This window comes from Bos grunniens, chromosome 1, assembly GCF_055505025.1.
Source record: "Bos grunniens cultivar Pamir isolate PY7600 chromosome 1, Bosgru_T2T1.0, whole genome shotgun sequence".
In the NCBI taxonomy this organism is placed as follows: Eukaryota; Metazoa; Chordata; class Mammalia; order Artiodactyla; family Bovidae; genus Bos; species Bos grunniens.
Genome location: NC_141165.1, coordinates 32,933,824 through 33,005,912, shown reverse-complemented (window position 1 = coordinate 33,005,912; position 72,089 = coordinate 32,933,824). Strand labels below are relative to the sequence as shown.

Below are 72,089 nucleotides of genomic sequence, written 5' to 3'. Positions count from 1 at the left end.
GCCATTGCCTTCTCCGCAAGACTTATTTAGGAGGGGCCAAAAACATGTTCTGTCTGGTCAGCCAACACCCACTCTGAAAGTTTAACCAGATGAAGGTTGAAGAGGGCAAAACAGTCTTACTGGAGAAAGTCATTAATGTGCTGTGGGCGTGTACCTCACATACCATCTCCTCTCCCCACCATGGCCGTTCCTGCTGGGCAGGGCAGACGAAAGAAGTCCTTTCCCTTGACCTTCAGCTACTTGCCAGGAGCTTCCTAGGGACAGCACAGAACAGCTCTTTGAAATTTAGGATTTATGGTAAAATGGTGTCTTATTTTTTAAAAGGTCCTAACTGAAATTGTTTGCAGCAATGATGCAAAGGCAGTATTCGGGAAATGCCTGCATTAGCACTGAGAGCAGATCAAAGGCATGTGTATCTATTTCCCCAAATCCAAGTGTGAAGCCTACTTGTATGGTCAGGCCACTCAAGGTGGTTGTTCTTTTGCTCTCTGTACATTTCCTGCCTGATCAGTGCCTGCTTCACCAACTCCCTACTCACATGACTGACCTTCTGACATACTTGCCCCAGGCCCCAGCTGGTGATTGTTCTTATCAAAGAGGTGGAGAGGGGTATGCCAGCTCCGCTGGTTCCCGTGGTAACTGATGAGCCAACCTGATATCAATTCCCCCTATAATCAGTAACCTCCCCCTGACCCCAATGTAGTGACTATTGCTGCCATGTTCTGCCCACCGCCTGCCCCTCACAATGGGGTGTCACTCCAAGACTTTGCTTCAGATGTGCAAGAGTTTCTTATCCACTAAACCACTGATGTCTCTGTTGCTGACTCTGGGTTTTTTTCTTCAGTTTTGCAGCTGGGCAAGTAAAGGGCTTCCAGGCCTGCAGAGTACAGCCCAACACTACAATAGAGAAGTCTGTCAGGGCATGGCCAGGGTAAGGCTTTCTCAGCAGAGACAGGCCAGAGTAGGGGTGGGAGTGGAGGGACAGTATAAGCAGCCATTGGCTGGGGTGGTTCATACTACACCAAAGGATTAGACTGGAACTCGGGAAAGATATTCAGGATGCTACCACAAGATGGGCCAAAAGGAAACAATGCCAGATTTCTTTAGTACTAACCCAGCCCTTGGACTTCCCAGGTGGCTCAGTGGTAAAGAATCCACCTGTGACGCAAGAGACTTGGGTTCAATCCCTGGGTTGGGAAGATCCCCTGGAGAAGGAAATGGCAGCTCATTTTAATATTCTTGCCTGGGAAATTCCATGGACAGAGAAGCCTGACAGGCTACAGTCCATGGGGTCAGGAAAGCAGTGAGACAGGACTTGGCCACTAAACAACAACAGCAAAATCTTGCCCTTACCTCTCCTCCCTACCTGCTTCCAATCTTGGAGAGTCAGGGAAGCCATATGAGTGGGGGAGGGGCAGTCACTCAACAAGGAAATAGAGAAGACGCTGGCCATGTGAGCACTGCCCAGCAGGCTTGTAGCCACAGCCATGCCAAGTTGGAAAAACAGAATGACGTTTGGAGTTTGGATTTTTGTAGAGGACTGAACATGTTAAATACTGAACTAAAGTTATCTTAGAACTTTCTTGGTGGTTCAGTGGTTAAGAATCTGCTCTTGTAATGCAGAGAGCACGGGTTTCATCCTTGGTTGGGGAACTAAGAGCCCACATGCCCATGGATTAACTAAGCCCACTTGTGGCAACTACTGAGCCTGTGGGCCACAAATGGGGAGTCCATGAGCCCTACTGAAGATCCCAAATGATAAAGCTAGACCTAATGCAGCCAAATAAATACATAAATAAAATTATCTTTAAAAATTATCTTAATATACACAAATGACTGGAAGATATTCCATTATCTGAGAGTGATGAGAAAAGTCTCTAAATTTACCCAACTTTTTACCTAAAGAGTGGTGGTGGGTTGGGGGGGTGGGGGAACTAGTGCCCTGAGCAGGTTAAAAGACACAGATGGTAGAAAAATAAAGACACTTTACTGTGTTACCCTATGGAGTCCCACCTATTTCCCCAAATAGGTTTAATTTAGAAGGTGACAAAGGGTGCAAAGCTCTCCTCAGCTTGAGTGTAAATATATCTACTGCTAGTTTCAGACAGGCCTGGACAAACTTGGGGAAGTGAGGATATTTTTAGAAAGACAAAACATCTTGAAATGGAAAAATAGGCTTGACTTAGTGCATTAGAGCTCTATGCCTCATGGTGAAGAAGTAATTCTGATATGATATTTATCAAAGGGATTCTTTTGCTGCCCTCTAGACTCCTGAAGAGAATGAAACTGAAGGCTGTATAAAAAATGATATTTCTGTCCAAAAATTTCTTTCCTTCCTCTCCTCACCATGGTTCACAATGACTGGAGTAGATATTTCTTGGCCACGTGACTTGTTTGGACCAATAGGTGGCTGGAAGTTAAAATATTTTCTGTGGTGGTAAAAGGTATCATGCCTTTCCTGAGTATTTGAGCTTTTGCCATTTCCATGAGAACATATACATGAATGCAACCTGCAGCCTAAGCCCAGGCAACTCTACCCAAACCCAGCGGAGCCATGGCCAACCCATGAACCCATATGTCGAAATTAAATGCTAGTGACTGTAAGCCACACATATTTTGGTGTTACTTGTTGGGCAGCATTGTCACAGTGAAAAACAAAATTGATTAAGACAAGCAGTTTTGATTAAAATGCTGTTTGACATCAGGGCGCATAGAACACTGGCGTTCGAAGGAAATAGTCACCCTTGATTTTGCTACTGAACACTCAGGGCTGTAGCACCTTGAGTGATTCAGGGCACCAGAAGTGACAGGAGGAACTGGGAGAGACCGCAGTGCCTGTTGCCTGGGAACAAGCGGCAGTGGCCATGTTCTTGTAGGCGCTGAGTGACAGTAGTGGTGGGAACGCATGTGTGGAGATGCTTAACAGGCACACAGGAGGGGCCAAAGGGAAGGACAACTTCACAGATCCACACTGTAGCTGATTCTACTGCACATGACCAGGTGTGACACAAGCCCTGTGATCTCCCCAAAAGACGTGGTCCTACAATGCCAGTCAGAGACAGAAACAAAGAAATCTAGGTTACAACTCCATCACTGCAATGGACTTTCACTGAAAGAATCAAATCCTCAATAAAAGGTAAAAAAAATCCCCCCAAAGTGGTAGGAAAATGGATATTTTTGATGATAGGACAGAGATTCAAATTTTCAAAAAAACATGGGATAGAATTGACAAAATGAAATGTTTGAGGTAAAATGTAAAACTTTGCATTGCAATTCAGGAAATACAATGCTCAGATTCAGATAAAGGAATGGAGATTAAGAGGAAAAGGTCAGGACATGTTATATTAGAAGGCCATGTGATTTATAATAAAGCTAATGCAATCTTACATTGTATTAATAAAAGTATAATGTCTGGATGAAAGATGGGGATAATTTCTCTGGACTTGGCCCTGGAGGTAATGTATGGGGTTCAGTTACATTAAATTCTGTCAGCATTTATCCTTCTGCTTTGTGAGTGTCATTTAGCTGGGTATGGCATTTTGAGAATATCCAGTGTCAAAACAGATGACTCCAAAGCACTGCAATGAGGAAGGTAAGGGGTCTGGAAGCTGCAACAAAAAAGACATTGCTCAAGGAAAAGGAGGTGTCTAGCCTAGCAAGAGATGACTACATGAAATTAATGAGAGTTATTTTCAAATATTTGAAATGCTATTCTTTGAAAGAATGAATAAGCTTATGTTGTGAGACTCCAGAGAATAAATCCAAGGCCAATGAGTGGATGCTACAGAATCACATTTTGATGCGATGTAAAGGGAACGTTTACAATTAGGACTATTGAAAAAATAAAATTAGCCCTCTCACAGAGGAACAAGGCTTACATTCCTCTAAGTTTATAAGCAGAGGTGTAAAGGGGTCATGTTGTGAAGAGATCTGTTTTGGGGGAGGGGGGTGCTTTCTCTCTCTCCCCAAACTCTGCCAATCTGTGAAGCCTTCTGATAATTTCCCACTTACCCAGCAGTAAAACAATCTTCATTGAATCCCTCTGCTTTATCATCCAGAGGGGCTTATATGAAAAGCTATCCATATAAGAATTTTCTCACATTTCCAAAATCACTTAACTTGCCCACAGGATATTTTCTTACTTGTCTCTTGGAAGAATGAGCTCAGAGACAGGCGAGGTAATGTTTGAGAGCATGTGTGTGTGAGCTTGCTCTTGCTCAAATATTTGTGAAACCGTGTAGATGGTTGGGTGAGTTGATAAATAGAGACAGATGGAGAGCAAGAGGAGCAAGGAAAGAGAGTGCAGCAGAAAAAGAGGACACAGAGAGAGAATGTAATCAAGAGGGTAAAAATTGCCATTTAAATCTGCCCATAACTAGAGTCCCCATCTTCTAGGGGAATAGAATAATTTTTCTCCCTTTGGCACACTGCGTTCAAAAAAATCCTTCCTACATATAAAAAGTGAAGTGCTCAGGCACAGTTCTTCAGCCAGATACGTTAAACAAAGGATACTGAATCATTTAGCAGAGTATGTGTTAGAAGTTTAAGCGTCAAAGGCTGGGACATACATGATGAAGGGTCTAAGGAGGAAGAAGAGAAGGCCCAGCAAGATGACTGGATGCAATGGCTGCCCACCTCTGGGGTGAAGCTGGTGAGGTAAGCAGAGGCAGGAAGGACTAAGAGACAGTTGGGGGTGGAGATGAAATAATTATCCATGAACTAACTTCCAAAACACCAGCATCAGTTGGCTATCTTCTAAGGATAAGCCTTCAAAAGGTGAAATAAACTGGCTGGTGTCCAGTGTGGGTCAATGTAGGTATGAAAGTAACAGAATGCCTGAGGGTGGAGAGCTTGACCAACACCAAAAAGCAGAGCAAGAGGAGACAATGATAAATTGAAATCTGACAAAGATCCCCAATCTCTTAAGATGGGAACATAATTTGTCACAGTTTCCTAGTCTTGTGATGGAAGTTGAAGAAGTTTTATTTAAATCCTGTTGGTTAAGGTCATCCCTGAAGACTAGAAAGTTTGGAACTGGCAAAGGTGATTAATTGTGGGAAAAAACAAGAGGCACCACTATCTTCAAATGGGCTGAGTCTTTCCTAAACTAAATATGTGAGTGAATAGTAAAGAAACAAAGTAATCAGCATCTGCTTTGAAATAGTTTGAAAGCCTACATTTATTGTTAAAGCATTATTAGTAACAACAAGTAAATAAAGACAACCTAAATAATCCCATTTATATTTTTTAGGACTCTACTTTGCTCTTTTGGTTTAGAGAGTCATTTAAAAAAAAAAAAAAACATGAAAATTGGTGCAGACATTAGGGAAAACAGTATAGAGTTTGCTAAAAAAATTAAAAGTACAATTACCATATGATCCAGCATTTCCAATTTTTGGTTCATCTGAGAGAAAGGAAACGGTAACTCAAAAAGATGTATGCACCCCCAGTTTATAATAGTACTACTTACACCACATTATTATTTATAGTAGCCAAGAAATGGAAGTAATCTAAGTGTCTACTGATGAATAATGGATAAAGAAAATTTGTGTGTGTGTGTGTGTGTGTATATATATATATATATATTTCAGTCTAGTAGCTCAGTCGTGTCAGACTCTTTGGACTCTTTGGATGGCACCACACCAGGCTTCCCTGTCCATCACCAACTCCCGGAGCTTATTCAAACTCATGTCCATCAAGTGAGTGATGCTATTCAACCATCTCATCCTCTGTCCTCCCCTTCTCCTCCTGCCTTCAGTCTTTCCCAGCATCAGGGTCTTTTCCAATAAGTCATTCTTCTCATCAGGAGGCCAAAGTATTGGTTTTTAGCTTCAGCATCAGTCCTTCCAATGAATATTCAGGACTGATTTTCTTTAAGATTGACTGGTTGGATATCCTTGCAGTCCAAGGGACTCTTAAGAGTCTTCTCCAAAACAACAGTTAAAAAGCATAAATTATTCGGTGCTCCTGGCTCAGACAGTAAAGTGTCTACCTACAATGCAGGAGACCTGGGTTCAATCCCTGGGTTGGGAAGGTCTCCTGGAGAAGGAAATGGCAACCCACTCCAGTATTCTTGCCTGGAAAATCCCATGGACAGAGGAGCCTGGTAGGCTACAATCCATGGGGTCGCAAAGAGTCGGACATTACTGAGCAACTTCACTCACTCACTCACAGCTTTCTTTATAGTCCAACTCTCACATCCATACATGACTACTGGGAAAAACCGTAGCTTTGACAAGACAGACCTTTGTTAACAAAGAAATGTCTTTGCTTTTTAATATGCTGTCTAGATTGCTCATAGCTTTTCTTCCAAGGAGCATGCATCTTTTAATTTCATGGCTGAAGTCACCATCTGCAGTGATTTTGGAGCCCCCAAAAATAAAGTCAGCCACTGTTTCCATTGTTTCCCCATCTATTTGCCATGAAGTGATGGGAAAAAACGTCATAATCTTAGTTTTCTGAATGTTGAGTTTTAAGCCAACTTTTTCACTCTCCTCTTTCACTTTCATCAATAGGCTCTTTAGTTCTTCTTTGCTTTCTACCATAACGGTGGTGTCATCTGCATATCTGAGGTTATTGATATTTCTCCTGGCAATCTTGATTCCAACTTGTGCTTCATCCAGCCTGGCATTTCACATGCTACATCATGCATATAATTTAAATAAGCAGGGTGACAATAGTATATATATATATATATTTCCCACACTAGTATATATATAAAATAGATAAACCACAGGGACCTACTGTATAGTACAGGGAACTATATTCAATATCTTGTAATAAACTATAATGGAAATGAATCTGAAAAAGGATAAATAGATAACTATATTGATAGTTAGATGTAGCTGAATTGCTTTGTTGTATACCTGAAACTAACATAACATTACAAATCAACTGCATTTTAATTTTAAAAATTAATATAGATTTTCAATTTATAATGCATCAAGTTAGTTAATATTTTGCTTTATGATTAGTGATAAAAGTCCTATGTTAAATAACACTATGCATGTGAGTTCTTATTATATTATTACATGACATCACACTATTAATAACATGCTGTAACTCTCAAAATCCCCAAGGCACATTGGTAGAATGAGAAAGTCAAGGAGAGTTGGAGGTTACCAACAAGGTCTCCACACTTCAGAACCAGCAGTAACACAAAAACACCAGTCCCTTCACATATTTCTAACATCTCCTCAGCCAAGGGAGGCAATGCACCAAATTAATTCTGAAGGCCGAAAATGAGTGTCACTGGGGGAATAAAATTGGGAAAAAATTATTAGCATGAAGGAGCATCTGCTGCCATCACAATGAAATACAGGCACATAGACCATTTTAAAGTGACAAGATTCACAACAGTGAAACTAACGTATGGACAGAAACCCCAGTAACTGCCTCTGTGCACCCGTGCCCTCTAGCTGCTTGCTAACACCCTTATCCCAGACCTGTGAATCACTAAAACGGCTGCAAAAATTGCCAGAATAACCTCTGAGAAGCAGATGGTTATGAAGGCTTCTGTCCAGATGCCAGAATCCCATATGCTTGCCAATCTGTGTTTCCAGCATGCACCATTATATTTAAAATTATATTTTTCCTTTTCCTGCCATGTTCACTCTACCATAATTAACAAGGTTCTAATACTTTTCCAGAAAACAAGATACAACACAGCCTGTTTGCCTTCCTTCTATAAATAGAAATGTTAAAAGCAAGAGTTGGACACCCTCAAACATTCAACTTAGGTTGCAACTCAACTATTTGGGACTCACATTAGTGGTCTTCATAGAGTCTTTTATATCATTTTTCATTTCAACCGAGTCTTGTCTCCCCTAAGCTCTCCCAACACCACGGAACTAAGAAGGCTGCTCCTTAATTCTTCTCCAAGTCTACTAGAAAAAAAGAAAAAAAAAGAACAGTTTCTCGTTATGAAATTTTTATTATACAAACCAAGAGGGGAACAGTAAGAAGCAAATTCTCTAGTTTAGAACGATGTGCGGAGTTCTGAAGCCAGCAATGCCTGGCTCACATACCCCACACATCATGACAGCCAAACCTTTGGCACCATCTCAGAGGCTGAGCTTTTAGATACCAAAACAAAGCACTTTGATCAGCACCCAAGGTTTCATGTCACAGTGAGAACTGAAATATTTCCCAAATCCAACTTGACCCTTTGAGGAGCTCAGCAATACAATACCATTGTTCAGAGGTCAGTCTTTCCAACAGTCGGTTTTTCTATTGACTTGTTTACTTGCTTCTAGACCAGAATACCCACCCCCTCCAGGGTCTGGCATCACTGGATGTGGAAAATGTCCAGAATTTCACAAATTGTCTATTTTCGCAACAGTCAATTTGGCATATTTACATGGTGTTCCAATGTAGAGCTTTGAAACTACCAATCATTATAAGAAGCATTCTCTCACATTTTTCTTATGTTATTTTCCCAGGAATCTCTTACATTATTTTCCCTGTGTACCATAACTATGATATTGGAAAGGAAATGTCCTTAAACATTCAGCCTTTCCGCAACAACAAAAAGAAGCTTAAATTTATTTCAGTGAATATTTTGGAGTTGTAGAACAGTATGTTAATTTTATTAGCAAATCTAAAACAATATTGTTGTTTTATTTGCCTGTTTGTTTGGTGCAGGGAAGCCGATGTTTTTGAAAAATTTAGATTACATTAAGATATGTGAATCTGAATCAGCAATTTAAAAGTATTATGACATTTTAATTACATGTTAATGCTTAAACCTTGGAAGTGATGCTGATTTAAGTCAAAATAACTTTTGAGAGTGTTTTTCTTGCCTGCAGCTATCTGGATACCTGACAGAAAGGAAATGGGAAAAGAGAATAAAAAGTGAATAAGTTCTAACCAAAAAATCTAATGAGTTGTGGGTCTGGGTTTTTTGTTGTTTATTTGCATTAGGGTTGATAATAGCAATGGAAAGATATAGGTGCAGTAGGAACATTTGGACATGTCAGCATGCAGGCTACTATGGTTGCATTTGTTTTACAAAAGTGTCAACATTAAGGATAAAAGTTAATGACCAACACTGTCATGCACAATTTCTGTCTACATGTATGCCATTACTTCCACCGTCACATAATCTTATATTTAGGTTCTCTTGAACTCCAGAGGAAGGAAGGAAGGAAAGGAGGGAGGGAGGGAGGAAGAAGCTGAGAAATTCAGTAAGATTAGATGCAAACACCAAAATCCCAGAACATCTTTTTCTCAGTATTTCTTCTTCCGAAGGAGAGAGAGGAAAACTACAGAAATAGATAAAAATATTTACTTTGAGAAACTAACAATAATGGGTTAAAGGCAAAGCTTCATTAAAATTTTGTACTTGAATATATTGATCTTTCATAAAAAAATCATAAAGGCCTAAAATAAGGCCACATACGGATAATCTAAAACAAATTGAAATGGATAAATATTAATATGTTTCTGTTGGAGAGTGGTGTTTTATTTACAGCAATTTTTTTCATTGATTTTGCTCTGGACTTCCTAATAACGTTTGTAATTATTTTTTATTAAACTTAAAGCTCCAGCCACACTAAAATCTTTGCATTTAATGAAGCACTTGCCTCTTTGGCCCTATAGTTTTGCACAGGCTATTGTTCTGCAGAGAATATGCATTTTCTACAATCCGTAACACACAGAAAACTAGCCAACAAGAAAGTTTTTTGTTCATATGAACAAAAGAGAATCCAGATACAGATGTAGGCATAATTTTTTAATATTATTAAGGTGACAATTCAAATCAGTGAGTTAATTATTCTGTCCACAACAAGCATTGGAAGAATTTACAAATTATTTAGAAAATAAGTAAACCTAGACCCCTGCCTTATGGTTTATTCAAAACTAGATTCCAGAGCTTTAGTAGTTTGAAAATTAAAAATAAAACTATATAACTATTCAGATCAGATCAGATCAGATCAGTCGCTCAGTCGTGTCCGACTCTTTGCAACCCTATGAATCGCAGCACGCCAGGCCTCCCTGTCCATCACCAACTCCTGGAGTTCACTGAGACTCACGTTCATCGAGTCAGTGATGCCATCCAGCCATCTCATCCTCTGTCGTCCCCTTCTCCTCTTGCCCCCAATCCCTTCCAGCATCAGAGTCTTTTCCAATGAGTCAACTCTTCACATGAGGTAGCCAAAGTACTGGAGTTTCAGCTTTAGCATCATTCCTTTCAAAGAAATCCCAGGGCTGATCTCCTTCAGAATGGACTGGTTGGATCTCCTTGCAGTCCAAGGGACTCTCAAGTCTTCTCCAACACCACAGTTCAAAAGCATAAATTCTTTGGTGCTCAACCATCTTCACAGTCCAACTCTCACATCCATACATGACCACAGGAAAAACCATAGCCTTGACTAGACGAACCTTTGTTGGCAAAGTAATGTCTCTGCTTTTGAATATGCTATCTAGGTTGGTCATAACTTTCCTTCCAAGGAGTAAGCATCTCTTAATTTCATGGCTGCAGTCACCATCTGCAGTGATTTTGGAGCCCAGAAAAATAAAATCTGACACTGTTTCCACTGTTTCCCCATCTATTTCCCATGAAGTGATGGGACCGGATGCCATGAATATCATTTATAAAAATAATTTTTCTAAAAATCAGCAACAGTGTGCAAAGTTATGAAAAAAAAACAAGTAACTAAACATAGGATGCAAATAATTATTAATATATATGATGATAAACTCAATAACAATTAGATAAGTGTAAATCAAAATATCTAGTCTATACATCTTATCACTTATCAGAATATCTTATAAATATGTGAGGGGATGAAAAAAGTCATTCTCAAATGTGAGTGGAATTCTAAATATGGATTTTAAAGGACATTTAGACAATAACTCCAAATTCCATACGTGCATATATGTCAATCCAGAAACTTTAGTTTTGAGGAATCTGTCTCATAGTTATATTCTTATATGCATACAAAGACACGCAAACACATACACACACAGTCATTGTAGCCTCATTTGCTATAGCAATAACATGGAGATAACAAAAGTGCATCAACAGGAGATTGGTTAAATCAATTAGAACTCAACCATAAAACAGCAAATTTAGGCTACCATTAAAAAGCATAAAGTATGTCTATACTAACCAAGTTGGACAAATGTTCATGATATGCTTTTAAGTCAAAACAAACTGTTTAAGAACCAAACGCATTGAAAGCTTATACATACAAATTATAAAATTAATCTTATAAATAGATACACATGATGTAATTATACATGCATGCTTCAACCTACTTATGAGTTATCTCCTTTTGAACCTTTCTCAATTTCCTTGTGAATATGAGATACGCCTCTCAAATTTATACTTTATGAATACACCTACAATTCCACTACCATCACACCCTTGTAGCTTCTGATCAAATAAAGATTAAAATGCTTCTCAGTGAAAAAAAATGCAAACAAACTTATTTACAAAAGAGAAATAGACCTACAGACATATAAAAAAATGTATGAGTATCAAAGAGGAAGATAGGGAGAAGGGATAAATTAGGCTGCTGGGATTCACATATATTAATACACACTTTTATATGTAAAATAGATTACCAACAAGGATCTACTGTAAAACACAGGGAACTAGACTTAATTTGGTAATAATCTACAGGAGAAAATACTCTGAAAAAGAATATCTATCTATCTGTCTGTCAGAATCACTGTGCTGTACAGCTGATACTAATGCAACATTGTAAATTAACTATACTTCAATAAAAAATAAAAGTTAAAAAAAAATGAGATGTTTTTCAGTAGACATAGGGTACTGAACTTTCACAAATATATGCTAATTTGCCATGCCCCAGATACAAAACCATGCTGGGGAAAAAAAATCAGAGGCAATCTTCCAACAAAAACTTGAAGCCTGAACTGTTTGCCTAGTCTGCCTCCAGACAAAACTAGACCCATGGAGATAATGTGCCATGAGACCCCATGATGGTGACACTTCCCGCTGAGATTAGACTCCTAGGAGTAGACCTGGAGGTATCTTCTCTGTTAAGAGGCCTGCACCTTGTAAGGGTCATTTTCATTTTCAAATTCTGCCATTTTCAAAAGGGTCTGTCATTTTCAAATTCTTATCAAGGGTGGGCAGGTGGGAGCCAGAGGAGAGAGTGGGGGCCCTTCTAAGTCTCCAGCCCCCCACAACAGGGAAGAATGGGCGGCTCAGACAGATGTTCCACAGCTATTCACCTAACATCTTTCTTCTCCCAGCAACCCATTTTCCAGACAGGGTTCTAATATTGGGAAATGTCCCTGGTAGTACAATGGCTGAGAATCTGCCTGCCAATGCAGGGGACATATGGTAGATCCCTGTTCTAGGATATTCCCACATGCTCCAGGGCAACTATTGAGCCCTCACTCTAGAGTCCCTGAGCCCAAACTATGGAACCCAAGTGCTGCAATATTGAAACCCATGCATCTAGAGCTCGTGCTCTGCAACAAGAGAAGCCACTGAAATGAGAAGCCCATGTACAACAAAGAAGAGCCCCCACCCAGTGCTACTAGAGAAAGCCCATGCGCAGCGACGATGACCTAGTGCCACCAAAAATAAAATAAATCATGAAAAAAAAAAGATTGAATTGAAAGTCTGATTAGAAAGTATATAGTTTAAAGGAAAGACACCCAACTATGTAGATGAGTCAAACCAAAGTATTCACATTTAACTAGTTTTATAATTTTAACATATTATTAATCTCAAATATTAGAACATCTCAGCTAAAGTATTTTTGGAAAAATACAGAACAAATCAAGATATCCGATATGTTTGAGATCTCTTATGAATTTTTCTTACCCTTTTCTCTGCAAAAGCCAATAGCAAGTCACTAAAATCAACCTGGGGGTGGGGGAGCTGTGGTATTTAATCTTTAGAGATTTATTTCCAATCCTTTTCTAACCAAACCCATCTGTCAAAAGCCATATTTTAATGTCATAGAGATAAATAGGTAGATATAAAACCATATATGTTTTAGATATACATAATACATGTTTGTTGGAATGTAAAACAATGTGAAAATATTTGCATACTGTATCTTAGAGTGATGTCACAGTTTTTTTTTTCTGATAAGTTACACAGAAAAACAAATCTTGTCAAGTGTAAAGACAGAAAAAGGCAGAAAAATCTTTTCTTAAAATCTTTTAAGCATCTTCTAATGCAATAGTTCTCAAAATAGGGCCCCTAGATAGCAGTATCAATGTTTCCTGGGAACTTGTTAGAAAACCTGAGAGTAGGGCCCAGCAGTATGGATTGAATGAGCCCTCGGGTGAGTCTGATGACCGTTCAGGCTTGGGAACTAGTCTAACCGTTATGGTCTTGCACACTCTGATAAGCTCAACATGGCACAGAGACTATGTGTGTTACTCAGCGTCGTTCATAGGACTTTTACATTTGGCATACTGGGCTTACTCAGTATTTGAGAGGGAATTACTTGGTCACTCTGTTGTTGTTCAGTCACCAAGTCGTGTATACAGCCATAGCTAAATTAAAACTGGACAGTGTCTGTTAGTATAAAAGAAAGTGACTGTAACACACCTCTTCTTTGACTTCAACTCTGCTTCTATGACTCTTGTTCTCTGTCGCAGTAGTCAGATGATTATATTCCTTGATGTCCTCTAACTACTTATAGCCTTATATGGAGTGAGCATTTCATTCATGATGCAGATGAAAACCCAGCACCTTCTTATAACAAGTGTATGGGGAACAATAATCTTCTTCCTCTTGTCATAGCATAGAGTAAATTTTCAGCCTCCAAACTTTCTAAATCTTCAATGAATTTTATTCTTCAAATAATGCACACAAGGTTAATTCAAAGGTGGATTCTTTGGTGCTGAATCACTAGGGAAGCCCAATTATTCAACACATAATTCTTGACTCAGTAACATGGGAGGGGGCTCTAAATCCTTTTTGAGATTGTACTTGGCAACAATTTTCAGACTTTTTAAGAATGAGAATCTCTTTTTAAGTAAACAAACAAAAACACCTGTTAAGGAGTGATTTAAAAAAAAAAAATGAAAGGCATAATAATATATATGTAAATTTTGAATGGGGCTTCCCAGGAGGCTCAGTGGTAAATAATCCACCTGCAATGCAGGAGACATGGGTTTGATCCCTAGGTCTGGAAGATCCCCTAGAGAAAGAAATGGCAACACACTCCAATATTCTCACCTGGGAAATCCCATGGTGACAGAGGAGCCAGGCAGGCTATGGTCCATAGAGTTGCAAAGAGTTGAACACAACTTAGCAACTGAACAACAATAAATTATGAGTATGTGCCACTGTATCTAACCAAACTTGAAATCACAAATAGCCATCCCCTCCCACCTTCTCCTGCCACACACACACACACACACACCAGCGAAGTCTTCCCTAGATAACACTGTAGCCTTGATTATGGAAGAAGCTATTTTTTTTTTCTGTATATTTAAATTTATTTTAGCCAAATTATTGGTTGTGCTGGAGCTTACAATTAAGCTTGCAAACATGTAACAATCTATTTTGAATTAATATCATATTAACTTCCATAGGTATATAAAAATTCTGATCCTACATTTCTCCATCCCACCCCACTTTATGTTACTGTGTCACAAATTACATCTTTCTACTTTGTGCGCTCATTTAACATCAGATCAGATCAGTCGCTCAGTCATGTCCAACTCTTAGCGACCCCATGAATCGCAGCACGCCAGGCCTCCCTGTCCATCACAAACTCCCAGAGTTCACTCAGACTCACGTCCATCGAGTCGGTGATGCCATCCAGCCATCTCATCCGCTGGCATCCCCTTCTCCTCCTGCCCCCAATCCCTCCCAGCATCAGAGTCTTTTCCAATGAGTCAACTCTTCACATGAGGTGGCCAAAGTACTGGACTGTCAGCTTTAGCATCATTCCTTCCAAAGAAATCCCAGGGGTGATCTCCTTCAGAAAGGACTGGTTGGATCTCCTTGCAGTCCAAGGGACTCTCAAGAGTCTTCTCCAACACCACAGTTCAAAAGCATCAATTCTTTGGCGCTCAGCCTTCTTCACAGTCCAACTCTCACATCCATACATGACCACAGGAAAAACCATAGCCTTGACTAGACAAACCTTTGTTGGCAATGTCTCTGCTTTTGAATATGCTATCCAGGTTGGTCATAACTTTCCTTCCAAGTAGTAAGCGTCTTTTAATTTCATGACTGCAGTCACCATCTGCAGTGATTTTGGAGCCCAGAAAAATAAAGTCTGACACTGTTTCCACTGTTTCCCCATTACTCATGAAGTGAAGGGACTGGATGCCATGATCTTCGTTTTCTGAATGTTGAGCTTTAAGCCAGCTTTTTCACTCTCCACTTTCACTTTCATCAAGAGGCTTTTTAGTTCCTCTTCACTTTCTGCCATAAGGGTGGTATCATCTGCATATCTGAGGTTATTGATATTTCTCCTGGCAATTTTGATTCCAGCTTGTGTTTCTTCCAGTCCAGCGTTTCTCATGATGTATTCTGCATATAAGTTAAATAAACAGGGTGACAATATACAGCCTTGACATACTCCTTTTCCTATTTGGAACCAGTCTGTTGTTCCATGTCCAGTTCTAACTGTTGCTTCCTGACCTATATACAAATTTCTCAAGAGGCAGATCAGGTAGTCTGGTATTCCCATCTCTTTCAGAATTTTCCACAGTTTATTGTGATCCACACAGTCAAAGGCTTTGGCATAGTCAATAAAGCAGATATAGATGCTTTTCTGGAACTCTCTTGCTTTTTCCATGATCCAGCTGATGTTGGCAATTTGATCTCTGGTTCCTCTGCCTTGTCTAAAACCAGCTTGAACATCTGGAAGTTCAGGATTCACATATTGCTGAAGCCGGAAGAAGCTATTTTTATTCTGCTGCTGCTGCTGCTGCTAAGTCACTTCAGTCGTGTCCCACTCTGTGGGACCCCATAGACGGCAGCCCACCAGGCTTCTCCGTCCCTGGGATGCTCCAGGCAAGAGCACTGTAGTGGGTTGCCATTTCCTTCTCCAATGCATGAAAGTGAAAAGTGAAAGTGAAGTCGCTCAGTCGTGTCCGACTCATAGCGACCCCATGGACTGCAGCCTACCAGGCTCCTCCGTCCATAGGATTTTCCAGGCAAAAGTACTGGAGTGGGGTGCCATTGCCTTCTCCTATTAGCTCCAAATTCTACTGTAACTTACTTGAAATGAGTCAGAAGTTCAGATGATTGCATGCTGCTGCTGCTGTTGCTAAGTCGCTTCAGTCATGTCTGACTCTGTACTGGAGTGGAGTGCCATTGCCTTCTCCAGATGATTGCATAGAGAAGCAAATAAATTAACAAAAATTTCTATAATTAAAAAGTGTCTAGAACATCATTAATTTATTCTTATTTCTGATTTGCCTCAAATCCCTGCATTAATATTATTAATTCTAAAATGAAGGCCATGTAAAAATAATAGGCCATTTTCATAGCTCTCTGTGTTTTAACTTATTGTTTATCATGTTTCTTCAATTTAGTCTTTTAGCATATATAAAACAAGCAGTAAGTATTACAAGCTCTGGTTTAAACCCTTCATTAAATTCCTATACAAACATAATATGCCTTTAACAATTCAATTAATTACAATTTTTATATTTAAAATTAATTAATTTAGTCATTACAATTAAAATTTCTTTCAGCTGATCTCTCAACTTAAAATGGCAAGCTAAAATTAATACTCATTTAGGAAAAGATAAAACATATTAAAATGTTCAGCATGATTAGGGATTACACAGAGACTTGAATTCCTCCAGCCCAAAAGGAATACAAATGATGCCACCGTATGAATATATATCTTATTTCTGAGGGGGAAGGGAGAGGTGGCAAATAATTTTAAAATAGTACTTAATGTTTTTCTTATCAGCCTCGCTATTCTTCTTCCTCTTTCTGATTCAGCAATGCCAGTGCTGGAAATTGGTAGCAGTAAAAAGAAAAAGCTGCCTTTGCAGTTTGTTTCTCCTCTCGGCTCCTCCTTGCCCCTGAGCCTGACATAAGTTGCAGTTGTCACCAGCAGCCTAGGTAGCAGACAGAAGCCCCAGCCTGTTTTGAGACCTTGCCAAGAGCAGCAATTGTTCAGCCCCAGTGGGTGCAGGAGTGTGCCTGGCACTTCCATCTGAGCATTCTGAGTCCAAAGACAAACCTCTATTAATGATGCATACTAATGATCTTTATATTTTAATTAGAAATGCTTGAGTTAAGATCACTCGCTGAAACCTTAATGAGCAAAGGAAGGCTTACCTCCTGTTCCTTTGCTTTTAGACTACAAGAAAAAAGCAATAAGCTGACCTGAATCAGGTCAGAGCAAATATCAAGAAAACTCATTAGAAATCTGTGATTTAGTCCAAGCTGGAAATGCCAGATATTTCCACTTCAAAGCCAAGGAAACATGAGGTTAGCAAAGGGAATCTTCCACAAAGGTCTCCTCTCTCTTTCCTTTTTCCACTCACTCACACACGCATACATTTTTATTTTACTTTGCCATAGCCAATCCCTTCAATATTGCAGAAACCAAAAGCCACATGCCTATATCAATGGCTAGAGGCTCCATCAAGTTTGAATGTTTTCCTAAGCAATTTGAAGGTTTTGTTTACTTTCTTTGTCTAAAAGTCACCAAATATTATACTAAATGGACTCAGATTTCTTGATTATTACAATAAAAAAGTAGATTTTATACTTTTGAAAAATGTTTTTAGAAAGCTTCCTTTAAACTTAGAAGACAAATGTGTGCCTTTTGAAAACAGACAAGATATAAATAGTTTTAAAAGTAATTTTATTGAGAAAAAAAGTCCTATAAGGTTCTGTGTTCCTGCTCCCAATGACTTCTAAAGCATCATCATCACCATGGAAGCTTCCAGACTTTGACACTTAGTAGGTAAGTCCTCAAATATGGAAAACGAAGGATCAAATCCAAGCTCAGTTCCAGGGAATGGCTCTGAGTCTCACCTCCAATAAAAACGGGGTGGAGGTAAGCCGTTTTCTCAGCCATTCCATCTATATGATTTCAATTCAGATGTTGTCTCAACTTTCTTTCCTCAAATTCGGGAGCAGGTTTCCTGAAGTGAGGTTTCCAGGCAGCTGGTGGTCCACAGTTGTCAATCAAGTGGTCTTAGATAACACGGAAACTTTAAAAGAAAAAGCAATGAAATGATTATGCTAACAGAAATGAGGGGAAATGTAAAATGATCTGATTTTCACAGAAATCTTGTCACACATCTAATAATCATCATCTTTTGAAAAGTTTTGTAGGTTCTGTGAGTGCATTGATCAATTCTTCTTGCCTACTCTTCAGTTAACAGAGCATATTTTTGTCTTGGCTGATGATTTTTCCCATCGCCTATGATATATTTTTCGTAATTGTGAATTTAATATTTTCTACTGAAGATATCATGCTGAGTTAATGCCCCGGTTTGAAAACTTAGCTCATTGGCTTGAAAAGGGTTCAATGATGCATGAAAATAATAATGGCAATAATAATAATTTCTGCAACTCAGAAGGTCATACAAATAAAAAGAGAACTCCAGTGCCAATATAGAATGTGAATTTGTATATATTCAAATAGGGGAATCTGCTAGCTTTCCATAATCATCTGAAAAAGGAAAGTAAATATCTGGAAATGGTAATTTTGAAAGAACACAAAATTATTGGAATCCAGCCCAATTCTATTTTCTATTTTGAAACTTTTTCCAAATAATGACATAACACATAGAAGCTTCATTGCTAAAGATAACAAAGTGACTTCTTATAGAAACAACTTGAGCTAACATAGTACACATATTTAATAATGCTTTTAAATATAAAATTAATTTTGTTTTCTTCGCAAAAAGGGACCAGAAACAGAGCAGTATCATTGACAGTGGTCCCGCTCATAAGCCTAGAGTTTCCATTCTAATTATACATTTGTCTTGCTGATCGTAAATGTTTCTGCTTTAACTTTTTGGTTTTCTATGTAAAGTCATTGTGTCATCTATAGATAATGACCATTGTTTCTTACTCTCCAACAGTTCCTCTCTCTTTTTTTCTTATTGAACTTATTGTTTGGGCTTATTCCTCTAGCAGTGTTGAAGAGCTTCAGTGATTGTTCGTATCTTTGTTTCATTCCTGACTTTAAGAATTCTTCGGTAGCTACACCATTTTCTCAGACACTTGCTATAGATAGGATACCTATTAGCACATTAAGGAACTTCCCTTCTGTTCCAAGTAAAGAGTTTTAAATATTAATTGGTATTATATTTTTAAACTGTTTTTGAAGGACATCAATTAAGATAATTATATGGTATTTCCCCCTTCTTTCTACAGAGCATTACATTAGATCTCTTGATGAAAACACTGAATTTCTGAGATAATCCCTACTTAGCCATACCTTCAATACTCTGCTGCAATTTCCTTGCTAATAACTTACTTTGAATTTTTGCATCTATGTTTATAATCAGAATACTACTAGAAATTTTCCTTTTTGTATTAATATCATACTCTAAAACTAGCTATGGAAAATTAGTTTTCCAACTTTTTTAATCATGTGGAAGAATTTCTAAAACATCAGAATTAGCTCTTCCTTTATATTTTTATGAAACAGAGTAAACCATCTGGCACCAGTTTTTCCTTTGAGGGTGATTTTCTGGCTACATTTGCCGCTTCTTCTGTGGTTATTGATGCCTTTAACGTTCTCTACTTCTTTTTGAGTCATTGCTATTTATTTACAACTTCTTAGAAAAACGATTTTTTTTCTTGTAGAATTACAAATGCGTTTGGTCCAAAATGCTAAAAAGCATTTTCTTCAAATTCATTAATTTCCACAGCTCTAGTTAGTAGTCTTATTTCCTCTCTTCTATTACTATATTATTATCCATTTCTTTTCCCCCTCAATCAGAATTAGCAAATGCTTATCAATTTTGCTATTGATTTTATTGATTAATAAGACTTTTATTCTGTCTCAATATATTTCAACTTTTATCTACATTAATTCCTTCTTCATATTTATTAGTCATTCACTTATTCATCTAAGATATAAGAATTGGGGCATAATTTCAGTTTGTCTAATAGTGATATTCACTTTGATCCCTTAATTAAATGGGATCTAAATATCCTGTTTCTCATCAAGCTTTTAGTTTATTTATTTAATTATATTATTGTAGACATAATTTGCTACTTTTCCAATGTGTTATAATTCATTAAAATCATTCATTGTTTCGATACTCAAACTCTACTGGGTTTGGTTACTAGGAACCTCTCCAAGAAGACTTCTGAGTGCTTTCTTCTGCCACAGATAACACAGGCTTCTCAAACTTCTCCCACTCCAGCCCTGAAAGCAGCATGTATCAAAGGAGCCTTGGATCTTTTTGTGGAGAATAGTTGTTTCAGAGGCTCTCAGTAGACACAGGTAGGGAATATATGTGAGTATATGGCAACCCACTCCAGTGTTATTGCTTGGAGAATCCCAGGGATGGGGGAGCCTGGTAGGCTGCCATCTGTGGGGTCACACAGAGTCGGACACGACTTATGCGACTTAGCAGCAGCAGCAGCATACACATAACACATTCACAGACATACATGTGCATCAATATTCAGTGTGTTTACAAACACATCAGTTCAATTCAGTTCAGTCACTCAGTCGTGTCCAACTCACTGTGACCCCATGGACTGTAGTACACCAGGCTTACTTCCCTGTCCATCACCAACTCCCAGAGCTTACTTAAACTTCTGTCTATAGAGTCGGTGATGCCATCCAACTATCCCATCCTCTGTTGTCCCCTTCTCCTCCTGCCTTCAATCTTTCCAGCATCAGGGCCTTTTCCAATGAGTCAGTTCTTTGCATCAGGTGGCCAAAGTATTGGAATTTAAGCTTCAGCATCAGCCCTTCCAATGAATATTCAGGACTGATTTCCTTTAGGATTGACTGGTTTGATCTCTAACTATATTTAATTCTGTCTTTCTCAATCTATACTAAACACCATGAATTCACACACCTACTGTTGAATCAAAACCACAGAGTTCATTCCAGTTTTCTCCCTTGCTATACTTGTAATGCCTTTTCCAACCATAAGAAACTGATACCCGTTGTCTTTAGAATACTTATTTATTTGAACAGTTTCTCCATGTGCATAAGTGCATCCGTGCTCAGGTGTGTCCAACTTTTTGTAACCCTAAGGACTGTGACTCCATGTCTGACTCTTTACACAGTCAATATTCCACTTCTGGATATTCCCATCCAAAGCCTCAAAAAGCAAGCTTGGATGTCCACTCCAGCCTGCTCAGCCTCTGTCTCCACATGGCATCTGTCCACCCTGTCTGTGAATACCTCTTCAACTTGCTTATACTCTGACATGCTACACAAGACCACCCATCCACACGAATTTCTCTCTCCTCCAGATCAGTTTTTTTTTTTATGTATTTATTTATTTTAGATGAACTGGGTCTTCTTTGTGGCACAAGGGCTCTTTGTTGTGGCACCCGGGCTTTCTCTAGTTGCAGGACGTGGGCATCTCTTGGTGTAGAGCACGGGCTTTAGAGTGTGTGGACTTGAGCAGTTGCGATGCAGGGGTTCCGTAGTTGCGGTGCATGGGCTTAGTTACCTTGCAGCATGAGAGATCTTAGTTCCCTGACCAGGATCTAACCCGTGTCCTCTGCATTGGAAGGCAGAATCTTAACCACTGGACAACCTCAGTGAAGTCACCCTGCTCAGGTTCTGACTAAACATACTGAGCCACCCTGAGATGATGTAGGTGACCTTCTGACCCTGTGAAACCTCTGACTTCCAGCTCACTCTGGGCCCTGCTGGCTTCCCATTTCCAATGACATGGACACCTTTGTCAATCCCATTTGAATTAAGGAAGAAAGAGAAGCAGGAATAAGAAAAAAAAAACAAAAACTGTACTCTGTGCTACACTGAGCTTTTCTAAGATTTATTTAAGGCCCAGGAAAACTTTTTACAAGGGTAAGTATTTATTAACATTTGTTCATATCGATCAATCAACATTTATTGAACACCTGCTGTGTACTCAGCTGAGGCATTAGGAATCTGAAAAGGTTTCTGTCACGCATCTACTTGAAATTATATGGGATACTAAACAAAGAATAGAATAAAGGCTCACTATATTTCCATAACAACAGAAACACAAAAAGGAAAATACATACAATTAGATTCTCAAATTGTCATAATACCTAGTTCGCTTAGAAGTAACCTTTCCACTCCTTGATATCTAATGTCTTTCCTTCCAACACCATTGGAGCTCCCTTAGCTCCAAGCTTTTTATTAATGCTTCAGAATGGTTGATGGTAAGTTTTTCTTTGTTAAATTAGTAGAACAGACACTATTATTATTTTGGTAATGCCATCATCAGAACTAAACCACAATAATGAAAGTCACAGTATAATGTAAAAAGAAAAATCATCACTTGAAAAGGTAAAAGGAAAAGAAGAAAGAGATATATTACAGAGTCATTCTTAAAATGGACTTGCTGTAGGTTGGTCTGACTCAGATATGCAATTTATATTTTAAACTTCATGTTCGTAAAGGTCTACATTTCATGGGAAAAGTGTCAAGCATAAAGCGTGGCTCCGTGTTCTGACTGGAAGTGTGGAGGTTGTGAGTGTAGAGCTGAGCAGTATCTATAGCAGACATAAAAGCAGCACAAGGATCCATGGGGAGAGGAGAAGGCAAGGAGCCAATGATGACAACGGAAGACAGCAATCCTGCTGGGAGCCCTGGAGGAGTGCAGGGGAAAGGAAGTAGCTGCTGCCAATAGCTACCATCACCACAGCTATCATCATTTTTGATGGTTCAAAGGGAGCTGATATTTGTGTCTTGTTCTACATGGATCTAAAAAAAGAAAGTGATTAGATGGCTGAGAGGATAGTGTCACAGCTGAATGCCAGATACTGACTAATGTCCACAGCAAAAAAGGACAACTATTATTAAAATCATTAATTTTTGTCCCCAATACTGTTTTTCTCAAGATAAATGGGCATAAATGATTATGTAAGTGATTATTCCTGCCTTTACATTTCACCAGTGTGTTTGCACTTCACTCTCTTGCTTTCTATAGGAGTGGCCGGACAGTGCTTCTAAGTAATGCCACTTATGATCCAAGCAGAGCTTTCATTAAGATACAAAATATTTCTCTCCGTTAACTTAGAAGGAGATAAAAACTGACTCCTGAGTATTCTAGAATATTCCTTTCCTGCAACAGACCAAAGCCCCTTCATGGTCCTCACTTTCTGCAAATGTGGTTGGTCCTATGTTCTTTAAATGAGATCTTTGTGAACACTGCCCAGGCTCTGCCCTTCTCTCTAACCCCTTTCTAGCAGTAAACCTGGAGGTTAAAGAAGAAGAAGGTGGTAGAGGATAAGATGATTGGTTCACATCACCAATTTAAGGGACATGAACTTGAGCAAACTCTGGGAGATAGTGAGGGTCAGAGAGGCCTGGCATGCTGCAGTCAATGGGGTTGCAAAGAATTGGACACGACTTAGTAACTGAACAGTAGCAGTTACCCTCTCGGACCCTACTCCCTTTGCCTAAGTTGTTCAATTAAGGTAAACATTGATCTAAGTTGGATTAATGAGATCCTCCCACCTGTGAGCTTATTGTTAAGACTTAAGAGGTTCTAGTCACTTACCTGATGACACTGAACTTTTAAGGACATATAAATGATGTGCCTCATATTTGTACTTATAGTTCTTACATGAAGAAGTAGAGAAAAATGATCTTTAAAAAGGCAGAAGGTGAAGCAGACGGACTGAAACAAATAGAGGCAGTCAAGGGAGAAGCGGAGGAACCTCTATGTTTGACCTTTTAGCTCTGGATCCACGGTCTGCTCTTCCATTTGGTAAAGTTCCACTGTTTTCTTGTAAACATCTCTTACCTTCTCCCTGTCTTTTACTTTAACTGGTTAAGACTAGACAGGCTTGAGGAAACCTTTTGTTTTGTGATCAATTTACCTGTCAGTGCTTTACAAGTCTTACCTCTGACTCTGTGACCCTTTGTTTTAACCAGTGGCAATATGTACATGGAAATACCACTGACATTTTTTATATACCTAGAGATGGCTACTAATGGATTACTGAACACCCAGCATCACAGACTCATTGATTAAGGCCTCTTTTCCACCCACATTCAGTCCTATCAGTCATGGAGCAGGTAATCCAAGGAACAGGGGCCCTAGATTGGGAAGTTCTTTCAACAGCTCAGAATATCTCCAGTTAAGATACTTATCAGAGATTTAAGTGTGTGTTTCTTGTACAGGTCCTGAAAAAGCCCAACTGACCTTATTAATGCTATATGTGCATGCTAAGTTGCTTCAGTCCTGTCCAACTCTTTGCGACTCTATAGACTGTAGCCTGTCAGGCTCTTCTGTCCATGGGATTCTCGAGGCAAGAATACAGGAGTTGATTGCCATTTCCTCCTCCAGGGGATCTTCCTGACCCATGTCTCTTACTTCCCCTGCATTGGCAAATGGGTTCTTTACTAATAGAGCCACCTGGGAACTCCATTAATGCTGTGGAATATGCTAATTAATTCATCTGGGCTTTCAAAGAATTGCCATAATGGCCACTGGTTTAATTATGTCAGAGACACTGCAAATGCTTTTAATGTTCCCTTACAGTAAATGTACAAGAAAGTACTTTAATTAAGCTAAACTTCCTAGCTTTCTTTTTATCTTCCACCTTTTATTATTTGGCTTTAATAATTTCATTTTGGTTTTTGTGTTTGTTTTTTGTTGTTGTTGTTATTGTTGCTGTTGTTTTGTCTAATTTTTGTTATATGTTTTATTGTTATTGGTTTTGTTCTATTTAGTTTTATTGTTTCTGTATCTTTTATGATGAATGTAGTCTTGAATAAAAGAATAAAAGCAACAATGAAGTCAACTCTGAGAGGAGAAAATTATTTTCAGGTTCATCCACTTGGCCAATAAATCATCCAGATATATGAAGCCACCATGAAATGAAACATCACTCAGACTAGAAGCTCCTGGACTCTATTACAAGGGTAATGACACCATGTGCTCCATGCTCTCAGGCCTCCTTCAGGGCCTTCTACTTATGTCTGTAATTACTGAGCATTTCCTCTCCCTGCAGGAAACAAAGTTAAAGAAGAAATATTTCTATCACTTGAGGAATTTAAAGTTGATGCGACATCAACTGCAGATAGACTGTAAGATAGACATGAAGTTAGCTGACAGGAATATAAGAAAGAGATGTCCATCAACAGATGAATGGGTAAATGTTAGTTGCTCAGTCCTGTCCAACTCTTTTGTGACCCAAGTGACTATAGCCCTCTACTCCTCTGCCCTTGGAATTCTCCAGGCAAGAATACTAGAGTGGATAGCCATTCCCTTCTCCAGGGGATCTTCCCAACCCAGGGATCGAACCCAGGTCTCCTGCATTGCAGGCAGATTCTTTACCATCTAAGCCACCAGGGAAACCCATTATGAACGGGTGAAGATGCACTGTATACATATATAACAGAATATTACTCAGCCATAAGAAAAAATGAAATCATGCCATTTGCAGCAACATGGATGGATCTAGAGATTGTCATAGTAAGTAAAATAAGTCAGAAAAAGAAAGACAGATATCATATGATATCACTCATATGTGGAATCTAAATATTTATTAAAAAAAGACTTATTTACAAAACAGAAATAGACTCACAGACATAGAACACAAGCTTATGATTCCTAAAGAGGAAAGTGGGGGCTGGGGATGGAGATAAATTTGGAGTTTGGAATTAACATATAGTCTCTACTGTACGTAAACACCAAGGATCTACTGTATCACACAGGGAACTGTACTTACTACCTTATAATAATCTATAATGGAAAGAATCTGAAAAAGAATATATATATGTATATCTGAATCACTTTGCTATATACTTGAAACTAACACATTATAAATTAACTGTGCTTCAATTAAAAAAAAAAAAGAATATAAGAACAAAATAGTCTCTAAGAAGGTAGGCACATTTGCATGATAAGATAGAGGAAAGAATTAGCCATGAGGGGAAAAAATAGATTGAGAGAAACCAAGAAGACATCAGGATGTCCCCAACCAAAGGGCCACACTGACCAAAGGGCAGACTGTTTCATCTCGTGTTTGTGAGACAGTGAAAAGCCAATCAGAAAAATCTTGATTGTTAGCATCTGGAAAGCCACATTTGGGCATTCAGACTTCAGATATATCAGATAAAAAACATTTCATTCATAAGGCTAAGCTTTTATCATATCAAATGCTGAACAAATAAAAAATAATCTAAAAGAGAAGACATACAATAAGAAACCTTGAACTGGGATTGATGGAAATAGAGGCAGAGCGAATATTCTATGGACACAAGCACTGAAACCTGTTGTTATTGTTGCTGTTGTTAGGAACATGGACTCAACAATGAGTTGAACAGTTTCATGTTCATATTCTACCACCTGAGCCAGCCTGTTGCAACCTGTTTTTAAATCTTATTCATTTATTTTTGGCTGCACTGGGTCTTCGTTGGTGCGTGCAGGCTTTTCTCTAGTTGTAGCTGGCACCCCACTCCAGTACTCTTGCCTGGAAAATCCCATGGACGGAGGAGCCCGGTAGGCTGCAGTCCACAGGGTCACGAAGAGTCAGACACGACTGAGTGACTTCACTTTCACTTTCATGCATTGAAGAAGGAAATGGCAACCCACTCCAGTGTTCTTGCCTGGAGAATCTCAGGGACGGGGAATCCTGGTGGGCTGCCATCCATGGGGTCGGAAAAAGCCGGACACGACTGAAGCGACTTAGCAGCAGCAGCAGCAAACAGGGGCTGCTCTCGAGCTGCAGGGTGCTGGCTTCTTGCAGTGGCTTCGCTTGTTGTACAGCACAGGTGCTAGGCATGCGGGCTGCAGTAGCTGCAGTACCTAGGCTCCGTAGTTGTGGCACATGGGCTTAGTTGTTCGCAGCATGTGGAATCTCCCAAGACCAGGGATCAAAACAGCAACCCTTGCAATGGCAGGTGGATTCGTAACCATTCAACCACCAGGGAAGTCTGTAACCCATTAAAAAAAATCTATTGTATTCCTCACAAAACTGCTTGAGATCAGATGTCTCCAAGGTAACTGACCTCCTCCGTGCCAGATGGTCAGTGTATGTCTATGCCAGCATCACCCTATGATCCTTCATGTTTGGAGCCACATACCATCATGAACTTCCTTCAGTAGAGCAGAGCATGTATCAATTTGGTGCCATAAGTAAGGTTGGTCTTACCACATCCTTATTTTTACTAGTATATTATGGTAACTGCATACAATTGAAGGATAAATTTTCGATGTTATTAAATCATTCATTAGTTTTCTGCTTAAAACCCTTTGTTTTTTATAAACTAGGTATTAAAACATTTTTTCATCACCTAGAAGTGGTTCTTAATCCAACATGAAACAAATGAACTCAAAAATAATTTATAGCTTTTACCCCAAGAGCTATTTCTTTCTTTTTCCCATAGGATTTATATTTAGCAAACTACACTGTTTCTTGTCAGTGTGTGACAATATGGTACAAGAAGACACATAACTAAAACTGTCAAAATTAAGCTACTGATGGCACATTTGTGTGAAAGGGCAAATCTAGGTTGAGTTACTGTGTTAACAAAGGCAACACAGTCAGTCAAAGGGCCACGGGGCAGCTCTCCTAACATGCAGAAGTTTGGCATCTTACAGGAGCCCAAGGCAATCTGTGCATGTCAAGAAGAACAAATGATTTAAAGGGAGGTTATGCGAGGGCCTTCAGTTCAGTTCAGTCACTCAGTCAGGTCTGAGTCTGTGACCCCATGGACTGCAGCACACCAGGCCTCCCTGTCCATCACCAACTCCCGGAGTTTACACAAACTTATATCCATTGAGTCAGTGAGGCCATCCAACCATCTCATCATCTGTTGTCCTCTTCTCCTCCCACCTTCAATCTTTCCCAGCATCAGGGTCTTTTCAAATGAGTCAGTTCTTCCCATTAGGTGGCCAAAGTATCAGAGTTTCAGTGTTAGCATCAGTCCTTCCAATGAATATTCAGGACTGATTTCTTTTAGGATGGACTGGTTGGATCTCTTTGCAGTCCAAGGGACTCTCAAGAGTCTTCTCCAACACCACAGTTCAAAAGCATCAATTTTTCACATGTATTCATTTAAAGTATTGCTGTTGTTTAGTCACTAAGTCGTGACTGACTCTTGTGACTCCATGGACTGTATGTAGCCTGCCAGGCTCCTCTGTCCATTGGATTTCCCAGGCAAGAATACTGGAGTGGGTTGCCATTTCCTTCTCCAGGGGATCTTCCTGACCCAGGGATGGAATCCAGGTCTCCTGCATTAGCAGGCAGGCTCTTTGCCTCTGAGCCACCTGGATAACTTATAATAATAGATAAGGTAAGACATGGTAGAGCAGTAAGAGGGGCAGAGAGCAGAATCCCACTGTCACACAACTGCAAAGACTCGATAATAAATTCAGTGCAAAGGCATTCACTTTTTAATCATCTCATACCACCTTCCGAGGCCTTTTCTCCCACTGCAGCCACAGAGAGCACAAGAAAAATCAGTTCATGTATAACCAAGCTCCAGGAATGTCCTATTAATTTTCATCATGTATTTTGTTTTGGAGACCACAGTAAAACAACAAATATCATCTTATCTACTGGAAATCAGTGTCACCTTCCCCCTCTTTTAGCACCCTCACTTGTGCAGCTGTCTTTGATCTCCTGGCTTAATATTCTCCATCAGGAGACTTCAGGGAAATTGATTACTAAAACATTTGAAGGAAGACATGAAGAATTACCAGTTCTTACCAAGAAAGCATGTGGTGACACATTTATGATGCACCCTTACAGAGAAGAAACTTCTCTCCAGCCAGGCAGAGAGGTTGGAACAAGATGAAAACATAACTTCATAACAACATCCTGGGAGGCCCACTGATCTCCTGCCAACCGGGCTGCTCACTTCTCCTGTGGAGGAGGCAAACATTGGCTGAGTGGGTACTCTTCAGGAGTCCTGTTGAGGGCCCGGCTACAGTGGACCAGGGAAGAAAGGGCCCTGCCCACCATCACGTGTGCTCTCAGGGTCACTACGCTGTGTGGGAATCTCCCACCCACGATTCTTCACCTCAGAGACTGTCCAAGGGTAAATTAAAAAAGAAAATAATCCACCCACAGTCTATTATTTACAGGCTTGGGGCTTTTTCGAGTTTATCACTGGAGGCACCAGATTCTCCCTTAACCCCCTTATCTCTGAGCTTGTCCATAGACAGTAAAGGGGCTAATCAGCAAATAGCACTAAGTGTATAACCATCAGGGCATGATGACATCCGACAATCAGATTTCCAGCTACTCAACTACTGGAAACAGCCTCATACCTGTGTTAAACAAGAAGAGGTTTCTAAACAAGGAAAGACCTACTCCCTTTCTATATAGGAGGGCCGGGAGAGCTTTAATAAACATTCCTTTGGCCATAAGCTGTTGGTTTAGAATTGTACATAAAATTAATGTTATTGATTTACTAAGTTAGATTATATTTACTCTGAACATCCTCACTCTGCCTTAACAAATAGAGGAACACACCGGAGAAATGGCAAATGTCAATTGAAGCAGAACCGATTGAAGTAGGAACAAATAGCTGAGAAGTAGAGAGGAAAGAGGATAAACAGCCCAGCTTAGTAGAAAGAATGTATGATCCCAAACCAGATTTTCTGGGTTCAAATCTGGTTTGCCTACTGATTGCTTTATGAGTTGAACACGGCACTTAACTTCTCTATGCCTCAGTTTACCCAGTTATAAAGTGGGAATAATAGTGGTGCATTCCTCTGTGGGTTGTTTTGAATGAGTTTAAATGAACTAGTTCTTGTGAAGTGCACAGAACAGTATTTGGTGCAGAATAAGCCCCCAGAGTCTGTAACTGTTAGTGAAAGTGGTATAGGAAGGCACAACGGTTATGAGGATTTGAGTGAGAATGAAGGCTCTTCCACATCAGGATGGACCCAGAGGGGATCACTTGTTTTAGTCTATGACAACTAATAGACTTACCAAGTATCGAACTGCACATAGTGTTTTGTGATCCTTCATAATCTGCTTTTTGCACGAATGTTTAGTAGATACTTTCCTAAGAAATTAAGCATACAGTTCATCCTATAACCAGATCTTTCAGTTGTCACTATCTTATCACACACTTAAGTAATTTTCAATAGTAATAGATGTAATGAGAAGGAAATATTAATATTTAAAACAAACAAACAAAAAACATTAACCACCACTATTTCCATACACTAATGGAGATGGACCTTTGTTTAGGGAAATATCTAGAAAAGCCTCTTAGGGAATGAGGAACACCAATCCATTCATGGTCTGAAGGAAGAGGAAATTAAAAGAGGAAGGTGAACTGGAATCCCTATTAAATTACCAATGGCATTTTCCACAGAACTAGAAAAAATTTTACAACTTGTATGGAAGCACAAAAGACCCCAAATAGCCAAAGCAGTCTTGAGAAGCAAACGAACCTGGAGGAATCAAGGTCCCTGGCTTTGGACTAGCTCCCTATAAAACTGCCTCCTGCAATGCAAGAGACCCGGGTTCATTCCTGGGTGGGGAAGATCCCCTGGAGAAGGAAATGGCAACCCACTCTAGTATTCTTGCCTGGAGAATCTCATGGACACAGGAGCTTGGCAGGCTACAGTCTATGGGGTCTCAAGAGTCGGACACGACTGAATGACTAAGTGCGCACACACATGCACAAAGCTATAGTAATCAAGACAATATGGTACTGGCATAAAAACAGAAATATAGATCAAAGGGGCAGGATAGAAAACCCATATATAAGCCCACCCACCTATGGGTACCTTATCTTTGACAAAGGAGGCAAGAATATACAATGGAAAAAAGACAGCCTCTTCAATAAGTGATACTGGGTAAACTGGACAGCTACATGTAAAAGAACGAAATTAGAACACAAAAATAAAGTCAAAGTGGATTTAAGACCTAATGTAAGGCCAAACACCATTAGGTCCTCAATCCACTTTGACTTTATCTTTGTGTTCTAATTTCATTCTTTTCCATGTAGCTGTCCGTGGAGAAGCTGCTGTTTAGAGTAGCCAACTTCATGGATTATTTTAGGTAGATAGTCTGGATACCTTGTTGCAGCTTCTACATCAGCACCTGCTGATTCATCTTGTACTTTTATGTTACAGAAATAGATTCTTTACTTAAATGTCATGAACCAATCACTGCTAGCTTTAAGCTTTTCTTCTGCATCTTCTCTATCTCTCTCAGCCTTCACAGAGTTCAAGAGCATTAAGATCTTGTTCTCAATTAGGTTTTGGCTTAAAGAAATGTGACTGGTTTGATCTTCTATCCAGGCCACTAAAACTTTCTCCATATCAGCAATGTCTATCTTACTTTCTTATAACTCATATGTTCACTGGAGTAGTGCTTCTAATTTCCTTCAAGAATTTTTCCTTTGCATTCACAACTTGGCTAACTGGTATAAGAATCCTGATTTTCAGCCTGTCTTGGCTTTTGATATGCTTCCCTCACTAAGTTTAATCATTTCTAGCTTCTGATTTAAAGTGAAAGATATGCAGTTGTTCTTGTCACATGAACACTTAGAGACACTCTCTATGTTTAATTGGCCTCATTTCAAGGTTGGAGTAGAGTTGACTTACAACGTTGTGTTAGTTTCAGTTGCATAGCAAAGTGAATCAGTTATGCATTAGATATAAATCCATTTATTCAGATTCTTTTCCCACGTAGGTTATTACAGAAAATTGAGTAGGGTTCCCTGCGCTATACAGTAGGTCCTTATTAGTTATCTATTTTATATATAGTAGTGTGTATATGTTTATCCCACTATCTTAATTTATCACTTTCCCCCACATTTCTCCTTTGGTAACCAAGAGTTTGATTTCAAGATCTGTGAGTCTATATCCATTAATAAATAAGTTTATGTGTATCACTTTTTACTAGATTCTATATTTAAGTGGTATCATATGATATTTGTCTTTGTCTTACTTCACTTCGTATGATAATCTTTTGATCCATTCATGTTGCTGCAAATGACATTTTTTCATTCTTTTTAAAATTTATTTATTTTTGAGGGATGGTTGCTTTACAATATTGTATTGCTTTCTGCTATTCATCAACATAAGTATACATATGTCCCATCCCTTTTGAACTTCCTTCCCACCTCCCACCCCATTCTACCGCTCTAGGTTGTCACAGAGCAAAAGTTTGAGCTCCCTGAGTCATACAGCAATTCCACTGGCTATCTGTTTTACATATGATAATGTATATGAGATACACAGTAGATAATACAACTGTATATTAGCAGTATAAGACTGTATATTATCCTTTCATCCATCCTCTCTTTCCCCCCAAGTCCACAAGCCTGGTCTCTATGTCTGTCTACATCTCCATTGCTGCCCTGAAGATAGGTTCATCAATACTATCTTTCTAGATTCCATATACATACATTAACATATGATATCTATTTATCTCTTTCTGACTTACTTCACTCTGTATAATAGCATCTAGGTTTGTCTACCTCATTAGAACTGACTCAAATGCATTCCTTTTTTATAGCTAAGTTATATTCCATGGGTATTTGTACCACAACTTCTTTATCCATTCATCTGTCAAGGGATATCCAAGTATATTCCATGTCCTAGCTATTGTAAATAGTGCTGCAATGAACACTGGGGTACATGTGTCTTTTTCAATTATGGTTTCCTCAAGGAATATGCCCAGTAGTGGGATTGTGGGGTCATATGGTAGTTTTATTCCTAGCTTTTTAAGGAATCTCCATACTGTTCTCCACAGTGGCGGTATCAATTTGTATTCCCATCAACAGTGCAAAAGGGTTCCCTCTTCTCCACACCCTCTCAGCATTTATTGTTTTTTATAGCTGAGTAAAATCCCTTTGCTGTTTTCACTTCTCTTCATTTCACAGCTATTTGTAAGGCCTCCCCAGACAGCCGTTTTGCTTTTTTGCATTTCTTTTCCATGGGAATGGTCTTGATACCTGTCTCCTGTACAATGTCACGAACCTCAGTCCATAGTTCATCAGGCACTCTATCTATCAGATCTAGTCCCTTAAATCTATTTCTCACTTCCACTGTATAATCATAACAGATTTGATTTAGGTCATACCTGAATGGTCTAGTGGTTTTCCCTACTTTCTTCTATTTCAGTCTGAATTTGGCAATAAGGAGTTCATGATCTGAGCCATAGTCAGCTCCCAGTCTTGTTTTTGTTGACTGTATAGAGCTTCTCCATCTTTGGCTGCAAAGAATAGAATCAATCTGATTTCGGTGTTGACCATCTGGTGATGTCCACGTGTAGAGCCTTCTCTTGTGTTGGTGGAAGAGGGTGTTTGCTATGACCAGTGCATTTTCTTGGCAAAACTCTATTAGTCTTTGCCCTGCTTCATTCCATATTCCAAGGCCAAATTTGCCTGTTACTTCAGGTATTTCTTGACTTCCTACTTTTGCATTCCAGTCCCCTATAATGAAAAGGACATCTTTTTTGGGTGTTAGTTCTAAAAGGTCTTGTAGGTCTTCATGGAACCGTTCAACTTCAGCTTCTTCAGCGTTACTGGTTGTGGCATAGACTTGGATTACTGTGATATTGAATGGTTTGCCTTGGAAACGAACAGAGATCATTCTGTCGTTTTTGAGATTGCATCCAAGTACTGCATTTCGGACTCTCTTGTTGACCATGATGGCTACTCCATTTCTTCTAAGGGATTCCTGCCCACAGTAGTAGATATAATGGTCATCTGAGTTAAATTCACCCATTCCAGTCCATTTCAGTTCACTGATTCCTAGAATGTCAACATTCACTCTTGCCGTCTCCTGTTTGACCACTTCCAATTTGCCTTGAGTCATGGACCTAACATTCCAGGTTCCTATGCAATATTGCTCTTTACAGCATCGGACCTTGCTTCTACTTCCAGTAACATTCACAATTGGGTATTCTTTTTGCTTTGGCTCCATCCCTTCATTCTTTCTGGAGTTATTTCTCCACTGATCTCCAGTAGCATATTGGGCGCCTACCGACCTGGGGAGTTCCTCTTTCAGTATCCTATCATTTTGCCTTTTCATACTGTTCATGGGGTTCTCAAGGCAAGAATACTGACGTGGCTTGCCATTCCCTTCTCCAGTGGACCACATTCTGTCAGCAAAATGGCTGTCTGGGGAGGTCTTACAAATAGCTGTGAAAAGAAGAGAAGTGAAAACCAAAGGAGAAAAGGAAAGATACAAGCATCTGAATGCAGAGTTCCAAAGAATAGCAAGGAGAGATAAGAAAGCCTTCTTCAGCAATCAATGGAAAGAAATAGAGGGAAACAACTGAATGGAAAAGACTAGAGATCTCTTCAAGAAAATTAGAGATACCAAGGGAACATTTCATGCAAAGATGGGCTTGATAAAGGACAGAAATCATATGGACCTAACAGAAGCAGAAGATATTAAGAAGAGGTGGCAAGAATACACAGAAGAACTGTACAAAAAAGATCTTCATGACCAAGATAATCACAATGGTGTGATCACTGACCTAGAGCCAGACATCCTGGAATGTGAAGTCAAGTGGGCCTTAGAAAGCATCACTACGAACAAAGCTAGTGGAGGTGATGGAATTCCAGTGGAGCTATTTCAAATCCTGAAAGACAATGCCATAAAAGTGCTGCACTTAATATGCCAGCAAATTTGGAAAACTCAGCAGTGCCCACAGGACTGGAAAAGGTCAGTTTTCATTCCAATCCCAAAGAAAGACAATGCCAAAGAATGCTCAAACTACCACACAATTGCACTCATCTCATACACTAGTAAAGTAATGCTCAAAATTCTCCAAGCCAGGCTTCAGCAAAACATGAACCATGAACTTCTAGATGTTCAAGCTGGTTTTAGAAAAGGCAGAGGAACTAGAGATCAAATTGTCAACATCTGCTGGATCATCGAAAAAGCAAGAGAGTTCCAGAAAAACATCTATTTCTGCTTTATTGACTATGCCAAAGCCTTTGACTGTGTGGATCACAATAAACTGTGGAAAATTCTGAAAGAGATGGGAATACCGGACCACCTGACCTGCCTCTTGAGAAACCTATATGCAGGTCAGGAAGCAACAGTTAGAACTGGACATGGAACAACAGACTGGTTCGAAATAGGAAAAGGAGTATGTCAAGGCTGTATATTGTCACCCTGATTATTTAACTTATATGCAGAGTGCATCATGAGAAATGCTGGGCTGGAGGAAGTACAAGCTGGAATCAAGATTGCTGGGAGAAATATCAATAACCTCAGATATGCAGATGATACCACCCTTATGGCAGAAAGTGAAGAGGAACTAAAAAGCCTCTTGATGAACGTGAAAGAGGAGAGTGGAAAAAGTTGGCTTAAAGCTCAACATTCAGAAAACGAATATCATGGCATCTAGCCCCATCATTTCATGGGAAATAGATGGGGAAACAGTAGAAACAGTGTCAGACTTTATTTTGGGGGGTTCCAAAATCATTGCAGATGGTGACTGGAGCCAGGAAATTAAAAGACGCTTACTCCTGGGAAGGAAAGTTATGACCAACCAAGACAGCATATTTAAAAGCAGAGACATTACTTTGCCAACAAAGGTTCATCTAGTCAAGGCTATCGTTTTTCCAGTAGTCATATATGGATGTAAGAGTTGGACTGTGAAGAAGGCTGAGTGCCAAAGAATTGATGCTTTTGAACTGTGGTGTTGGGAAGACTCTTCAGAGTCCCTTGGACTGCAAGGAGATCCAACCAGTCCATTCTAAAGGAGATCAGTCCTGGGTGTTCTTTGGAAGGAATGATGCTAAAGCTGAAACTCCAGTACTTTGGCCACCTTATGCAAAGAGTTGACTCATCGGAAAAGACTCTGATGCTGGGAGGGATTGGGGGCAGGAGGAGAAGGGGATGACAGAGGATGTGATGGCTGGATGGCATCACGGACTCGATGGACGTGAGTTTGAGTGAACCCCAGGAATTGGTGATGGACACGGAGGCCTGGCGTGCTGGAATTCATGGGGTCGCAAAGAGTCGGACACGACTGAGTGACTAAACTGAACTGAAATGAAAATCCCTTTGTGTGTATGTACATTTTCCTTATCCATTCCTCTGTCAATGGACATTTAGTTTGCTTACACATTATGGCTATTATAAATAGTGCCACAATGAAGACTAGAGGGCGTATCATTTTGCATTATGGTTTTCTCCAGATATATGCCCAGGAGTGGGGTTACAGGATCATATTGGTAGCTCTCAGTTTAGGTTTTTAAGGAACTGCCATACTACTCTCCGTAGCAGCTGTTTCAATTTACGTTCCAAACAGTGTATCAGGGCTCCTTTTTCTCCACACCCTCTCTAGCACTCATTGTTTGTAGATGATCGCCATTCTGATCAGTGTGAGGTGATACCTTCTTGTAGTTTTGTTTGCATTTCTCTAATAATTAGTAATGTTGAGCATATATTAATGTCTTTGCTGGACATCTGTATGTCTTTTTTGGAAAAATGTCTATTTAGAGCTTCTGCCCATTTTATGATTGGGTTGTTTGTTTTATATATATGTGTATTTATAAATAATATTTTTATAGTAATTATATTTATATATTATATAAATAAAATTATTTTATATTATATATTATATAATTCATAAATGATTTTATTTATATATACATATATAAATTTATATATATATATATTTTTTCTTTTTTTAAGAGAGTGTGCTACGTGAAGCTGTCTGTATATTTTGAGCTTAATCCCTAAGGTGGTTGCTTTGTTTGCAAATATTTTCTCCTGTTCTGTGGCTGTCTTTTGTTTATGGTTTCCTTTGCTGGGGAAAGGCTTTTAAGTTTAATTAAATCCCATTTATTTATTTTTGTTTTTATTGGCACTACTCTAGGAGGTGGATCAAAAAAGATCTTGCTGCAGTTTATGTCAGAGAGTGCGCTGCCTGTTTTCCTCTAAGAGCTCTATAGTATCTGGTCTTAAATTTAGGTCTTTAATCCATTTTGAGTTTATTTTTGCATATGTTGTTAGGGAATTTTCTAATTTCTTTGTTTTATATGTAGCTGTCCAGTTTTTCCAGCACCACTTATTGAAGAGACCATCTCTTCTTCATTTCATATTCTTGCCTCCTTTGCCACAGATTAGGTGTGTGAGTTTATCTCAGAATTTTCTATCCTGTGCCATTGATCTATTTTGCTACTTTTATGCCAATACCATACTGTTCTGAAAAGTGTAGCTTTGTAAAATAGCCTGAAGTCAAGAAATCTGATCCCTGCAAGTCAGTTTTTTCTTTCTTGAGATTGCTTTGATTAATCAGGGTCTTTTGTGTTTTCAAAGAAATTTAAAATTTTTTTAATTGATTTCTGTTAATAATGCCATTGGTAATTTGATAGGGATTTCATTCAATCATCAGACTGCTTTGAGTAGTAGTCAGAATTGCCTCCAATTTTGAAAGAAGTTCTACTGTGGTTAAAATGCTGCCAACAGCATTGCATGCTACAGAGAAATTATTCACAAAAGGAAGATTCATTTAATGCAGCAAGCTTCACTGCTGTATCATTTTACGAAATTACCATAGCTACTCCAGTCTTCAGCAACTAACACCCTAACCAGTCAGCATCCATTAGTATTCAGGCAAGACCCTCCACCAGTAAAAAGATTACAACTTTACAAAGGCTCAGATGATAGTTAGCATTCTTTAGCAATAAATTATTTTTAAACTATGGTATACATTTTTCATACATATGCTACCACACAATTAATAGACTACAATATACTGTAAACATAAATTTTCTATGCACTGGGAAATCAAAAAAAATAATTCACATGATTATGGCAATATTCACTTTATCGCAGTAGTCTGGAACCAAACCTGAAATATCTCTGAGGTCTGCCCATGTATCTTTTCAAATTCCTTTCTCTAGAGAAGTATCCATGTTAGATAAACATTATAAAAATAAAGAATATACTCCAAGCAAAGACTACTCACATTCTACACACTTTGTGTCTGTATCCCTTGGTTACACAGGTTATTTTTGCAGCAAAGCAAAAATTACACTGAAGAAGACTCCTAGACTTTCTAGGTCTATATCTAATTTTAATTGTCTTTAAAATGGGGTTTTTACTAATAAGCATTAAGGGTAATGTTGAATTATATAAAGCGTATTCAATTTAAAAAGGCAGATAAGTAGGTTATCCTTTAAAAGAGAGCTTATTCAAAAGTAAATGCATATATATTTTGAAGAATAAATTTCACTTGTTTGGGGAAGTTGGCTACCTAGAATAAGTTATCCTCTAAAAGTGACAGCTAACTTAAGTTCTAGTGTACTACTACTCTGAGATTTCTGCATTTCACTCTATTAGACATGAAACAACAACTTGTGAAAAGTTTTGTTTTTTTTTTAACCATATAATCTTTCACTGCTGCTGCTGCTGCTAAGTCGCTTCAGTCATGTCTGACTCTGTATGACCCAATGGACGGCAGCCCACCAGGCTCCCCCGTCCCTGGGATTCTCCAGGCAAGAACACTGGAGTGGGTTGACATTTTCTTCTCCAATGCATGAAAGTGAAAAGTGAAAGTGAAGTCGCTCAGTCGTGTCCGACCCTCAGCGACCTCATGGACTGCAGCCTTCCAGGCTCCTCTGTCCATGGGATCTTCCAGGCAAGAGTACTGGAGTGGGGTACCATTGCCTTCTCAGTATTCATTTATTCACTCATTATAGGGCCAACAGATATTTATTGTGTAGCTGCTATGTGCCAGAGACTGGGCACTGGGTCAGGACATGATCTAATTTCAGAGTATTTTATTTAACTAAACATGATTTACGAATATACACTGCCATCCTTTAGTTGTACAGCGTGTTCCTTTTTACTCTCCAGTTGTCATGAAGGAGGACTTGGGAAGAGTTCTACAACATCATTTTGTATAGGCTAAGGAAAAGGCTACAGTGGGGGCATGTGTAGCAAACCTGTGTTTACAAGAGAAGAGAAGGCAAAGGCTCCATCCTTTTGTCATCCAGCAGATCCATGTGCCTCGACATGCCATGGGTGAAGGTTCCAGGAGAGGGCTCGTGCCACTGTATTTATCTCCCTTCTTATAAGGTGATCATAAAAACAGCTCAGTGTGTTGTGTGTATTTAAAAGAGAGAAAGAAGATGTGGGTAGGGGTGAAAAGAGAAAGTTTAGAAGTGAGAATGTGGAAATGAGAATCAGAATACTGGGAAGCCAGGCAGGTTGGGTAACATTCTAGAAGTCTCTGTAGTTATCTGGGAAAGTAAAATCATATAGCTCTTAGAGCTCATGGGAAGTTTCATTCAAGTCCAGAGCCTCCTGCCAGCGCCCCTTGTGCCCCAGTCCTGTGGGTTACTGAGCATGGGTGCAATACCTTCCATGCAGAAAAGGAATAGTCTCCCCTCTAATCTGGCTCCTTTACCAAGGAAACAAGAACCTTCAGGGTAATTTTCAGACAATCTGAGGCTCTCCTATATGCCATAGTTTATGCTAGGTATCAAGAATATAAGAATAAATAAACTGGATAAAAGTGCTGGCTGTCAAGTAACTTGTAGTCTAGTGGGAGATACAAGCTAGTACAGTTAAGGCTGCCATATTAAATATTATCTGACCATAATATCAGTGTTGTCCAAGATGCGCAAGAGAAAATTTTACATTTTTTACTGTGTAATAGAAAAATCCAGTGCATCAAATTTTTGCAAATATTGCTTTGAGATAAGGCCCAAGAAGCATAAGTTTAAAAATGGGAGTGGGAAGTACTACTTGTTAGAACATGATTAAGTAAATAGTAATATACATAGAACCCAGATATAACATTCAAAATTGCTCATATGGTATATGAATAACTAAAGTTTGAGAAACACCACTTCCAGACACTGAATTCTCACAAAATCCTGTGAACTAGTCACTCATATATATTGCTGCCAGAAATTAGACTCAGAAAAACTAGAACATTATCCAGTCCCTCAGGAACTGATGGATGGACTGCCTGATTCTGCAGCTCATATTCCCTCACGGTGCTGCCTTGATATCAGGAAGGCCAGTGATCATCAAAAATTCTAATTCATGCTGGATTTTCCCAAACACTAACCCTATGTAATCAACTCTCTCTCCTACAGAGCAATCTAGAACTACCATGCTGTGGGTCATGAAAGGAGTTGCAACTTGCTTTTTCCCTCTAGGAATCAATAACTTACTGTTAGTAGCATTTACTCTGCCTGTGCTTTTGCAGCCCAAAAGCCTGTAGGCAGTTGCTTCAAAATTCAAGAAAATGTCTACTGGTAATAGGTGACCCCATGGGGAGGTTTCCCTTCATAGGAAAAATCAAAGAGAAGAGGAACTAAAGATGAACAGAGAGAAAACTGCTGAGCTGGCTTCTGCTGTGGAAGTCATTAACCAAGTTGGATTAGTAAACTCTTCCAAAGCTACATCTGCCCTATTAAAGATTGAAGGGCCATATGCCAAAGTGAAAATTAAATAAAGTAACAAAAAGACTGTGCCCAAATGAATTTGGTTTTAGTTTTACTACACAGAGTGAGGCTCTGCACAATAAAGCAACCACAGAGAAACTTTGCCAAGTTGTGGTGGTTTCTTAGAATGCATTAAAAAGTCAGGAAGTCTCTACCATCTCTACTAATGATATTTGCTACTGGATCATAAAAGGACCTCTATTCTGACTTCTAAGGGAAAACTCATTTACTGAAAATTTCATCAAGCAATGAGAAATTTGCACATCAATTTTAGTATAGTCTGTTAGGCATGACTAAAATTCTGCAACAATCAAGTTTCAAAATGACTAGTCCTAATCAAAAAAACCTCATTCCTGTGTTAATTGCCTCTTTCCCTTCCAATATTACTAAGTATTTTATCCCATGACAACAGCAAAAAAAAAAAAAAAATCCTGGCTCTAAATTTATTAAAGGACAAAGAATTCAGCTCCTTGGAATTAGATGATACATTTAAATGCTGTTATGATTGCAAAGACTTTTCCTATTCCTATTCTGCTCTTTGTTGGTAGAAGTGTGTGCATACTTGTAAGAGGAGGTATCAGAGAAAACTCTAATTCTAGATAAATTTTATGATTGCCAAGTTGCTTCAAGCATTGAAGTTTAAAGTATTTAAAAATTATATCTTGATAAGAAGGAATTTTGAATATCTTCATCAATTCTGGCAGATGATAAATCTGAATTATGGAATATTTGTTTTGTCTTGTTTTTCTTCTTGCACCTTTTTTTTCTCTTTCAAAGATATGCAGTAACTCAAACCAGACCAAAAATATTCCTAACAACTTGTTTCAAAGAATATGAATAAAAAATATTTCTAAATAGTACATCAAATATATTCTCAAATGCAAATATGGTTTGTTCAGTGAATTACAAAGATTTTTTTTTTCTGGTAGCAAATTATCCTTCCCAATCCTTGTTTTATAATCAGTAGAAAAAGCAAAATGGTAGACTATTATATAAAAAGTCTTCTGATACAAACTTTTAGAAAAGCTGGGTAAAATAGAATGTTTGTTTTTTCAATACAAAGCATAACTTAATAAACCAGTAAGGGGAAATCTCAGATGGTAAACCTCAAGAGGGTTCTGAAGACTCCATTCTCTGTGTATGAAATAATACTGAAAGAATCCAGTACTATTAATCTAGGGACATGAGTTTTGAGATTAATCTAGGGACTTAAAGAAGCACTAGAACCACACTACTTGAGATCCCAGCAAAAAGTCATAACCTTAAATGGGCTGCCCACTCTGTGAACTGGTGGCTTTGGAGTATGGAGAAAAACTCTCAAATGGCTATGATGGGCTCTGCTCACAGAGACTAATTAGCCACCCAAGGCTAATGGATAAAGCAGACCTTGCTAAAACTTAGCTTGCAACCATGACATAATACACGGGAAATGTACCCAAGCAGGAGTCAAGAGACATAAAAACAAGATTTGACCCCATAGAATTTTATGTAATAGAACAACACATCAATTTCTAGGTAAATTGAAGTTTTATTTCTTATCAGAACAGTAGGAAAAGCTGGGTGATAACAAAAACTCTCTACTTGGAAATATTATTGGAGGACTACAGATCAATGAAATGCAGGAGGATCTGAATTATGGAGACAGTAGAACCATGAAAAAAATGAGCTGACTTTTTTGCAGCTATTTTTTTCTCTGGTCCACTTGTTGATTTTAGAAACTGGGTGAAAGGCTAAGAATTTAGACTTTGCCTGGGCAGAAAATTCTCTTAGGAATAGAAAAATCATCAGAGATTTTAGTAGTCTAAAAAGATGGAAAGATAGAATTAGAGACTTGGTGATTCTCTAATTGGAGACTTGATGGTGTTCTCCTTTAGACAATTACCAAATGTTGATGCTGCAGGAGGAAGGAGGCTGAGGCTTGGAGACCCTGATAGGCAGAGCAGAATTTTCTAGAAACCCAGTGGGCCAAAGAGGCAAGGACTAAAGTTCAGAAATAACCAGGGAGAAGAGTCCAAGGGCATACAATACCCTCCCAGTTGAATGTTCTGGAAGGCTATGATGTAGAGCAGAGAAGAAGGAAAGGTAAACTGAGCTCCACCAAAGTTACAAATCAATTTCGAGCCAGCCTGGTTTCTGACTGGATTAATGAGCTCAGCCCCATTCTTACTTGACTTGCAAAGAGTGAAGCTTAATAAAGAAAGTATTAAGCAGATCTCTGCAATTTAATATGTACCATCTGGAATTCAACCAGTAATAACTTGACTTTTCCAGCTTTCAGAGGCTGTCCACATTCTTTGATTTGTGGCCCTACTCTACCTATCTTCAAGACCAGATAGTACCTCACTATAACGTTTGCTTCACATCTCCTTCTCTGACTCTTCTGCCTCCCTCTTACATCTTTTAAGGACCTTTGTGATTTTATTTGGGCCACCAAGGGAATCTAGGATAATATTCCTATTTTTAAAACCTTAAATTAATCACATCTACAAAGTCCCTTTTGCAATGGAAGGGAATATATTTACAGATCCTGGGATTAGAACATGGACATTTGGACATTTCATTAGCCTGCCTACCACAAAAGTAACATAAAAATTAGGGAACAATGAGATTTATCATACAGCAGGTTAGAAAGTAGTGAAAGTGAAAAGGTAAAGGAAACTTTTATACTCTACTGGTGAAACTGTAGAATGTTACAGTTTCTTTGGAGACTGTTTGACAATATCATTTCTTGGTGTCTACCTTAGAGAAGACATTACATGTGTACATGGCATTACATGTGTACATGGGGACAAATTCAAAATTAGGCATTGCAGCTCTGATAATAATAGGGAAAAAGAGGAGCAATCTGATTCTCAGTGGGAGAAAGAGGCGTGACCATGATTTATGTGTGCAATGGAAGCCCATGCATTAGATAAAGTCAATGAAATGTTGTTGTTGTTCAGTTGCTAAGTCATGTCCAACTCTTCACAACTCCATGGATGGCAGCATGCCAGATTCCCCTGTCCTCCACTATCTCCATGAGTTTGCTCAGACTCAAGTCCTTTGAGTTGGTGATGCTATCTAACCATCTCAACCTCTGCCATCCCTTCTTTTTGCTGTTAGTCATTCTCAGCATCAGGGTATTTTCCAATGAGACCAATGAAATATATACATATACATATATTAATATGACATATGACAAATGATTAAACTAGAAACATATATATAAATCTCAGAAACAAAAAATAGGGAAAAATTATTAAGTAAATTTATGGAAAATCATAGTAGTGAGGAAGATAGAGCATGTCCCTTTTCAAGTACACATAATAATATACTAATACAATATAACATATTGTAGATGGATATATAGCTTTAGAAAGCAATACCCCAAAGTTTTAGATTAGGATTGTCTCAAAAGTGGAAACAGGCTGAAAAAAATAAAGGAAAGAGAATTAGATTTTATTTGTAATATTTAATTTTTTTAAAACCTGGAATAATTAGTGAAAAATAACCCCTGCTTAATCTTCAAGGAGGTTTATGGGTATTTGTTTTATTATTTTTTCAATGTTCTTTTTTTTTCATTTTTAAAAAATAATTATAGGTATGCATTAATGATAATTTTCATTCTATTCCATTTCCAAATTATCATAACCCTGAAATTAAGGGAATCAAATTTAAGTAGGGATTGATACAAGAAGCTCAATCATATGCATATTCATGACTAGTAAATAAGGTTGAACATAACAATACAAGTGATTAGAAAATAGTGCAAAGGAAAGGGATGAGCAAATCTGACTGTCTCATATTGCTACTTGTGTTTATTTAAAGTACTACTCAAAGTTTATGGAAGCTCTGCAGAAAATTTGTCCAAGAATGGGGGTTCAAAAGTCTTATTATCTTTCAATGTAATTTTATATCCACCATAAATTAGCAATTTCTACATAATATACTAAAATAGTTTAGAAATTTATCCTACCTTTTCTGCCCCTTTCATTGTTCATAATGAGTATTTTAGGGGTAGGGGGGGCTGTCTTCTGGTAGCTCTTTCTCTCTTTCTCTAATGCCCTCTCATGGCCCTGCTTCTGAGACTTTATTTACAATATTTTGTTCTTATTATGTATGATGAAAGCTGTGAAGACAAAATTATTGACAAACCTAAGTCTAGAATATCAATGCCAAGTAAATTCCTTCTCACAATCAAATGGTGTCTCACAAGACTGCCTGGATCACACATAAGATTGTTATACTTTCTGAATCTGCCTCAACTGTCAAACTGTCCCCCTTTTAAGATATGCCTTTAAAGGTGGTTAATTTTCCTCCAATCACAAATCTAAAAGCATAAATCTAGAGTTGGGCGCTAGCTCCTTCTCCCCATTACAGAATTTTCTAGTAATTTGCCCATAAATAAACAATAGTCAGACCTTGATGCTGGGAAAGATTGAGGGCAAGAGGAGAAGAGGGTGACAGAGAATGAGATGGTTGAATGGCATCACTGACTCAATGGATTTCAGTTTGAGCAAACTCTTGAAGATAGTAAAGGACTGGTAAGCCTTGGCGAGCTGCAGGTCACAAAGAGTTGGATATGACTTAGTGACTGGACAACAGCAAAACAATAGTAAATGGAGTAAAATTCTCAATTGTAATATATGTTGCTTACAAAATTCAAGTTACAGCAAGTTGTCCTTTGCTTTTGCAGAAATTGACTACAAGCCTCAGGCCTCAGTCTGCTGGACCTCAAAAATTTCAATAAGGAAGCAAACTCGTCTTCTGGCTTGCATTTTGCATTTGTTTCACCAAGATGATTTGCTCTTGGTTTTCAGTTTTGATGAAAGGGGAATCTTGAGGAGCTTCTACATGCTTCATTGTATCCTAAATATCTGTCACTCAAAGAATTGGAAAGTCACTATGGAAATCCTATCATTTGTTAAGCATATTTATATAAAATTATATACACAGAATTTGGAGAAAAGCCAGATAATGGTTTGGGGTTACCAATAAGTTGTCCATGAAGATGAGTTGGGTCCAAACCTCCTCTATTGATCCACACAAGCTTCCATTCTGATTGGTGGACAAAAATGATGTTCTGAGACCTATGATTTTTCTGTCTGTTCAAGTCCATCTCCAATGATGCCTGAAAGCTCTGATCATTTGTCTTTTCCCAGTATAGTAACTCAGGTAAAAAAAGAAAAGTGAAAGTGTTAGTTGCTCAGTCATGTCCAGCTCTTTGCAATCCCATGGACTGTAACCCACCAGGGTCCTCTATCCATGGAATTCTCCAGGCAAGAATACTGGAGTAGGGTGCTATTCCCATCTCCACGGGATCTTTCTGACCCAGGGATTGAATCAGGGTCTCCTCCACTGCAGGCAGATTATTTACCATCTAGGCTCCCAGGTGAAGGCCACATAGAAACTTAGGAGGCTCTTAGTATATGTTTGTGAGATTCATACCTGCTTTTTCCCCAAGAATGTCTTCCCTCTTTTCGGGGGCCATGTGTGTGTTAGTTACTTAGTCATGTCCGACTCTTTACAACCCCATGGACGGTAGCCCACCATGCTCCTCTCATCGATGGAATTCTCTAGGCAAGAATAGGTTTAAGATTTGAGTGAAAAGCTATGACTCTTTGGTTTCTGTTCACCATACTTTTTTTTTAAGTTATAAAAATCAAGTACCATCCTTCTTGATAAGGTAGACTTCACATTTTTTTTCAGGTCTAGGGATCAATAAACAATTACCTACCATGGATCACTGTGAGTCAAACCAGTCTAATGAACAAACCTATCTTTCTACCAATTACTATAGTCATGTCCATGCTCTGGCATTTAATGGCCTGAATCTACCACTCCAGGAGCTGTCTTTGCATCTTAAATGAAGCATTCCATTTCAATGGCAGTGTCTCTTACCAGCATCCCAAGTTAACAGAGAACAGTTTCAAGTGCTTTTCAAAGATAATGATGGGACTGATGTTACCAACCATTTTTTTCCCAATAATTATGCCTTTAGAGCTCCTTTTTCAGAGCCCTTTTGGGCAACATGGGTTAGGGGGCAGGCATAAATGAATGTGTTGTATGTGATCAATCCATTCCTGCCTGTCTTCAGAGTCCTTCCCAAAGCCCTGACTGTCACATATGAGATCAGACAAGACTGTGATGTGTGTGCTTAGTTGCTCAGTCACGTCCGACTCTTTGTGACCCCATGGACTGTAGCCCACCAGGCTTCTCTGTCCATGGAATTTTTCAGGCAAGAATACTGGCGTGGGTTGTCATTTCCTACTCCAGACAAGACTGAATTTAACTGCAAAATACTGGCAACTGCAGGATCAAAATGTGAATTTCTTTTTTATGTATCTCAGACCTATGCCACAATGGATAAAATATTTTTCAGCCTTTTAGCCAAGAAATTCTTTTTTCCTCTCTTTTAAAGTATGAACCTCAGGTTTTGAACTTGTAATTCTTTTTTAAGTCATTAAATGCTGTTAGAATCAAACACTCTATTTTCCTTGAGTTCCTTATATCTCTGCAAATGGTTATTTGGCTGTAGCCCTGGTTCTGTCAAAGACTTACCTTCTGCGGCTACTTCATTGCAGGTGACCACAGATGAAAATTAGAGGGCTGTTTCACACTGCTTGCCAAAAACCTTTCATATTGGCTAGATTTCAGAGCCTTCAGCCTGAATCAGACCAGATAATCAATTCCAGATACTTTCTATTTGCCCGAGGTTCTGTTTTCTAATATGATTTCCGGAGTCAGTGTCTATATCAGTCAGGGTTATAAGTTGCAAGCAAAAGAAGCTAATTTTAATAGTCGAAGCAGAAAATGAATTTGTTACAAAGATATGGCAGCTGATGAAATTTTGAAAGGGATGGAGGAACAGGCAAAAGATTCTAGAATTAATGCCCATAACCATATCACAGAACCAGCCCAAGGAGGGAAATTCACTGCTACCACTACTGAGCATTTGAGACTAGAGTTTACATGACTGTTATTGATAAAACTTTATTTGCATCTGATACTGCTGGAACTTCTGTGCCAGGAATTCAGTCCTGGAAGCAATTTATACGTGACAGACAAATGCTTAAGTACTATACTGACTAGTATGGCTAGTAAAATGAATTCTTCACGGAGCCCCTTTCTGACACTGGCTCACTTCTGGACTACAGTCTAGCACCACATTTAATTGGATTTACCCAGGTCACACTCTTGTGCCTTAAGTGCAGTAGGGTGACAAAATGAATTTTTTTAGTTTCTACTTTGAGTATGCTGAATACATAAGTAGGAAATTCTCCAAACATAGGAGAGTTTTAAAAAATCCTAGATAATCAAAAAATATTACAGATATTCACTATTCCTGATAGCTCAGTTGGTAAAGAATCCGCCTGCAATGCAGGAGACCCTGGTTCAATTCCTGGGTTGGGAAGATCCCCTGGAGAAGGGATAGGCTACCCACCCCAGTATTCTGGCCTGGAGAATTCCATGGACTGTATAGTCCATGGGGTTGCAAAGAGTCAGACACAACTGCATGACTTTCACTTACACTATTCCTGATGTGTAGTCTTGTTTTCAATCTTCTGTATATAATTTTTGTCTTGAGTATATTGGATATAAATTGCATAAAGTCTTCTTTCCTGGGTATTATTTTGGGGCTTTTTTTTTTGGCGTTTATGTTTTATTTTGCTTCTTGGCTTTCTCCTTTCTAATATTGTATATTCCTCGAGTTTTCTTTATATTTTTCATCAAGTAATTTAAATTTTTGGTTTCAGTACTTACCATTAAATTAACTTTTAAAAACTGAGCTATCATTTCTCTATTACCATTAAATAAAAGAATTCTCCCACCATCAGGATAAAAAACTTAGCATATATTTCTTTCTAACCACACTCAACTCATAGTTTTCATTAGAATAGTCTGGAAATTTTATATCCAGAATATTTTATTTGTTCTTATTGTGTCCCCTCTTTAAAAACAATACTTTGACACATATCAGTGCATTCAAGCAGGCCTGTTACAATTGGGCACCTAGCCACTCCAACCAGTTCTGGATCCTCACCTGGGGGGAGGAGGTGCCCCCTAGGGTATGTGGGCACAGACTCACCCCTTGGCACAGGCCTCATTCAAGAGAGCAAAGCTGGGAGGTGAGGAAAGGGCAGCAACCCTGTGTGCCATGATCACAAATGTAGCCTCCCCAGGCTGTCTTCTGAGTTCTGCCCCCATGACATACTCCCTTTTAATGGAGAGCTTTAACCTGCCCTTCACAGCTTTCTATCCTCTGGCCTCAGTTTCCTTCCTGGCCTTCTTGAAAATTGGTCCCCATACTCTGTTCAGTTCCTCCCCTAGAACATACACCTGAACCTCTCCCTGACCCCATCCCTCAGGGGCTGCTTGTCACTGGAAGCCTCCCTGATCCCAACAACAGGCTTCTCTGATGGCTCAATGGCAAAGAATTCACCTGCAGATGCAGGAGACACAGGAGACCCAGGTTTGATCCCTGGGTCAGGAAGATCCCCTGGGGGAAGAAATGTCTACCCACTCCAGTATTCTAGCCTGAAAAATCCCATGGACAGAGGAGTCTGGCAGGCTACAGTCCACAGGGTTGCAAAGAGTCAGACACAACTGACTGACTAAGCACACACATGCAGTGTGTAAATATGTTAATTTTTTCACAACTCACATTTTCCATATACTTTAGATATTCATTTGGTTTCATTTGTTAAGTAGCTAAAGAAAGTTTTCTTACATTTTTTTTTCACTAGGAAGTCTATTTGGGTTGTCTACATTCTAAATCATTGCCTGTCTAAAATTTCTTTCTGAAGTATTTATTTAAGAAATATAGATTCATAGGTTATGGAATGCTTTGGTGTCAATTATCCCCTTAAAACTTTGAAGAAACTATTCCAAAGTCTCTTATATTCAATATTATGGAGAATTCAGTGGCACCCCGTGTGTGTGTGTGTGTGTGTGTGTGCACACACACGCGTGTGTTTCTTAACTCCTTGTTTAGATAACTGGTTTTAGTTTAGTAAGGCTAAGAAGAAAGGAATTTTACCACCTGCAAAAAATGTATGATTTCCTTTGGTTATAAAAATTCAACTTTTTCCAAGATATACTTCGGATGTGTGATTTTTGTTAATTTTGCCTGCAATTAAAATCTGGAAGTTTGACAACATTCTCTGTCAATGAGACTATAGGGAAATGAACTCTCCCATATTGCTCATATAAGTATGTAATGCATAACTTCTATGGCAGGTAATTTGTTAACATCTAATAAAATTACTTACATATTACCTCCTAACCAACAATTCTACTTCTAAAAAATTTCACGAAGATACCCTGGCAAAAGTATGAAGCGATTTGTACAGTTATTCATTACAAGATTATTACCTTGTAAAACCCAAATATCCTTCAACAGAGCTAATTTTAAAAAGTATAAATATACTCACAAAATAGTACTGTGTAACTCTAAAATAGATAAGGAATCATTTTCTGATCTTAAGAAGTAAACAATATAAAAAAATAAAAACAATGGTTTCCTATAAAAAAAGAAAAAGAATTTTAAAATCTATATTTCTTTGAATATATCTTGCTTTATATATTTTATATATTTATAAATAAATTTATTTTAAAGCAATTTCTGAAAAATTAAAATGCTAGTTTGTGAGTAAACAATGTGTATTTAATTGATGGCAAAGAGACTATTCCAAATGACTTTTAAAAACAGTAATTTGATTTTAAATCCCTAGAAGGATATAACCCAAGAAGCAAAAAGAATTTTAAAATGAATTTTTAAGTAATCATATTGTAAGCAAGGTGTTGATTTTGTTAGCCTGAATCTGAAATGGGTATTATTTAGTATAAAAAAGTATAAATGTGATATTTTGATTCTATAATTCTCCCATGTTATTGAGAACCAGGAGTCTCAGCATTGAATAAAGGAGATATAAATGTAACATTGAAATAGTTAAGTAAAATCTTTTGTAATCTTGAATTTGAATTGAAAGTACCAAGGCAAAGTTGTGATGAATTTTCCTTTAAAAGAAAATATTTCCTAACTCTGCATGTTAAAAAAGTCAAGAGAGAATGACCAACCCATTTACAGCAAATGCTCTTAGCATTTAAATTATGGCCACCACATACTGTTTCTCATTAAAAACGACAGAGCTTCTTTGGAGAAATGTTTGATTTCGAGTCTAGAGTAGAGATTTTACAAAGTGAGCTCAATATACTGTCAGACCTCACAGCAAGGAAACATTCCAAGACAGGTCTCAGGAGTCAATCTGAAGAGTCTCACATAAGTCAAAGACAGACATTTTCAGCATTATAAAAAAGTAAGTAGTTTGAAAATCATCAGAAATACTTAAATCTATGTTTCCATGGTATGAAAAATTAAACATGTAAGATGTCAGTGAACCAAGTCATAATTTTGAAAGCTAGTAAAATGGGAAACGATTATATACCTATTCCACCTTTCCTATTCTGTACAACAGAGTAACCAGATAGTGATGAAATGAAACATTTTACAGAAATATTCCAGTTACTAACTAAGGAATGAATGACAGAATATTACTATTATTCAAACCATAATGAGTCTGGGTATTGGTCATCAACTGTTTATAATATTACAAAAAGATAAAGCACAGACATTCTGTCCTTCCTAATAGAAAGCACTCATGAAGCAGCCTTACAAATAAAACAAAGAGAGAGAGAGAGAGAGAAAAAAAAAAAAAAAAAGCCTTTTCTGATCAAACCTCTAGGTCCATATACTAACTCTTAGAAAATACTAGAGTTAAAAAATATTTGTTATTTAATATACCAGGGAGGCAATTCGCAAAACTCAGGCTGGAAAACTCCAGGATTAAAAACAAAACAAAAACCTACCTTTTCTTTAATAAGAAATAATTGTAAAAATTGAAAACAAACAAAAAAGATGGAAAGGAATATAAAAAGGCACATAAGACATAAGTTCCTCACATAAGTTCCTATGTGAGGACATTATTTAGACCATGATTCAATCAAATGGCCAAAAATCTTTAAAAATTGTTTTCTGACATTTATGACACAGCTGGGCTTCCCTAGTGGCTCAGATGACAAAAAAAATCTGCCTGCAATGCAGGAGACCTAGGTTTGATTTCTGGGTCAAGGAGATACCATGGCAAAGGTAACGGTTACCCTTTCCAGTATTCTTGCTTGGAGAATTACACGGACAGAGAAGCCTGGTGGGCTACTGTCCATGGGGCCGAAAGATTCAGACATGACTGAGCAACTAATACTTCACTTCATGAGACAATTAGAAATTCAACAAGATTCAGTATTTTATGATGTTTTTAAATTTACTTATTTTAATTGGAGGCTAATAACTTTACAATATTGTGGTGGCTTTTGCCCTACATTGACATGAATAAGCCATGTGTGTACATGTATTCCGCATCCCATCCCTCAGGGTCATCCCAGTAAACCAGCCCTGAGCACCTTGTCTCCTGCATCGAACCTGGACTGGCGATCTGTTTCACATATGATGACATATGATAATATACATGTTTCAATGCTATTCTATCAAATCATCCCATCCTCACCTTCTCCCGCAGAGTCCAAAAGACTGTTCTATACATCTGTGTCTCTTTTGCTATATCACATATAGGGTCATCGTTACCATCTTTCTAAACTCCATATATATGCGTTGGTATACTGTACTGGCAGAGAAGGCAATGGCACCCCACTCCAGTACTCTTGCCTGGAAAATCCCATGGATAGAAGAGCCTGGTGGGCTACAGTCCATGGGGTCTCTAAGAGTCGGACACTACTGAGCGACTTCACTTTCACTTTTCACTCTCATGCATTGGAGAAGGAAATGGCAACCCACTCCAATGTTCTTGCCTTGAGAATCCCAGGGACGGGGAAGCCTGGTAGGCTGCCGTCTATGGGGTCACACGGAGTCGGACACGACTGAAGCGACTTAACAGCAGCAGCAGCAGCAGCATACTGTACTGGTATTTTTTGTTCTGACTTACTTCACTCTGTATAATAGGCTCCAGTTTCATCCAACTCATTAGAACTGATTCAAATATATTCTTTTTAATGGCTGAATAATATTCCATTGTGTATACATACCACAGCTTTCTTATCCATTCATCTGTTGATGGACATCTAGGTTGCTTCCATGTCCTGGCTATTATAAACAGTGCTTCGATGAATATTGGGGTACACGTGTCTCTTTCAATTCTGGTTTTGTCTGTGTGTATGCCCAGCAGTGGGATTGCTGGATCATAAGGCAGTTCTATTTCCAGTTTTTTAAGGAATCTCCACACTGTTCTCTATAGTGGCTGTACTAGTTTGCATTCCCACCAACAGTGTAAGAGGGTTCCCTTTTCTCCACACCCTCTCCAGTATTTATTGCTTGTAGACTTTTGGATAGCAGCCATTCTGACTGGCATGAAACGGTACCTCATTGTAGTTTTGATTTGCATTTCTCTGATACGGAGTAATGTTGAGCATCTTTCCATGTATTTGTTCGCCATCTGTATATCTTCTTTGGAGAAATGTCTATTTAGTTCTTTGGCCCATTTTTTGATTGGGTCATTTATTTTTCTGGAATTGAGCTGTAGGAGTTGCTTGTATATTTTTGAGATTAGTTGTTCGTCAGTTGCTTCATTTGCTATTATTTTCTCCCATTCTGAAGGCTGTCTTTTCACCTTGCTGATAGTTTCCTTTGTTGCACAGAAGCTTTTAAGTTTAATTAGGTCCCATTTGTTTATTTTTGCTTTTATTTCCAATATTCTGGGAGGTGGCTCATAGAGGATCCTGCTGTGATATATGTCGGAGAGTGTTTTGCCTATGTTCTCCTCTATGAGTTTTATAGTTTCTGGTCTTACATTTAGATCTTTAATCCATTTTGAGTTTATTTTTGTGTATCTGTTAGAAAGTGTTCTAGTTTCATTCTTTTACAAGTGGTTGACCAGTTTTTCCAGCACCACTTGTTAAAGAGATTGTCTTTTCTCCATTGTATATTCTTGTCTCCTTTGTCAAAGGTAAGGTGTCCATATGTGTGTGGATTTATCTCTGGGCTTTCTATTTTGTTCCATTGATCTATATTTCTGTCTTTGTGCCAGTACCATACTGTCTTGATAACTGTGGCTTTGTAGTAGAGCCTGAAGTCAGGCATGTTGATTCCTCCAGTTTCATTCTTCTTTCTCAAGATTGCTTTGGCTATTCAGGATTTTTTGTATTTCCATACAAATTGTGAAATTATTTGTTCCAGCTCTGAAAAATACCATTGGTAGCTTGATAGGGATTGCATTGAATCTGTAGATTGCTTTGGGTAGTATACTCATTTTCACTATATTGATTCTTCTGATCCATGAACATGGTATATTTCACCATCTATTAGTGTCCTCTTTGATTACTTTCACCAGTGTTTTATAGTTTTCTATATATAGGTCTTTAGTCTCTTTAGGTAGATATATTCCTAAATATTTTATTCTTTTCGTTGGAATGGTGAATTGGATTGTTTCCTTAATTTCTCTTTCTATTTTCTCATTATTAGTTTACCAGAATGCAAGGGATTTCTGTGTGTTGATTTTATATCCTGCAACTTTACTATATTCATTGATTAGTTCTAGTAATTTTCTGGTGGAGTCTTTAGGGTTTTCTATGTAGAGGATCATGTCATCTGCAAACAGGGAGAGTTTTACTTCTTTTCCAATTTGGATTCCTTTTATTTTCTTTTTCTGCTCTGATTGCTGTGGCCAAAACTTCCAAAACTATGTTGAATAGTAATGGTGAAAATGGGCACCCTTGTCTTGTTCCTGGCTTTAGGGGAAATGCTTTCAATTTTTCACCACTGAGGATAATGTTTGCTGTGGGTTTGTCATATATAGCTTTTATTATGTTGAGGTATGTTCCTTCTATTCCTGCTTTCTGGAGAGTTTTTATCATAAATGGATGTTGAATTTTGTCAAAGGCTTTCTCTGCATCTATTGAGATAATCATATGGCTTTTGTGTTTCAATTTGTTAATGTGGTGTATTACATTGATTGATTTGCAGATATTGAAGAATCCTTGCATCCCTGGGATAAAGCCCACTTGGTCATGATGTATGATCTTTTTAATATGTTGTTGGATTCTGTTTGCTAGGATTTTGTTTAGGATTTTTGCATCTATGTTCATCAGTGATATTGGCCTGTAGTTTTCTTTTTTTGTGGCATCTTTGTCAGGTTTTGGTATTAGGGTGATGGTGGTCTCATAAAATGAGTTTGGAAGTTGACCTTCCTCTACAATTTTCTGGATGTGTTTGAGAAGGATAGGTGTTAGCTCTTCTCTAAATTTTTAGTAGAATTCAGCTATGAAGCCATCTGGACCTGGGCTTTTGTTTGCTGGAAGATTTCTGATTACAGTTTCGATTTCCATGCTTGTAATGGGTCTGTTAAGATTTTCTATTTCTTCCTGGTTTAGTTTTGGAAAGTTATACTTTTCTAAGAATTTGTCCATTTCTTCCACGTTGTCCATTTTATTGGCATATAATTGCTGATAGTACTCTCTTATGATCCTTTGTATTTCTGTGTTGTAGTTGTGATCTCTCCATTTTCATTTCTACTTTTATTGATTTGATTTTTCTCCCTTTGTTTCTTGATGAGTCTGGCTAATGGTTTGTTAATTTTATTTATTTATTTATTTTTTTATTTATAACGATAATAAAGGATATTCATTTTATCCTTTCAAAGAACTAGATTTTGGCTTTGTTGATTTTTGCTATGGTCTCTTTTGTTTCTTTTGCATTTATTTCTGCCCTAATTTTTAAGATTTCTTTCCTTCTACTAACCCTGGGGTTCTATATTTCTTCCTTTTCTAGTTGCTTTAGGTGTGGCTGCTGCTGCTGCTGCTAAGTTGCTTCAGTCGTGTCTGACTCTGTGCAACCCCATAGACGACAGCCCACTAGGCTCCACTGTCCCTGGGATTCTCCAGGCAAGAATACTGGAGTGGGTTGCCATTTCCTTCTCCAGTGCATGAAAGTGAAAAGTGAAAGTGAAGTCGCTCAGTCATTCCCGACTCTTAGCCACCCCATGGACTGGAGCCTACCAGGCTCCTCCGTCCATGGGATTTTCCAGGCAAGACTACTGGAGTGGGGTGGCATTGCCTTCTCCTTAGGTGTAGAGTTAGGTTATTTATTTGACTTTTTTCTTGTTTCTTGAGGTATGCCTGTATTGCTATGAACTTTCCCCTTAGCACTGCGTTTACAGTATCCCACACGTTTTGGGTTGTTGTGTTTTCATTTTCATTCATTTCTATGAATATTTTGATATCTTTTTTTATTTCTTCTGTGATTTGTTGGTTATTCAGCAGCGTGTTGTTCAGCCTCCATATGTTGCAATTTTTAATAGTTTTTCTCCTGTAATTGAGATCTAATCTTACTGCATTGTGGTCAGAAAAGATTTAGGTAGATTTATTCCTAAGTATTTTATTCTTTTCATTGTAATGGTGAATGGGATTCTTTTCTTAATTTCTCCTTCTGTTTTCTCATTGTTAGTGTATAGGAATGCAAGGGATTTCTGTGTGTTGATTTTATATCCTGCAACTTAACTATATTCATTGATTACTTCTAGTAATTTTCTGGTGGAGTCTTTAGTGTTTTCAATGTAGAGGATCATGCCATTTGCAAACAGTGAGTGTTTTACTTCTTCTTTTCCAATATGGATTCTTTTTATTTCTTTTTCTTCTCTGACTGCTGTGGCTAAAACTTCTGTAACTATGCTGAATAGTATTGGTGAGAGTGGGCACCCTTGTCTTGTTCCTGACTTTAGGGGAAATGCTTTCAATTTTTCACCACTGAGGATAATGTTTGCTGTGGGTTTGTCGTATATAGCTTTTATTATGTTGAGGTATGTTCCTTCTATTCTTGCTTTCTGGAGGGTATTATCATAAATGGATGTTGAATTTTGTCAAAGGCTTTCTCTGCTTCTATTGAGAGAATCACATGGTTTTTATCTTTCAATTTGTTAATGTGGTATATTACATTGATTTGCAGATATTGAAGAATCCTTGCATCCCTGGGATAAAGCCCACTTGGTCATTATGTATGATCTTTTTAATGTGTTGTTGGACTCTGTTTGCTAGGATTTTGTTAAGGATTTTTGCATCTATGTTCATCAGTGATATTGGCCTGTAGTTTTCTTTTTTTGTGATACCTTTGTCTGGTTTTGGTATTAGGGTGACGGTGGCCTCATAGAATGACTTTGGAAGTTTACCTTCCTCTGCAATTTTCTGGAAGAGTTTGAGTAGGATAGGTGTTAGCTCTTCTCTAAATTTTTGGTAGAAATCAGCTGTGAAGCTGTCTGGTCCTGGGCTTTTGTTTGCTGGAAGATTTCTGATTACAGTATTGATTTCCGTGCTTGTGATGGGTCTGTTAAGATTTTCTATTTCTTCCTGGTTCAGTTTTGGAAAGTTATACTTTTCTAAGAATTTGTCCATTTCTTCTACGTTGTCCATTTTATTGGCATATAGTTACTGATAGTAGTCTCTTATCATCCTTTGTATTTCTGTGTTGTCTGTTGTGAGTTCTCCATTTTCATTTCTAATTTTGATGATTTGATTTTTCTCCCTTTGTTTCTTGATGAGTCTGGCTAATGGTTTGTCAATTTTATTTATCTTCTCAAAGAACTAGCTATGGTCTCTTTTGTTTCTTTTGCATTTATTTCTGCCCTAATTTTTATAATTCTTTCCTTCTACTAGCCCTGGGGTTCTTCATTTCTTCCTTTTCTAGATGCTTTAGGTATATAGTTAGGTTATTTATTTGACTTTTTTCTTGTTTCTTGAGGTAAGCCTGTATTGCTATGAACCTTCCCCTTAGCACTGCTTTTACAGTGTCCCATAGCTTTTCAGTTGTTATGTTTTCATTTTTTTATTTCTTCTGTGTGTGTTATTTCTTCAGAAGTGTGTTGTTTAGCCTCCATATGTTGGAATTTTTAATAGTTATTTTTTCCTGTAATTGACATCTAATCTTACTACTTTGTGACCAGAAAAGATGCTTGGAATGATTTCAATTTTTTGAATTTAACAAGGCTAGATTTATGGCCCAGGATGTGATCTATCCTGAAGAAGTTTCCATGTGCACTTGAGAAAAAGGTGAAACTCATTGTTTTGGGGTGAAATGTCCTGTAGATATCAATTAGGTCTAACTGGTCCATTGTATCATTTAAAGTTTGTGTTTCCTTGCTAATTTTCTGTTTAGTTGATCTATCCATAGGTGTGAGTAGGGTAATAAAGTCTCCCACTATTATTGTGTTATTGTTAATTTCCCCTTTCATACTTGTTAGCATTTGCCTTACATAAGTATTTGATGATATTAAGGAAATAGTATCAATTCATTTTTTTAAGAATGGTAATGGTTAAGCTCTTTGAAAGTATTGTTTTAGAAATAAGAACTGAAATATTTACAGAGGAAATGACATGGGGTCTAGAATTTACTTCCAAATAATTGAGAAGGAAGAAGTTAATTTATGTGTAGATGAAACAAGATTGACTGAGGACTAATAACTAGATGGGTGATGGGTATACAGTGTCCATCAACCTAGTCTGTCTTTCTATAGGCTTGTAATTTTCCATAATAAAAAGTTGAAAATAGTGTCTACTACTTAATAAATGCTATAATTCAGAAGATACAAGTCTGTATGTGGGCTCAACTAATTTACTATATTTTTAATTTTTTTCTCTTCTGCGTTCTTAGTTATTGACATTTCAGAATTTCTCTTTTATACATTTTAGATCTACTGGATCTATATTTATAGCCTTTTGTGTTTTCTCTTATTATGTTTTTCTCCTTATGTTTTGTTTCTGAGTCCTTGAGCTTTCATTGAAAACTATTGCAAAATCAAATTAGGTTAGTTTTCAATATCCAAACTTTTATTCACTAATTTTATTGCATATTTGATTTGCTATTGCATTTCTCAACTCCAGAGAAACCAATTTTCTCTCAATCTCATTGAGAATATTATCTTATTAAATAATTAAACAAAATAATAATAGTGATAATAATTTCATTAAATGATATGTTTCAGTCTATATTAAATATTTTCATTAAATGCTTACCATGTTTCACAGTTACACTCATCTCACATGCTAGCAAAGTAATGCTCAAAATTCTCCAAGCCAGGCTTCCATAGTACATGAACCATGAACTTCCAGATGGTCAATCTGGATTTAGAAAAGGCAGAGGAACCAGAGATCAAATTGCCAACATTGTTGGATCATCAAAAAAGCAAGAGAGTTCCAGAAAAAAATCTACTTCTGCTTTATTGACTACCCCAAAGCCTTTGACTGTGTGGATCACAACAAACTGTGAAAAATTCTTAAAAAGATGGGAATACCAGACCACAAGACCTGCCTCCTGGGAAATCTGTATGCAGGTCAAGAAACAATATTTAGATCTGGACATGGAACAAGAGACTGGTTCCACATCAGGAGAGGAGTATGTCATGGCTGTATATTGTCACCTTGCTTATTTAACATATATGCAGAGTACATCATGCAAAATGCCAGGCTAGAGGAAGCACAGATTGGAATCAAGATTGCCGGGAGAAATATCAATAACCTCAGATATGCAGATGGCATCACCCTTATGGAAGAAAGTGAAGAAGAACTAAAAGCCTCTTAATGAAAGTGAAAGAGGAGAGTAAAAAAGTTGGCTTAAAACTCAACATTCAGGAAACTAAGCTCATGGCATCTGGTCCCATCACTTCATGGGAAATAGATGGAGAAACAGTGGAAACAGTGGCTGACTTTATTTTTTTGTGCTCCAAAATCCGTGCAGATGGTGACTGCAGCCATGAAATTAAAAGCAGCTTGCTTCTTGGAAAAAATCTATGAGCAACATAGACAGCATATTTAAAAGCAGAGACATTACTTTGCCAACAAAGCTCTGTCTAGTCAAGGCTATAGTTTTTCCAGTAGTCATGTATAGATATTAGAGTTGGACTATAAAGAAACCTGAGCACCAAAGAATTGATGCTCTTGAACTGTGGTGTTGGAGAAGACTCCTAAGAGTCCTTTGGACTACAAGGAGATCAAACCAGTCCTTCCTAAAGGAAATAAGTCCTGAATATTCATTGGAAGGACTGATAGTAAAGCTGAAACTCCAATACTTTGGCCACCTGATGCGAAGAACTGACTCACTGGAAAAGACCCTGATGCTGGGAAAGATTGAAAGCAGGAGAAGGGAGACAACGGAGGATGAGATGGTTGGATGGCATCACCAACTCTATGGACACAAGTTTGAGTAAGCTCTGGGAGTTGGTGATGGACAGGACAGCCTGGCATGCTGCAGTCCATGGGGTTGCAAAGAGTAGGACACAACTGAATGATGGAACTGAACTGAACTGAACTGATGTTTCATAGATTTATGAATGCATCATAAATGCATCATTTATGAATGATTTATAATGTTTGCATACATTATATCTGTAGATTATTCATATTCAACAGACAAGAAATGGCTGATCTACGTGGGCTTGTCGAAGTGGTTACACTTTGTTCCATGTGATTCTCCTCTTCCTTCTGGGAACAGTGAGCTAGGCTATATATGGACATTTAGTGATGGTAGTAAAAAATGCAAGAAGACAAGCAAGGATTCAGAAGGCTTATGCTGGGAACTGGCACATCATCAATTCTTAAAGTCACATGGCTGAACTTAAAGTAAAGAAGCAAGGAAATATATTCTGACCCTTTTGTGGGAGAAAGCTGTCTGTTACAGGGGGAAAAAAGGAATGAATCTGGATTGCCTAAGTGAATACACAATCATTCATGCAAGCGGTCTATGTATTAAATGACAGCATTTTATATCTGGACAAAAATTTTAAAAAGCTTATACCCTTAACCACTATCCAAGAATTATTTTATATCAAAACACATTCATTGATGCCAGGGATTGATATGTTCCTTGGAATCTATTGAATCTTTTCATGTGCCTGTGATTATTCTTTTCTCAAAGGGGAAGAATGAGGGGTATGTATTACTGTACAGTATTGGGAACTGGGATGGTCTGTTAAGTTTTGTGCATGTATTCCTTCCATTTTTCACATCAACTAATTAGTGACACTCCAACATATCTCACTGGATTATAAGAATTAAACGCAACATCTGCACATACCTGGCACATAGTAGTAACTTGATTTTCAGTTCCCTATATCTTCAACTCGATGGACGTGAGTCTCAGAACGCTGGGAGTTGGTGATGGACAGGGAGGCCTGGCGTGCTGCGATTCATGGGGTCGCAAAGAGTCAGACACGACTGAGCAACTGATCTGATCTGATATCTTCCAAGAGTCCTTTTTCCTCCTGCATGGAAACATGCACAATACTTTTTAATGCTCCTCAAGTTTTCAACAACACTACCTTCCATTCATGTTCCTTACTTCCTCAGGTCTCAATTATTTCTCAAGATGACTTGCTCCAGGCTCCATCTCCTAAGCATCTTGAGAAATTTAGCTCTTAAATGACACCAGTAATCCAATTTTCTTCAATTTCCATTCATCCTTCAGACAGCTAATACTCCATACAATTGCATTTCTCAAGGTCAAAAATATCCCCCACATTGTCAAGTCAGTGAACACATTTCTTTCCTCAGACATCTCACGCTCTTAACAGTATTTTCCATTGCTGATCACTTATACCTTCCAGAAACAATTTCTTTTCTTGTTCCATGATTTCATTCTCTTTGAGGTTTTTTCCCATTACCTCTCTGGTCATTCTGTTTTACTCTTTTTTGTGATTTCTTCTCCTGTACTCAATCTTTAAAAACAAGAGTTTACCAAGGCTCACACCACCTGGAATCATTTCTAATTTTTGTAATGTATTTTCCTCATTAGACAATTTCAAGGTTTGCAATGGCTTTAGACAACTTCCAGGTGCTGAAAACTCTCAAACTTATATCTGAGTCTAAACCTGTCCTTCAAATATTATGTTCTTACCTATCATTCCCACTGGAATATATCCATGGACAAATTCTTGATTTCTGCTATTGACTCCCTTGTTTAATTCTGATAGCCATTCCAAGTAGATGAAACCTAAGCTCACTCTCCCAATAACCCTATTTCACATTACTTTTTTTTACTATATGACCAACAAACAAACACACACACACACACATATCTGAATCTTTTCTTCCATTTATTTGATTGTTGTTTCTTTTCTATTTGATCATTAGGATAAGTTGCATGAGAGAAGAAATCTTGCCTGTTTCATTTACTGTTTCATCCTTAATACCTAGAATACTGCCAAACACAGAGTAATAACTTAGTAAATATTTTGGGGGTGAAAGAATGAATCTTGTCTTACTTTCATTGCTTTTCTGAAAAGCAAGCTGAAAAGCCTATTAATTATTAATAATAATTGCTCACATGCTGCTTTATGTTTTACAAATATTTTCATTTAAAATGTCTCATTTAAAAATCACTGCAACCCTGGGAGTTGAGATTATTACTCTCTTTATAAAAATAAAGAATACTGTGACTGAGAGGACTCATACAGATGTTAGCCTGAGTTTGGATTTCAGGTTTTTTGATTCCAAGTTCACTGATATTTCCATCATACCATAGCAATTATGATTTTTCCTATGAAGTCAATAAGCAAAAGCTATTAAAATGCATCTTTTAAAAGGAAAGCATTCTAAAAGGCATATTCACATTCCATTTTCACTCATGTATTTAGGAACTATAAAGTCAATAGATTTTTTCCTGGTGCTGTATTTTTTAACTCCTCAATAATGAAGGATGTATTTAAATTACTGTGCCCAGTGACTTACAGCATCATTTTTGACTTACAGCATCTGTAAAACTTTTTGTAATGGTTCAAAGAGAATATTTAATGAACCAACATGAATCAATTTAAGTAACAACAACAATCATAGTCACAATAATCATAATAATATTCATGCGTTTGTATGGTTCTTCATGTACTTTCAGTGTATTTTTATATTTGCCCTTTTGATTTTCATACAGACTATAATATGAGATTATTAAGAAAGTTTTAAAAAAATTATTTCAGGTATTTTTTTAAAACTCCTTTAATATCACTATGTAAATAGACTACTAAAACTCTCAAAATTGACTGCTTTTTAATTTTTCCATGCAACTCACACTCAGTAGGAATTATCTCTGAAATCCCCACAGGATTTTCCATGCCTCAATTAATCCACTGATACCTTAACCACACATAACCCCCTTATATTCTTCTTGAGTGCAACATGCACCTTCTAATGTCCAATATAATCCAAGAGAAGGTGTGGTCTGCAATCTCCTAAACATCTTCTACTACTCACAGTTCATTATTTTTTCCATAACCCTTAAAACCATACATGCCATTCAGCATCTTGTATGCTTGTCTGAACTCTCCATAACCTTTTGCTTCTGTGCCAATAAGTAATTGCAAGCAACAAAAATACTCTGGCTAACTTAAACAAAAGAGAAGTTATTGGAGTCTCACAACACAGTTTGAAGGTAGGAGGCCTAGGGAGGATATTATGCAGGGAACAAGTTTGATTATAACATGAGCAATCTAGTCAATACACCACCACCAGCGCAAAATCTACTTCCAAACAGTCAGTTGTCTTGTCTCACTGACCAAAATTTAAGACAGTATCCAATTCATTTATCTCAGGTGATGTTCTGCCCCTGTCTAAGGGAGGATGTGAGCAATTAAAGCATACCTACAAGACTAGATTCAATAAATAGCTAATTATTCCAGAGGAAATAAGAGTACTGTTTTTTAAGAGGAAATTATGCTCTACTGACAATGCAAAACAAATTCCACTGCAGTCTACTCTGACTATACAATATTCATACCCCCAAACTGTCATATGTACATTTCCAACAATATCCATGTATAACACAAATCCATCTATTCCCTTAGAGAAGCAACAAAAATTCATTCAGACCCAAGTCTGCTGGCATTGTTTCTGGCATTGTTCCTTACCTAATCTAATTCCTTCATGATACCATCTCAATATTCTGCAGTAGCAGTTCCCAATCTTTTTGTTACCAGAGACCATTTTCGTGGAAGACAATTTTTCAGAATGATTCAAGTGTGTTACATTTTATTGTGGACTCTTTCTATTATTATCACATCAGCTCCACCTTAGATCATCAGGCATTAGATTCTGGAGGTTGGTGACCTCTGTTCTATAGTGTAGGAGCTAAATGGAATATCTAATTACCACGTGTGTGTGTGTCCAACTCTTTGTGACCCCAAGGACTATAGCCCACCAGGCTTTTCTGTCCATGGGATTTTCCAGGCAAGAATACTGGATTGACTGCCATTTTCCTCCTCCAGAAGATCTTCCCCACCCAGGGATCAAACCCAAGTCTCTTGCGGCTCTTGCGTTGGCAGGCAATTCTTTACCACTGCACCACCTGAGAAGTTGAATTGTCACAGAACTCCCTTTATAAACATAGTGGAATAATGGGAAAAAATGAGAATACATATTGATTTAAAGTATAAACATAGGTGTGTAAGAAGGAAAATAAGTTAAAGGTTAATACCATCATTTCTGCTACTGGTCATGAGATTGCCTTTTTCTTCCTTTCTCTATTACCTATTCTGTATTTTTCTGGCTTTTAGCTGGTATCAGCAGTATCCCAGCTGGAGGAGATTATCTGTTCTGTGATATAATCCAAATTTGAAGTTTGAGAGATCTGAGCGGTTTGTGGTCTTGCATATGTTGGATTGTAATCGTCTTAATTGTTTCTTCTAGTCATACTAAAGCAAGTTGGTACCCCCAGTGGCTTACCAGGTTCCTTGCATTTGTCTCTTTGCATCACTGTACAGCAGAAGCCCTATTTCCTCTTGATAAACAGGGCCAATAACCTCAATTAATGCCATAATTCTGTTTTTCACAATTTTCCCAGTTGCATGACAAAGGCATGACTCCTAGATGGTGATCCAAGCTTCCAAAAGCATTGAATCCACTGCTATGTTTCCAAACGGAAACATTCCCCAGGTGGAAACAAAACTAAACTTTGAATGGCAACATAGAGTCAGAAAACAAATGTCAAGCCCCTTCACTTACTTTCCTTGATTATTTAATCCATATATTCTGATGTTAGGGAAACTCTAAGTTTCATAAAATGATGTGTGTCAAACGGAATCCTTAGTGAACCTGCAATAGTCAGTTCAACTATTTTATGACTTCAGTGAAACTTCTTTACCTTAAATCCAATTCTTTGGTCATAAATTAAGGGATATTGTGACAAGGTATAAGAAATTTCATCAGTAAACAGAGCCATAATCTGAATAGAAAACAGCGCAAATTCAGAACAGACATTTATCCCAGCGGGAATAAGCTGCAAACAGTTCCAAGAGTAATCAACTTTCTACCATATGGTTGGATGATCATAGATATATAAAGCCAAATTAAAGCTCCAGGTTAGTAGCTGCTTTCTTGCAAACTGGACTCTCAGTAAGAATAGCCACGTCACCCTTCATGAGAAGGAAATGCTCTTGAGTCCCAAGATGGACTCCATGTCCATCCTACCAATATGACCATTTTCTTTATGAGCTCAATAAATAAACATCAGGATAGCAGTGGTAAATGGCTGACTGAAAATCATAGTGTACATCTTATCCACCTGATTTTTATGAATTTCTTTTGTAATGGAAATATACATCAGTATTTGGGGACTTAGCTTGAGAGATTCATCTATATGTTTTCTTCCAGAACATCCTGTCACTACTTCTCCAGTTATGCCATTTCCAATTTTCCAAACACGTGACCAAGGCATTACCTGTCATTCACTCATGTACACAAATCTTTACCTCATGACATCATTCCTTCCAGGCAAAGTGGAGTACTGTGACACTGGTGGTATACAGAAGAACTGTGCATGTTAGGCTGGTTAGTTGTAAGGAAAGAGGGTTGTTGGGTACCCACAAGAGTGGAGGACTTATGTGGATACTTGCTAAACTTTTTTTTTTCTTTTCAGTATCCAAATCCCCTTCTACTATCACCCCAAAAATCTCAGTAAGAAACTCCCCAATTGAATTATGTATTATACAACCATCTCTATTTCTGCTTTGCAAATAGGTTCACCTGTATCATTTTTCTAGATTCCACATACATGTGTTAATTTGCGATATTTGTTTTCCTCTTTCTGACTTATTTCACTCTGTATGACTATGTAGGTCTATCCACGTCTCTGCAAATGGTACTTCATACTCTGTGGTGACCTAAATGGAGAGGAAATCCAAAATAAGAAAGGATACATGTGTAAATTTGGCTTATTTACTTTACTGTATATCAGGAAATAACACATTATGAAGCAACTATATGCCAATAAAAGTTTTCTTTAAAATATATTTATTAATATCATATTTTGAATAAATATTTTAATACATTTTAAAATAAAAGAGCAAGATAGATATGACAGTAGACTTGAAATTTCCTATATTCCCATCTAGCTTGTTACAGTAGGAGAGTAAATGGAAGTTGAATGGAGAAGCTCAAAACCATGAATAGAGAATGCATTTGACCATCATTTTCTGTACTTTACTGAGAAACTTCGGTATAGTAATTGGCAGTTGGACCATATCCACTTCACAAAAATAATCTTAAATTGGACAAAATCAGCAGAAACGTAACCCTAAAATCTCTGACATCTAAGGAATTCTAACAACCAGATTCTAAAATGAATGCCTTTCTAAAGTTTGATGTGGATTCTAACTATCCTTGTCTGCTATTTTGCATATCTTAATATATATACTATTTTATTCTTTATTATGTAAATTCCTTTTTCCAAGATTTGGGAATAGAAAGTATTGGAAATTGAATAGTTCTTATAATTTCCTTATATTTCTAGAAACTGGTACATAAATTTTATTCTTCTTTGACATTCAAATGAATTATATTTCTAATTGTTCTAAGAGCATGGCCATGTTGCCATGGGTCTTAGCGATCCATGCTATGAGAACATTAGCGAACTTTGGATTCTAGTGTCAAGAATGCATAATTTCTCTGGAAAATGCATGATTGAACCTCTACGAAACATGTATTGTGTTATAAATCATAATCACCAGTGGAAGTGTATTATTAATCCTGCATAAAAGATGTAGTAGTTATTATTGCTACTGTGCATTCAGGCCTCTGTCTAGGAATGTAGTTGAAATTCCCAAATTGTAGGTCAAGTTAATCTTCCAGTCTAATGAGCAGATTTTTGTATTTATCATTTTTATATTTATCTTCATCTCTTATAATTATGGATTATTAATTTTCTTCTGGCATTAAGCCATCTGCCTCAAAGTTAGTATTACATTCTAAAAATCTTTTCAGTGAATGTCTTTATTATAGATTGCTATAACTACTAGAAAGGAATTATATTTTCATCACTTTTCCCTTGAATATTTGACCTGTTTCTAGGAAGGAGAACCAATTTCAAATCCTCAGTGATTCTGAGCTATTCCTTCATTCTGAAATAGCTATGTGCAATGAAAATGGGGAAATTTTCAATCTACAGAATGATGACATTTCACCTTGAAAAAAATTTCAGCATCCATGAACATCTGATTTGTACATGAAAACTGATAATTAAAGAATTTCAAATAGGCTCAAATTAGTAAAAGGCTAGAATTCAGACCTCTTTTTTAAATTAAGATGTTTCATTTTTCTGAAAGTAATTAAGAGGTTCACATTTTAGGATCTACAAGTTATCATACTAAGTAAAATAAGTCAGAGAAAGACAGATATTATATCACTTATATATGGCATCTCAAAACTAATATAAATGAATCTGTATATAGAACAGAGAAAACAAACTTACAATTATCAAAGGGGAAAGGTGGTGGGGAGGGATAAATTAGGAGTTGGGGATCAACAGATACACACTGCTACATATAAAATAAACAACAAGGACCTATTCTATAGCAAGGAACTACCTACAGTATACAGGGACTAATATTCAATACCTTGTAATAACCTATAATGGAAAATAATCTGAAAATGAATATATATGTATATGTATAACTGAATCACTGTGCTGTACACAAACTGACATAGTATTGCAAACCAATTATACTTCAATTTCAAAAAAATAGAGGTTCACAGTCTAAAAACAAAGTATATACTAGACTTAAAATGAAAAGCTGCCGTCTTCTGTCCCTTCTTTCCCCACTCTCAATTTTCCTTGCCAACAACCGCTTCTCACTCATCAGAAGCAACCAGTTTCAACTCTTGTAGCTTTTTCTTAGGGTATATATACATCCATATTTTAAAATAACATGATTATACTACTATCTTAAAATATGGATGTATATACCCTAAGAAAAATCTACAAGAGTTGAAAGTGGGTGATTATACTGCTATCCCCCCTCCGGTGTTCTTGCCTGGGAAATCCCACCAACAGATAAGCCTGGAGGGCTATAGTCCATGGGGTCACAAAAAGTCAGACATGACTGAGTGACTAAACAACAACCAAAAATACTGCTATCAGTTCTTAAATTCTTATATGGAATAATGCCACTGTCCATGTACAATTTGTCTCTCTTTCACATACACACACACAGAGACACACACGCTTCCTCACTCCCATCCTCCAAATACAGTTATATCAACTTTTTGGGTTAAATTAGTACTTGGTGTTCACATTATGACAGACAGCTAAATATTGTTCACAGTTAAGCTACTAAGTATGCTATTATTACATTTTCTTTCCCATACAAACTTGTACTTCCCTGCAGGTATACTTTCCTTATACTTTATATCTGCTGTATAATGTACATATCCCTGACAGTAATTCATTCCAAGGGTTCCAACTTCCTCTAAATATAGATATTCAGTGTTCTAGCAATACTAGGTATTCATCAGAATATCCCTACTAAATCCCCCGTCTACCTACTTCAAACTGCATTATTTGATCTATACATTTCACCCTAAAATATGCTTTAATTTCTTGGTGACTCCTCTTCATTTTTTTAGTAGCTTTCTGAGAAGGGTGTTTTCATGGTAAAATGTTCAAGATTTTACATGTTTGAAAATGCCATTAGACTACAGACATGTTGATTTTTAGTGTGGCTATGTAACAAATTATCAGTTGTAAATCACACATTTTTAGCATTTAGAAGGCCTTAATTATTTTCTAGTTCAAGGGTTGGCCAATTTTTTTCAATAAGGAATCAGATGTTAAATTTTTAGTCTCTGCAGACCGTGTAAACTTTGTTGCAATCACTTACCTCTGCTGTTGTGGCTGGAAGGAGTCATAGAAAATTTATAAGCAAATGGTCATGTTCCAGCAAAACTTTACAAAAACAGGCTGTCATTTGCTACTCCCTGGTCTAGGTTAATGCATTGTGATTTCTAATTCATTTACACAATAATTTTAAATTTTGTTTTTAGACTCTAAGTTTTAAAGGTTCTTCACATTGGCCTTGACACTTAAAATATACAGATGATGTACTTTGTTGAGAACTTGAGATGTTTTGCTGGAAACTTGACTGGCTTTTCAAACTGGAGAATCTGGAAAAGGTTCAAATATATTGGTAATTTTCTTGCATCTCCTTTCTTTGTTCTGTCCTTCTGAAACTCATTTTCACTGAATGTCAGGTTTATTGGGCATATTATTTTTAACTTGCCTCCACTGTTTTTACATACTTTGGAAGTTATTTAGAAGTTAACTTTCAATCCTTCTTTTTGACTTTTATATCACCATTTTTTACATTATATTACCGTATCTTACTATCTGACTCATCTTTATTTTATGGTTCCTTGTTCTTGCTTCATGTGTATAATCCCTATGAGGATGTTAATTAGGGTGTGTGTGTGTGTGTGTGTATGAGCTGCTATATAAAATACCACGACTCCACCCAGGTGGCTTATAAACAACAGAAATATATTTCTCACAGTTCTTGAGCCTGGAAAGTCCAAGATCAAGGCACCAGCAGATGTGATTCTGGTGAGTGCTCCTTCTGGTGCGTAGGGCACTGTCTTCTCAGTGTGCCTTCACATGTTGAAGAGCTCTCTGAGGTCTCCTTTACAAGGGCATCAATCCCATTCATGACAGAGCTTCCTAATCACTCCCCAAAGTCCTCACTTTCAAATACTATTACACAGGAGATTAGGTTTCACATATGTGTCTGGGCAAGGGGCAGAAGTGTCTAGTCTATAGTAGCGTGTGTATGTGTGTGTGCACATATGTGTTAGCCTGTTACCTGTATTGCCTCTTCTACTTTGACTTTATTCTCTCTCCTTCTCTTCTTTTCTCCATCTATCATTATTCGAGAAGCTTCCTTGGAAGTTAGGTGATTTTTGGCTATCTCTTCACATTTAAGAGCAAGGCACTAAACTGATGACTGAGATTTCTATAGATCTGAGTGATCTTGACAATGGACAGGCTTTATTGTAGCATGCTGCTGCTGCTGCGGCTGCTAAGTCGCTTCAGTCGTGTCTGACTCTGCGACCCCATAGACGGCAGCCCATTAGGCTTCTCTGTCCCACAGTCAAATTAAAATCCAGAAGTTTCATTGAGGAACCCTGATTAAACATATAGGAATTTTTTCTTAGGCTAATCAGCTTTGCATAAAGCAATTTTCCTATCTTTTTATGGGGAAATCACCTAGCTCAGAGCATTCTGGGAACCAAGGAGGGGAAGTATGGTATAAGGATCTCACAATTCAGTACATAGCTTTCACTTAATTCCTATAATTTCAGTGTGTCCCACCACAGCCACCTTGGATGTATTCAGTATTCTTCAAGTCAGAATTTGTCTGACTGAATATCTAGGGTAAGAAAACCTTACTCACTCTTCTTCATGGATTAAAGGAAAAGTAACCATGTACAATCAGGAAGGTGATCTTGTGGTCTGATACTAAGACTTTCATCTGATCTTTCTTTTTTCCATCATATATCCCGTGTCCTAAGGTACCCAGTGTCACCAACTCTAGCCTTCCCAGTCATCCACAGGACAAACTGATCGGTCCTTCACGACTGTCCCACCAGCAGGTTTTGATTTGAGATTTCTGTCGTCTGATAAGTCAATTACCACTCATACATCAGTTCAAGCATTTAAATAATTAATGTTTTTAGTCCATTGTAGTCTTCTCTTTTTTTCTTCATTTTCCACCCCCTATGGGTTTCTTTGCCTTTTAATATCTTTGATATCATTTTAGTAGGATTTCATGAAGGACCAGGCATAAATTAATGTGTTTACTCTAACACGATTCATCTAATTGTATTTCCAACTTTAGGAAACTCATATATACACCAGCTATTCAGAAATCCCATAGGGAGCCCTGGAGCTATGATGGCCTTGCAGAGTTCTTCTGAGTTGGGGAGACAGGGCTAGGCTTTTCTACATGATCCTCCAGGGAGTAGATACTGGATGCCCCAGGGAGGGGACACTTCCTTGAGTGAGGTGGCTGAGGAAAATTCCAGGAAAGAGTTTAGAGCTGAGGCCTGCCAACACAGGTAACGGGAATCTGGGCTATGCAGCTTAGTGTCTGCTGCATGTGGCTTTTAGCAAACTTGCATCTGAACATCTAGAATAAATAAATTTTAAAAACTCGGAAAAATTTCCAAGCAACTTACTTAGCAAGGAGAATTGACACTTCTGAGACAAGCAGGGCTATGAACTTAATTGTAGAGACTCATCAACTATAGAGGCCATGTATAATTCATCTCTTTACCTGTAAAATACAGCCTTTTGCTTGGTTCATAGCTGATCCACAGTTTATTTGTTTAATAATTAAGTGAAATTAATATATTTTAAAAATTAGCTTTTATTCCTAGAGATTGTCATATCAAGTGAAGTAAGAAAGACAAATATCACTTATATGTGGAATTTAATTATATATATATATAAATGAACTTATGTATAAAACAGAAATAGATCCATAGACATGGAAAACAAACTTATGGTTACCAAAGGGGCATGGGGTTGGGGAAGGATAAATAAAGAGGTTGGTATTAACACAACACGCATTACTATATAAAAAATAGATGGCCAACAAGGACCTACTGTATAGCACAGGGAACATACTCAGTACTTTGTAATAACCTCATGGGAAAAGAATCTGAAAAAGTATGTAATATATAAAGCATACCCATATACGTGTATGTACATATAAATATAACTGAGTCACTGTGCTCTACACCCGAAACTAACACAACATTGTAAACCAACTATACTCCAGCAAGAATTAACTTAAAAAATAAAAATTAGATATAAATAAACTTTGCTGCCTAATATGGACATTACATTTTGAAGCAGCTAAAAATAAAACATTTTTCCTTAAAAAAATTAAAGCACATGGCAATCAATGAAAGAAGATTATAATGAATAGAAGGGTTTGACCCATGTGATTCACATCGAAATGAAAGGTCACAAAATATCACCATTATCGTAAGTGGGAGAGACGTCATCCTGTCCCCACCTTCCATAACCATGTCAATTTACTCCTTGACAAAAATCGTTGACACATTTAGGGAAGTAATGTAATGACCAAGAATGTTATAGGGATAATTTCAAGTCAATAAGTGGATTATTTTCTCATCTCTAATGAAAGCTAGGAATGGAAAGAATTGGGATTCATAATCCTGAAAATAAAGTATTATTTAGAATTCAGGAGTAGATTTCTCTAAGCCCTGACTCCATATAGAAACAACCCT

The 72,089-nt window shown here is 37.7% G+C and overlaps 1 long non-coding RNA gene across 1 annotated transcript; it reads right to left on the bottom strand.

Moving 5' to 3' along the window:
• Positions 1 to 16,903: 16,903 nt before the first annotated feature.
• Positions 16,904 to 60,827, bottom strand: LOC147379250 (uncharacterized). Its single transcript, XR_015168846.1, has 2 exons — positions 60,595 to 60,827; positions 16,904 to 18,141 (listed from the first exon to the last, which is right to left on the bottom strand). It is a non-coding gene; the product is annotated as an uncharacterized LOC147379250 (long non-coding RNA).
• Between the last annotated feature and the right edge of the window lie 11,262 nt (positions 60,828 to 72,089).